This window comes from Conger conger, chromosome 9 (assembly GCF_963514075.1).
Source record: "Conger conger chromosome 9, fConCon1.1, whole genome shotgun sequence".
NCBI lineage: Eukaryota > Metazoa > Chordata > Actinopteri > Anguilliformes > Congridae > Conger > Conger conger.
The window spans coordinates 32,956,158-33,027,763 of record NC_083768.1 but is presented as its reverse complement, the minus strand read 5'-3'; the positions used below and the strand labels follow the sequence as shown (position 1 = coordinate 33,027,763).

At 44.7% G+C, this 71,606-nt stretch overlaps 3 protein-coding genes across 5 annotated transcripts; 1 reads left to right on the top strand and 2 right to left on the bottom strand.

Annotated features, from left to right (window-relative positions):
- Positions 1–19,103: 19,103 nt before the first annotated feature.
- On the bottom strand, positions 19,104–35,249 carry LOC133137089 (WD repeat-containing protein 86-like). Of its 3 annotated transcripts, XR_009709587.1 has the most exons (12): positions 34,960–35,249; positions 34,086–34,227; positions 32,335–32,755; positions 30,806–30,941; positions 29,248–29,351; positions 28,629–29,143; positions 27,963–27,993; positions 26,520–26,600; positions 25,456–25,541; positions 25,061–25,109; positions 23,818–24,147; positions 19,104–19,471 (listed from the first exon to the last, which is right to left on the bottom strand). XR_009709587.1 is itself a non-coding variant. In XM_061255118.1 (6 exons), exons 1-6 carry the CDS (start codon positions 35,129–35,131, stop codon positions 28,898–28,900), a joined length of 1,221 nt encoding a protein of 406 aa, XP_061111102.1. In that variant the 5' UTR covers positions 35,132–35,249; the 3' UTR covers positions 26,832–28,897. The 3 variants fall into 3 exon arrangements, 1 of the variants encoding a protein (XP_061111102.1); XR_009709588.1 differs by lacking the exon at positions 26,520–26,600 and having other exon boundaries at positions 19,105–19,471; XM_061255118.1 differs by lacking the exons at positions 19,104–19,471; positions 23,818–24,147; positions 25,061–25,109; positions 25,456–25,541; positions 26,520–26,600 and having other exon boundaries at positions 26,832–29,143.
- Positions 35,250–36,301: 1,052 nt separating this feature from the next.
- Positions 36,302–41,635, bottom strand: LOC133137432 (gamma-crystallin N-A-like). Its single transcript, XM_061255713.1, has 4 exons — positions 40,815–41,635; positions 39,759–40,007; positions 38,015–38,160; positions 36,302–36,452 (listed from the first exon to the last, which is right to left on the bottom strand). The coding sequence occupies exons 1-4, from the start codon at positions 40,935–40,937 to the stop codon at positions 36,302–36,304; spliced, it is 669 nt and encodes a 222-aa protein (XP_061111697.1). The 5' UTR covers positions 40,938–41,635.
- Positions 41,636–43,930: 2,295 nt separating this feature from the next.
- On the top strand, positions 43,931–47,363 carry LOC133137433 (phospholipase A2 inhibitor and Ly6/PLAUR domain-containing protein-like). The gene is made up of 4 exons (XM_061255714.1): positions 43,931–43,962; positions 44,701–44,764; positions 45,058–45,180; positions 46,891–47,363. The coding sequence occupies exons 2-4, from the start codon at positions 44,716–44,718 to the stop codon at positions 46,992–46,994; spliced, it is 276 nt and encodes a 91-aa protein (XP_061111698.1). The 5' UTR covers positions 43,931–43,962; positions 44,701–44,715; the 3' UTR covers positions 46,995–47,363.
- The last annotated feature ends 24,243 nt before the right edge of the window (positions 47,364–71,606 follow it).

Sequence of the window (71,606 nt, the reverse complement as noted above, 5' to 3'; positions counted from 1 at the left end):
GACATACTGTAACTTGACTTTTTGAGTTAAAAAATTGTTGTCAGACAACTGAGATTCTTATATAAAACAATCTGAACTGAGCATATACTGGTGAGCTACCCTCGCTTCCCTTCGTGCTCTAAAACATATTACTTTTAGTTCAAAGTTAAAATCATGGGCTGTATTAAACATACACTAGCAGCTGAATATGGATAGTGGTTAGACTGTATTCAGCCACTGCCCATATTTATGGTCCATAGGAAAGCTTCTGTAACACAGCCTGAAAAGCAGCAGGAATGGAATTCTCCATGGTACTAAATCAGATTGGTGCTCAGTTTATACCATTGTAAGATTGTTCCATCATTCCTCAACATCTGCTGCAACGTGTCAAGAAACACTTACTGTACTACCGTTATGTGTGACTGACTTACCCTTTGAGAGGCCCTAAGTAGGATTTCATTAGGAAGACTCCCAGTCCACCCATCCCCTCCCTAATCCAACTCAATTTGGCTGACCTACTGTCTTTATGAACACAACACACATACAAATGACAAATAAGCAAAACTGAAGACATAACTTTGCCTAATAACTACTAAGTTAACACGTACATTTCCCAAATTTGGCCTTGGCAAGTTAGCACTGACCCACAACGACCTCCAAGCTGTTCAGAAACATGCTTTTTTTTTTAGGTGTGGTTGCACGGTTACTCAATTTCCATTTTGCATCAGTAATTTAGTGAATCGGCCATTATAATGGCACAGACAGCATTCACAGCGGTGGCACAATAAGTACCATAAACAGATCTCTGTAATTTTTCATAGAGGATTTGCCCCTGAGTGTTTTAATTATTTGCTAATCTGAAGCCACAGTAAGACAGAGTGAAAGAAAGAATTCTAAACACACAGGTTCAATGCAGTGGCAGTTGGTGAGAAATACCTTATTTACAGTACCTTCACATTATGGCTCATGATACACATCATTACAGAATCAGCATGAAGGACGTCCTTCTGATACAGAAAGCAGAGGGAACCATAAAATATTTATTGTAAAAAACACAATAGAAAAACATACGCTACGCTTTTCAGTTCTGTTCTCGTCTTTTCTAATACTGCTCTGGACAAAGATGATTATTTTATATAAATTTGACCCATCATCTTAATAAAATAAATCAAATGCATATTTTTTAGAACCTTTTTTCAATGGCCTTGTGCAGCACATCATCCACACAGTCACCTAGCTCAAGAATCACCTGACTGTGTGCTTTCAGCTTTAAGGCACAGCATATATATATATACATAAGAGGTTTCTGTTAGCATGTATAACTTATGACCTCGTACAACAACAAGGCAATTATGTGCGCTACAGGTTCTGCGTCAACACTATTCTCAAGGTCAAGATGTTACAAGGCCATTTCAATGTCAACCCTATATTTTTCAGTGATAGTGCAATTATCAGTTTAATTCCGGTATACCTTCAAGGTGATTGATTGTCCATAGTAAATGTAACCAGCACAAAAAACAACCTGAAGGTGTTTGCTGATTTCAGCAGAAAGCAGTTCTCCTGTCATGGATACCTGGGAATATATTACAGTTTGTCACATAATTCTGTAAGGTAAAACATGTTATTTATGTGCCACGGACAGGTAGGCATTCCTTGGTCATGAACTGCACACAAACATTCTGCAGTGTATGTCAGATACTCTTCTCTGTGTTCAGAGAAACAGTCAGTTTAATCGAGACCCTAATCATTAGATTTCGGAGGTGGAATAAATGGTCAGTGTCGTATTTTTTTTATTTAATTAAGTTATTCTTTTGTTCAATACCTAAAACAAAAAAAAAAACATTTCTCCTGTTCACGGATCAAAGCTTTATCATCACAAAGAAGTCACTCAAATTAAGATTATGCCCGACAATGGGAGTATATTTCACTCCTCTGACAGTTTTAATATTGTTGTGCTTCAGAGTAGAAGCAGTCAAGATTCGGCCCGTGAGGGAGTCAACAGGACAGACGTTCCCTCGGGTTTTTATAAAGGGTGAATTCAGCGGAGGGACAGTTTCAGTGCAATTTCCACACAGCAATAAAAAAGAACAAAGAGACAGATCTTTTCTCATTGTAAACAAATCAATAGAGAGCACTGCTTTGATTGACTCTGGCCCTGGAGAGAGAAAAGCATGTGGGGTGTGGTGTTCGGAGGAGAGAGGTCTGCTGAGGTGAAAGCTTCGACAGAGACCAAAAAAGAGGAGAGCAGCTTTTTCGTCGTTTAGTTTTTTTTGTCCTGTAGGAGGCCGGTTAGGTTAGAAGGTAAGGTGAAATAAGATTCGCAAACAACCTTGGAGGGGGTTACACCACCTGGGTCTGCTCATGTCAGCAGTGGCGCTGAAACCAATTCCATCTGAAACAATGAAAGCCGATGGTTTTCCCCTACCCAAGGATAACAAGCTATTCCTTGGTTGCTCTACGGCACCACCGCAGTAACATACCAAAGCCAGGTCTCATTACGTCTGCCCTTGCCCTTTGAACTCAAATGTGCTTTCTTGCCACATGCTGCGTGCCCGATTGAATGTGCCATCCCAAAGCCGGCCCATTTTCTCCTGGAGATATCGAGCGATGCTTCAAATCTGAACCGTGCTTCCAAACACTGTTATGACCTGAAGGATTATAGAAACCCACAAAATGCTGGAACAAGGACCTGATGAGATTAAACTCGGACACCTTTGCCGTTTGCAATTTCTCTTGACAGTTTGAGTTTTATGCAGTTGAATTTTACACAGTGCTTCACTCTGTAAAATTCAGCACATTATATCTAGGAGAGAAATGTGAAGCATTTTATAGTTACAGCGTTGCATGGACAATGGCCATTTTTTAAAATAACCATTATTTTCCTTAGCCGGGCTGCTCTTCATGGTTGTGGATGAGCCCCACAATCTGGTATGAAATCTGGTGCCTGGCACCCCGCAGGGTCATGCACTATTGACTCTAGCATCACTGAGAGTTCAGTAAAATCCTGAACTGCACAAACACCTCAAAATGAACAGGGCCTAAGAGAAACTTCCAGATGTGGGCAAAACAGAATTTTTATTATGGGCATGCTAAATGATGCAAGGCCTGCGGAGTTAGTTCGGGCTGACAACTCCAGAAGCACCGCCCCCTCCCACGATGCTTACGTCTAATGGGAGGGGCTATATAAAGCACCAACCTTACCTGTTCAGACCCTTGCCTATTTCGCACGCAGTTGCTGCATCTGCCCTGCTTTGCTCTGGATCAGGTAAAAGCTGTCCTGCTGCCTGGCTCATTCCACATGCTAAAACCATAGCGCTGCCTGGTTCTTTCTGCTGCACTGCCTGTTTTGGTATGCTGCCATTGCCCATATTGCATGCTATTGCCACATTTTCTAGCTGCATTTGCTCAAATTATCCTGCTACTCCTAAATCATGCCTTCCACTTTTTTTACATTAAACGTCAATAAATTTTGCTTAATTTATTCACAGTTGTCTGACTGAAATCATTTCTTAACAAAGTCTACTGGAAGCCATTCATTGTCACAAAGCAGTTAAAGGAAGTAGTCGGACAATGTGAAGTGAATACACTCCTTTTATTTTTTACGCAATACTTTCTGCCATATCCCAGAGTGTACCACTAGTTGTTATGGTATGAGCCTTAACAATAATAAACAATTACTAGCCCATGCACGTCTAAAATTGTGTTTTCCAGTGACAGACGTGACAATGAGGAAAATACAACAGAAGCCTTGAAGCACACACCGGGTATGCAAATACTGCCTAACGTTCCACTGGAGCCCCATAAAAATAAATGCTTAAGGCAGAAGTCCGCAACAGGAAGCAGTTCTCCCTCATGTGCCACTGACAGCCCTAGGTGGCCCTCTGTCTCTGGATGAAAGACTGCAGAGACGGAGGAAAAATCCAAGGTCGGAATATAAGCACTGATCTGAAGTGTACCGCTAGTGGACCGGCCTCCCTCCCTCTGTTTCTCAGAAAATAGACCGGAACCCACATACCAGCCTACATAACATACAGAACAACCTATATAAATTACAGTACAGCCTACATAACATACAGAACAGTCTACACAACAAACAGGACAGCCTACATTACATACAATACAGCTTGCATAACATACAGAACAGCCTACATAACATATAGAACAGTCTACATAACATATAGAACAGTGTACATAACATACGAAACAGCCTACATAACATACAGAACAGCCTACATTACATACAGAACAGCCTACATACTGTAACATATAGGACTGCCAACATTACATACAGAACAGTCTACATAACATATGGCACAGCCTACGGAATCTAAAGAGCAGTCTACACAAGTCACAGAACAGCCTACAGAAGCCACAGAGGAGCCCGACCTGAAACTGTACCAAAGAGGGAGCTACAGTAAGGGCTCATCTGCAGCAGCATTGTGTAATGCACATGGACTCCCACAGTCTCCTGAGTCCCAAGCTTTTCAACCTTGCGGGCATGATGGCATGGTTGTATATAGAGTTGGCAGAAAAATGTAAAATCCATGGAAAGATTTAATGGGTAAATTTATTTAAAGTCAGGTACAAAGGCTGGGGTGGGAAGGACGGTTGGAGTTACTCAAAAGCTATTCCGTGAAGAAAAGCATCTGGCGACATAGCTCATTTTTCCACTTCCCACCTTTCAGGTCAGAGAGCTTTGTGTTATTTGCTTAGATTATTTTACTGCCAATATGGTATTTCTCATCCATTCTTGTTGTTTTGCAATTTCATTTCTTAAAATTTTCAGTGAATAAGTCACCTGACATTTCAGTTTGCCTGCGCGTGAAGTTTCCTCTCAAAGGCTTCACATTAAATTACTGCATTCGTCTGTCATTGAGCAGAGCTCACTTCAATTTAAATCTGCACTTCAGTATAAATCGGCCTCATGAATACTGCAGATGAATTTCACACGTTACAGATTCACTGGCCTGCATGCACGGGTGAGTCACCTTAGGATATTAAAAAATAACAATCAGTAAGTGCACACAGCTTGAATGAAAGACATTAGCACATGTAATGTGAGCTATATTTGTGCTCTTTGGAAGAAAGTCATAGCAGCAGAACTTCAACATGTACCATATCATTATGGATTTCACAACGGAAAAACTATTTTAATGATAAAGCATAAGATACTGACTGTGAATGAATACGGTAATGTTCCTACTGAAATTCAGGGATGTTACAGCACTTGAAAATAGTAGCCATCATGTGGGCACAGCTTCAATGTAGTCCAGATATTGATATTGAATTCAGTTAAATTTAGTTTGTAATGCACTTTCCACAGAGACACTGTCACTACAACATTTTACAGAAATTAGGCGAGACCAAGCCTCCAGAATGCCAGCAAGTGAACTAATCTCCACACATGTGCTTTGTTTGTATGAACCTAAATATGACTTATTTCAGCAAAAGAAATAAGGGATTTGGGTCCATATATGAATTGCAGCAGGCATTTCCCAAGTTGAGCTCTGTTAGCTCTATTCATTTTCACTGACATCATGTCTTGCTAGACTGTTATACTGTGGCATGTTTGGATCACCATTTTATTGTGTCTAACACCAACAAAGCATTTGTGATCACTTACTGTATGTAAGGTACATCACATTACATTAATGGCATTTGGCAGACGTACAGTGAGATATGGTTGATTAGACTAAGCAGGAGACAGTCCTCTCCCGGAGCATTGCAGGGTTAAGGGCCTTGCTGAACGTCCCAACGGCTGTGTGGATCTTATTGTCGGTACACCGGGGATTGAACCCCAACCACTACGCTACAGGCTGGAATTTTAATAACATCTCATGTAAATAATCTTAAACACAAACCCATTATAGAGTAATACAATGGTTAACTCCAGAGTTTAAGAGCAATCGACCATTAGAGTATCCCCAAGGGTTAACTCCAGAGTTTAAGAGCACTAAAGGGCTAATTCCAGAGTTTTAGAGCGTAAAGGGCTAATTTCTGAGTTTTAGAGCACCCAGATCCCATTACAGAGTAACACAAGGGTTAATTCCAGAGTTTAAGAGCGATTATCCATTACAGAGTAACCCCAGGGGTTAACGGCAAAGTTTGAGAGCGCTCATCTCTCATTACAGTAACACAAGGGTTAATTCCAAAGTTCAAGAGCGCTCATTTCTAATGGGTGGAACCCCCTGTTACATCCATATGCTCCACTGTCATCTTCCTGGGTGTCAGTGAACCTGCAGGTATGCACAGAACTGTAGTACCTCCACATAGTAGCATGGGCACAGCAGGAGAGGGAAAAAAGGACTATAATTTCATGTCAGGCTCTCATACCAATGTCAATACTGCACACCTCAGTGACACAAATTACCGCTCATGTGTTAGGTATTAGAACCCGTCACACTGGCCAGTCAAGCCCTGGAGTGTCAGTATAAATCAGAGGGATCCAAGATGTGTTTTCCATAATTGATTGGTTACTTTGTTTTGCTTTCTGCTCTCTCAATGTCCAGCACTGATATTACTGAGACAGAGGGGTCAAATATGGGGGAGGGAAATCAATTCAAATTACAGGGAGAGAATAGAGCACGATGAGACACACGGGCAATGTGAAGGATATCTGCCAGTCACTGGAAAAAATAACATTCATTTTTTCATCTGTGCGCATCAAACACTTATTTTGCTCCCTTACATGGGAAGGAGTGAACTTCCTCCTTTAGTAACATTTGTGATTTGATTCTGTTATTTTAATTGAGAGGAGATTTTTTGAATCTCCTTATGAAAAATAAGTAATGTAGCGTAAACTATGCATTCATCAGCCTGGCAGACATCACTGCCGTCAAAAGGCTGGCTTATAGCACCTTTTTATTTACTACGGAAATAACCTTTAGATTACTTTTAAAGTGGGGCATCTAGAGAACAAATGAGTGAAGTTTATATGTCAGTACGGTCTATGAAATGCATTAGGGAGAGATATGTCTAACATTACAAACTGGGGTAAAAATCAATGGCTCATAGCAGCTGGGATTCTTAAGGCATCACCATTGTAGAATATTCCATCTCAACTGCCTTTTGAAACATGTTGTATATAGTGAAATAGACCCAATATTTATTTTAGGTCCTTGGATGCTGGAAAAAAAACTGGATGACAATACATTGCAAATAAAATAAAAGTACTGTACAGTATATACAGTTAAATGTAGTGAAGTAGTTGGACAGTAACACACTGATTGGTGTTTTGGCTGTGTACACCAGCCCATTGGATATGAAATTAAATGATGAATATGATGTTCAACTCTAGACTGTCAGCTTGAATTTGAGGGTGGGTATTTACCTCTATATCAAGAGATCTGTTCTGGAACTACAGCCCTTTTTATACATAGCATCCTGCTTTTTGGGGGAACAAAGGTAATTGGACAATCGACTGCTCAGCTGTTTCTTGGCCATTAGTTAATGCACAAGAAAGCAAAAAAAAAAGAAAAAAAGTCTTGAGTTCATTCTAGGTGTGGAAGTTGGAATGCGTTGGTGAGCTCAGCAACAGGAAACAAACTGGTAGACCAAGGAAGACCACTGTAGTGGATGACAAGAACATTCTCCAGGATGTGGGCATTGACGTATAAAAGACTACCATACTAGCAAAACCTCAGAAGATTTATGGCAGGATGCAAACCACTGGTAAGCCTTCGAGGACAGAACAGCCAGGTTAGAGTTTGTTAAACAGTACATTAAAAATATAGAAGAAGGCGTCATAGCAGTGTTTCCTCAACTAACATGAAAAAACCCCACTGGAACAGTTCTAGAACAAAGTCTCAGGGACATTAGTGAGATCAGTGTTAACCTGTACCTAAGTGAAAGTGTGGAGAAAGAAATGGAGAAAAAAATGCACCTTTCAGTTGCTTAATTTGCAATTGTCACTTAACTTCTGTCTGTGGTGCAGATAACAGAGTAGTGAGCTGTAATTTACGTTGCTGCTTCTAGGTAACAATATCCTAGGCCAGTTACCTGCAACATCCAATAACAAACTGCAGGCCCACACACATTCTCATATTTATTTTATTATTATTTGTTTTATTTTATTTTTTTAAAGAAAAGATTACTTGATTCAAAGGGGGTTTGGGTTAAGTGCAGGGTCAATACAATAATGTTAAGGTCTTTATCTGAGCAAAATTGTATTTCAGTTTTTTTTTTCTTCTTCTTCTCAGGAACCACTGCCCTAAGGTGTGACATGAGACACAGTACGGGAGCAGTGCACTGCAACGGCCTGCCTGCTAATGTTTATGATCTCTCATACAAGCTCAACCCCTATGTCTCATTCCTCTCTCTGTCTCTCTCTCTCTTTCTCTCCTCCGCGCACCTGTACGCTACCACACTGCTCACAAAGCCTCGGAGTTTCCTGCGTTCTGTGTAAGCGCAACCTCCGGAACATTCTGTTTCCCGAGGATGTTGTTCGTCTCCACATCAATAACGGCAGAGCTGCAACGGGGCGCGTCGTAGAATAGGGCCGATTCAGAGGCACTTCATTTGCATTCATGAAATATTCATGATGCCTGTTACAGCGAACACACACAGGCATGTACACACAAAGCAACCAGCCTGGGATTTCATGTGAAAGAGTGTGATCCCTGACTGGGCATTCATGCATTCAAATACCCGTTATTTAAAAACATATTAGTTAATAGAACCGTAAATTAAAGTCACACGATAGCCACGACGTACTGTACTGTACGTTATTACAGACAAAACACTTTCACTTAGTTGCATTGGTATCTAATATGTATTTTTTTGTCCTTTACCTGTTTTTTTTTTTTTTTTCAAAACCATTGAAAGAAAAAAATTACTCTTTCATTTTTTCAGCAAAGAATACAATAAATATTCTGTCCATTTTCCAGAATTGAGGTTTCACATTTGAAATGAAACGAAAAGGTTATATAAGCAAACAATTCACGTAAGCAGTTATATCACCAGAGGTTTTAATTATATATACTACACATACTACATAATATCAGCTATACAGCATCAAGCTAAAGTCAGCAATGAAATAAGCACACAGAAACCAGAGTGAAAATATATCCTCACTGCATCCACCTTGCTGAAATCTTGTTTTAAGATGATTTTATTTGCTTTTTAGTGACCAGTGAGCACCCCCTTACCGATCTGACCTGCTTTTAATGTACATATACAGTATGTGCCCAAAAGGGCCCTCTGATCCTCTGACAGTAACCTATTGGTCACACCTGGATACAGTCTGGACTTTTGACAGGTCATCATTCAGGGCCTCAGCCTTCAGAATGGTCTGCCTGAGGGTCTGAGGTCTGTTCAGTCCTGGGATTGTTTTAAAAAGGAACTGAAGACCCTTTTACCACTGCTTTCGCATTAACTCTTACTGGTCCGGTTTTAAATATCTCATTTCTACTTTATTTTATTATTCTATTCTACAATTATATTATTTTATTCTGATCTTATATATTTTACTGCCCTCTTGCACTTTGTAATCTTTTAATGCTTCAATATCCTTTTATGTATCTGTTCTTTTCATTTGTTGTGAAGCACTTTGTGTTGCACTAACGTGTATGAAATGTGCTATATCAATAAAGGGTAAATTATTGATTGTCTAACATGATATTTCAGTGTATTTGTTTTTTGTTAATCTCCATAACATAACACCTAATGATGCATTTTATCCATGGTGCATTTTTCATTTTAGGATGCTTTAAGAAGAATCTTATATGCTGATCAAGGTCTTTCACAGTCCTGTGTGTGGACAGTATGTAGGATATGTTATGACTGCTGGAATGGCTTGCCTGCTCGTTCAGAGAGTAAATATGGTGTGTATATTTTTGCAGGACCGGCTCTCAGAAAGGTTCAGCACTTATAAAGCTATACAGCAGCATGGGGGGGGTCATACTCTGAAGAAAGTTTTAGTGCAGTTTCTAGTGTTACTGGCCGCTGTTACATGTAAAAGCTGATTTTCTCTGAAGTGGAGAGGAAATTCAGTTTGAAGAGATGTTCCAGTCGGAGTGCTACACAAAAGCAGTGCTCATGACCAATATATGACCATCTCATTGAACAGAATTTCCTCTGCACTCCAGAGAGAAACAACTTAAAGGACACTTGCATGTGACATTTGAGGCCATTAACACTTTCTGTATCTCCTCCAATCAGCAGCAGCTCTGTAATGCGGTGCTTTGCACACTGTAGGATGTGAAATAGGCCTGGACCTAGTACAATACCTGCTGTAGCCATAGTGCTCCTTGCATGCAGGCACAGGGAGTTACCACCCTCCCTACAGCAGTCAAAAGGCCACACAGGAAGTAGTTCCAGGAACAAGCAGACTGTGTAACGAGGGGTCACTCAGAGGTCATTATAGACGTCACTGAGAATGTGCCCTCATCAATGTTTTTTGTACTTTGTTTATTTCTTCCTAGCCATTAGCATCATAAAAAGGATACTATAAAAGATGGCATCCAAGGTAAAAAAGGGCATCAGAAGGGCCTAATGTCATATAGCCTGAAATGGTTTCACTGTGCTCATGTAAAAAAAGAGAGAAGGACTGAGTCGAGTGCAGTGCAGCCACATGTGTCAGCGTGATGGTACTGTTCTAGGTGGCATGTTCAGCAATCCTATGTCTCTTTCACCTTTCCCAGACTGCGTGTCACTCAATAAGAGGGGCAAATGGACACGTCAGTTCATATTTGTTGTAAAAAGTAGCAATGGATGAGGACAGCTTCAAAAATAAAAAATAATGTACACCCACAACCTTCTGCCAACTACACAGTACTCTGTGTGTGTCGGTGTGCATGAGGGCATGTATGTGAGCGTGTGTGTGTGTGTGTGTGTGTGTGTGTGCATGCATGTAAAAAGAAAACAGCCAAAACAAAGCTAGCCAGGAGACAGTCACAGAGATGAAAGATGAAAGGGCTGGACTTAGTTCCTGAGGTCTCAGGCCTGCAGGCTGTTAGCCGGTTCCAACTCTCCAGCAGGGAGAGCCTTGTCTTTGGTCTTTGGCTTTTTTATATTCAAGATAAAATTAAAACTCAACAGCAAGTGCAAAATGGGAAATCCACAGTGAAGGGGTGAAAACATGTGAAGTCGTGTCAAACTCAGCGACTCAATGATGAGAGGATGTATTTTCATCAGAGCTGCAAACAAACAAGGCATCACAAAAAAACCTCACCTGTATGACACCAAACGCAAATATTTACCAAAAACCTCGAAAAAAGTTTAAATAAAACCAAATTACGCAGTCTTAGTTAACCACATGTAAACAACAGTCCACATCAAAAGGCTCCTCCCGCCCCCAACTAGATAAAGAAAAAAGGTGTCCCTGGTGTCTGCCTGCCTAACACAAGATGAATCATTGATTGTGTAGGCAGTCAGAGGGTAAAACTCCCAACTCTATGGAGTGAAAGAACTGATGTATACTTAAACAAGCATCTCCTTCATATAATGAGGATAAATTCATTGCATTGTTTCATGTCAGAGGAACCCCAGTAAGTGTTACAGTTCGCCAGCAAGAATCAATGTGTTACAAATGGTGTCCTTTTCCATAGTTTGGCGATAGCTTAGCTTTGCATGTACTGCGTGAGTACAACTGCATGCAGACATGGTGGTGTGGCAACACTGTCAGGATGGTTGGGGAGGCAGGGGGTTGCCCCAGAATCGCTGCCTCTCCGAATGACAGCCGAGTACATCCTGAAAGGAAACGAGCAAAGTCATCGTGGGTGGGGTGTGTACCAGGGCTCCTGACATTGCTGCTGCTTCTGACAGGCTGTTGGTATTGTTCAGTGATTATATTTCACAGGGAGCTGTCAAAGGCGATTTGAAGGAGGAACGGTAATTACAGAGAGGCCTAAAGAGAACCCATTGTGGTGACATTGACTAGATTCTGCCACGTCTTGAGAAGTTGTGATATGAATTATTTAAAAAACAAAAAACAAAACATGAGGGGAAAGAAAAGGAACCGGTGCGACTGTCACGTGACTATGCCATCGAGGATGTCTCACGAGATAAGCGAGAATATCATCACTTCTTTTTTTAATCGACAACCAACCCCCCCGTCCCCTCCCTCCCCGCCACCTGACTCCCACTTGCAATGATCTTTGAGATCAGCACAGGAATAGGAAATAAGTCAGCCAGTCAACGGAACACCGGTACTGTCTGCGAGCTCCTACCCTTGAAAGAGCTATGCCTTGATATTCGAAGTTAAGAGTGAATTTCTCGACATGGTTAATGCCTAATGATAATGACAGCTGTCAAAGAGGCAGATAAAAATGATGTGCGGCCCATTCTTAGAGCCGATTACCATCCGCAGAATCATCGTATAACTCCCCCCCTGTCCGTCAGCACTTCAGACCCGACTCCATCACGCTGCATCCAAGGCTGTGCTGTGCTGTGCTCTATTTCCCCCACACATAGGATTAAGGCACATAGCCATCTTTGAAGCATTGAAGATCAGGTGCTACGCTGAGGGGACTGGTAGGTGGGGACATTTCTATAGACTTATTCTGTTCATATTCTGTAGCAGATGTATTTGTGAGATCTCAGTTATTGCAACAACAAAACAAAAAACAAAAAAATGCTAATTCAGTGTGCCAAAAAGACCATCACTGTTCCAAAACCTGAATACTGGCACACAAATACAGGCACACATATACACAAGCATTGCACACAGACAAACACTTGTATTTTCACATTACCATTAAACACCGACACACAGTCAGAAATAGCACATTAACATTACACACACAAGCACGCACACGCCCACACACACACACACACACACACACACACGCATAAGGCTAACATTTGTAGCTCTTCTCAGCTACATAAAGAACCTTAATTAATGACCTGAAATGCTGCCAGTGTTTCTAACGAGGTTTGTTTCCATCTGTTTCCCTCCCCCTCCCTCTCCAGCAGTCAGCCTTAATTTATAGGTCTCTGATGTCAGTGGTGTTTGTGGTAAGCTCTGCTACATTTGCGTGGTTACAAGTTAACCCCTCAACAGACACCCTTTCTCTCCACTTTATTCTCTTCAAGTGCTTCACAAACATCCGTCTATCAAAGGGATATCTATGCACTGTCCTTTGGACTCCATTTGTAATTCACAGTAAGAACAAACGGATCATCCTCAAGTGGGCGGCCTGCTTTTGTAAAGATTCTCGACAGCAGTTCCACGTGTTCCACATTCACAGTCAATGATAAAAGGCTGAGATTGAAGTCCGCAGCTTTTCTTTATTCCACTTTGAGGCATTGTCTCTGCTGTCACAGCCTTGTGCTTAGCTGATGCTCCTAACAAGGGCGGTTGGGATCATTAGCATGTACAGTTACCTGCATGAACCTGCTGCATTCTACAAGGGCTGTTCTGGTGCCCCAGTGCCATCTAACTCCACCCACTGAGCTTAGCCGTCTTAGCACGACTACGTGTTCGGAGTTCACGAGTGGGTGTGCCATCCTTCTGCAGGAGTCCCGCTGGCCCGCAGGCCTGTAGATTTCCTGGGGACATCTAAAAATATCTCTTAACTTTCTCCGAACAGTTTTATGTTTTATGTAAGCTTGCTGATTGCTTGAAGTGTCAGGGGCTTCAAATATCGAACTTGCTCCAAGGTGCTGTTAAAGATACAGTGCGCATGCACACAGCAGTCTACTGTAAATGTACCAAACTGTGAGCAATTATCGTCAGGGTACACACAGCAGCATTCCTGCTTCAAAACATTGATTCAACACCTTGATGGTATTGGAGGTGACACACCCGCTGGTACTGAACTCCTGACTTACATTTACATTACATGAGAGGCAGTGAAACCTACACAGCCTGCATGCTTTACATGTACTCTGTTCATATAGCTGGATATTTAAGGGCAAGTGCCTCGCTCAAGGGTGCAACGGCAGTGCCCTGCCTGGGAATTGAGCCCACAACATCGGAGTTAGAAGTGTAGCTCTCACATCATAATGCGACACTACTGCTGCTTACTCAGCTTGGCTCTCAGCTCAAAGCCATCACCTTTTCCTGGTTATCCCTGCAAAGGAGAATATAGTTCTCAGTTGACCTACATAGTAAAATAATGGTCTTACGAAATGAGCATGTGTGTTTGGAGCAACCTGGAAACGCGTGTTTCTCTGAGTGATGAGCAGGATTGCTTTTGTAACCTTCTTATCAGCAATTCTTGGATTTGTCAGCAGGCCTCTAGCTGTGGCTCTCCTGGGCCTCTGCGGTTTCAGAGACCAGAAGGAGCCCCCTTCAAGCTGTGTGCAAAGATCCAGCAAACCAGCCAGGAGGGATCCAAGAGCACGGTCAATTATTTACAGCTGACACTCCAGGTATTGGGGATAATCAATGTTGCTTTGCTGTGAAGGACTTTGGATTTCCAGCCTATACAAAACTCTAAGCCATTCAAATTCAGAAAGATAATGTACTGTGAGCAAAGCAATTCAATACATGCAAACATGATTTTAAATTCATTCCAATTACATGAGCAATTACAATTTAGGCTTTTAACAGACAAGTATCTCACAGAAAGTCTGTGAAACAAGACTTGAAATTCACCACAAAATCTAGAGATAAAACAAGCTAATTCAGTGTTATCACAATGGCACATGCCACAAAACATGCAAAATGACTTCTGACTGTAAAAGAAACATTTATAACGTAAACCCACAGACAACAAACATGTATCATTGTAAAAACATTGTACTTACAAAACTCATTGTTATAAATTATTACTATATTCTGTAGGATCTTTCCTAATGGAATTTGGGTAGTGTACTTCGCTCAAGGGTATCAGGGAAGGCCTTGTCTGGGATTTGGACATGCAACTTTCTGGTTACCATTCAAGTTACTTGAACTCTGCCACAACAATTAAATGTCCAAATATTAAGGCACTTTGAGTTGTAGATACTGTGCCAATAAATGTCTTATTACGAGAAATGGAAGCTTCACTGAAATGTAAAGGTCAGACAGAACACAAGCTGTTAGAGAATCAATAATAATAACAACAATAACACAACACACCGTTTTTCAGACGGAGAACATGTGTTGTCGTCATCTGTAAAGAGACGGCTCATGTTGAGGTTGGGGGACAGCTTGCCCTGATTAGCTAGCTTGAGGGACTTCCCCCAAAATCTCTCCGCATCAGGGGAGCAATGAATGACAAATGAAGGCGGGGAGAAGCAGGCAGCGGGCCGCAGCATGTCAACCGTTAGGAAACTATGGAAAGCAGCTGTTGGCCGCTGGTGTGAGTGAGCGTGGATTCACAATCGTGTGTAAGGAATTAAAGAAATGTGGCATGAGCCTCAAAGGACAACGCATTTAGTCGCTGCTAATTTACATTTTTTACATTTTTGTCATTTGGCAGACGCTTTTAATCCAAAGCGACTTACAAGTGCATAGGTTCTACCACAAGTCAAAGCATCACATCCAGAACTAGGAAAATACACCTGGACTGCTGTTCTAAACATATAGTCGTCATCATAAGTGCAATTTTTTTTTTCTTTTTTTTTTTTTTTTTTTGGGGGGGGGTTGGACAGGGATAGGGGTATCAGAAGGGGGGGGCGGGGTAAATCAGGAGGGAGGACTAAGGTAGAGTTTGAAGAGGTGTGTTTTGAGTCTGCGTCGAAATAGGGGGAGGGATTCTGCTGTCCTGACAGTGGTAGGCAAGTCATTCCACCACTGAGGAACCAGAACGGAAAACAGGCGTGAACGTGCAGCTCGACCGCCAGGTGCCCGTAGAGAGGGAACCGTAAGGCGACCAGAGCTGGCAGACCGGAGTGGTCTAGCTGGGGAGTAGGGAGTGATCAGGGATTGTATGTAATGTGGGGCAGTCCCCTTAGCAGCCTGAAATGCCAACACTAGGGCCTTGAATCGGATGCGTGCGGCAATAGGAAGCCAGTGGAGGCCAATGAGAAGCGGAACAGAGCTTTTGTAACGTAGCGGAATTGATACCTATGGTTGACGGTGCCTCAGCACTCTGTAGGGAATGCAGTGGGCATTCTGAGGTTCACCCCTCACAAACAACAAAAATTAATAAGCAGCAGAAAATAATAATAATTAACCGTTTTAACTGAGCACTTTTTGAACTTCACAGTAATTTTTCTGTAAAAAACTATTATCAAGGACATCTTTGTGATACCACAGAAAAGAAACCGAGAATCTTGTCTGCAGTAATACATACTGCATTCTCAGAAAATATAGGCCATGTATACAATGTGTATGCATATTGTACAACATGCAGTCTTTTGAACTATGACTATAAATGTCCCATATTTTAGAAATCGGAGTTTACATAGTTTTGCCATTGATTGTGCACTGTAGCATCATACACATGTGCTAGTAAAAATGACCTTACTTCTTTTGTTGTTATATAATAATAAAAAATAAATCCATTCAGATTTGAAACTAGTTTCTATGTCACAATTGAGCTGCAGTAAAAAAAAAAAATAATAACATTATTTTCATTATATCATTTTTTTTTGCCCTTGGTCAGCCTATTCTAAGAAGAAGGTTTAATTAACAATGAACAAACATTAGCAGACCAGCAAAGCTAAAATTAAATCTGCTGGGCCAGCGCATTTTTAGTCTTTCTAGCTACAAGTGTAATCAGCTACAATAGTAAGGGCTTGATCCTAAGTTGTCAATGCACTTTACAGCTCTCCAGCTAGGTATGCAATAGGTAGCCTTAAGAGTTTCTGATAAAAGCTTTCCATTTGGAGGGCTCCTGCAGTGCCTTTGACGCTTTAACTCGCTCCTGGTTTACCTCAGTGGTTTTAACTTGCAGATCAGACTCTGGCACCAACATAGACGGTGCACCAGGCGATCTACTGACGGCATGCTTGTTTTTCCACATTTCCTAAGCGGGAGTGTGGGCAAGGGATGGGAGGGGTACTTGTGCCATTCCTGGGCAGTTAACCAATTAACATAGAGCGTGTGTAAAACATCCACCCTTGCGGGATAATATACAATTGCCAAAATAGATTAATTGTGGAACTTTAAAGCAATTTTAGGAAGCAATACGGTGAGAAATGCCAATAGGCATTGCATCAGTGACTAAAACATATTCAGTTTAAAACATTTCTCCTTTTCATCAAGTCAATAATACAACAACGTGGTATTTTACATAATATACTTTAATTGTAGGGCTTTAATTCAATTAAATTCATCTTGGATGCTTCATTTATTTCAAAAAATAATATAAAATAAAATCTATGGATGCTTTGAGCAAGTGATCATATGTAAATCAGTCCCATTTCAAATCCGGTCTTGATCACCACACGCTGTGTTTCTGTGTATTCCAGGGAAGATGTACGTTGTTGTTCAGCTGTTTGCACAGACAACTGTAAAGAAACTAAAGTGCACACAAAGGACCCCAATGTTAATTGATGCTGAACTGAAATTGAATAATGCTAAGTTAGACTCTGAACAAGGACTCATTTGCAAATTCAATGGGAAAAGGCACCTGAGGAGATGTAGATAATTCCGTGAGGTAATTACTGTAATTGCCACCTCTCCAAACTTTCAGCGCAAGTTTTAACACAGGGTCTGTAAAGCACACTGAACACAGATGGCAGCGCCTCTCAAAGGTCTTTAATGTAGACGCCTGAAATAAGATCTCAAACAACCCAAATGAATTACAAAGGCTATGTAGCGGTTCTGGGCGGCATTCCTCATGGGCACCGCTACCGACTGCAGATCTTTGAGCAGATCTAACACCATAAATATTTAAACTCTGTGAAACATTCAGGTAATGAATCTGATGTTAAGTCTTTTGTCTGAAGTGTCGGTTTGTGTTGATGTCCCTCACGGCTGTTTCTCACCTGCTGCTCACAGATGAAGCTAGAGTCCTTTACCACAGCTGGGAATTATAAATCTGCATTTATTACCGCTTAGCTCGCTGGTTGTTGGACTTAATTCCTTGCATTTATATAATTCCTTGCTTTTATATAGTGCTTTTCACACCAGCCAGCGACTCAAAGCGCTTTACAGTGAAGAGGGAGAAAACCCCTCAACTACCACCAATGTGTAGCACCCACGTGGGTGATGCAACGGCAGCCATTTTGAGGCAGGATGCTCATCACACATCAGTTGAGATGGAGAGGGGGAGAACAATTTTTTAGGCAATTAAATCAGGGGATGATTAGGTAGCAGTTTGAGAGAGCCAGGTTTGGAATTTAGCCAGGACATCATTTGGTGGATTCATTTGGTGCTATAGGTTGATATTTATCACAACGGTTCCTATACAGTAGGTTAGGCTGAATTCCCCTATAGGGACATAGTGTATTTTCATACTTTTGTGGATTACATGTAAATACCATTAAATACCATGTAATACCATATAATACCAATACAAAATCTGAGAATCTGCATTGTAACCTTGTGAGAATATTGTTTGATTACAAATCTAATATAGTAGATAAAAATGCAATTACAGGAAAATGACCAAACAATTACTGAAAATGATTCAATGTTACCTGGACAATTCCCTCCTTTTGAAACACTAACTCTGACACATTCAAGAGAACAATTTGCTTGGGTTTTCTTTACTCACCGAGGAACCCCAGGGTGTCTATTAAACAGCCATGAGTTGGGAGGCTGCCCACAGTTGTGTTGGAAATCCAAGAACAACCCATTTGGCAATCCGTTTTACCAAAGGAAAATGTGGGTAATCAGTTTAGTGTTCTTTCATTCTAATGTCCTCCTCTCTCTGTCACAACACAGGGCAGCCCGCTGTCCTCCTGTCACAACACAGGGCAGCCTGCAGTCCTCCCATCCCAACACAGGGCAGCCTGTAGTCCTCCTGTCACAACACAGGGCAGCCCGCTTTCCTCCTGTTACAACACAGGGCTGCCCGCTTTCCTTCTGTTACAACACAGGGCTGCCCGCTGTCCTCCTGTCACAACACAGTGCAGCCCGCTGTCCTCCTGTGACAACACAGGGCAGCCCGCTGTCCTCCTGTCACAACACAGGGCAGCCCGCTGTCCTCCTGTTACAACACAGGGCAGCCCGCTTTCCTCCTGTCACAACACAGGGCAGCCCGCTGTCCTTCTGTCACAACACAGGGCAGCCCGCTGTTCTCCTTTTACAACACAGGGCTGCCCGCTTTCCTTCTGTTACAACACAGGGCAGCCCGCTTTCCTTCTGTTACAACACAGGGCAGCCCGCTGTCCTCCTGTCACAACACAGGGCAGCCCGCTTTCCTTCTGTTACAACACAGGGCAGCCCGCTTTCCTTCTGTTACCACACAGGGCAGCCCGCTGTCCTCCTGTTACAGCACAGGGCAGCCCGCTGTCCTCCTGTCACAACACAGGGCAGCCCGCTTTCCTTCTGTTACAACACAGGGCAGCCCGCTTTCCTTCTGTTACAACACAGGGCAGCCCGCTGTCCTCCTGTCACAACACAGGGCAGCCTGCAGTCCTCCTGTTACAACACAGGGCAGCCCGCTTTCCTCCCATCCCAACATAGACCAGCCAAGTCTTCTCTTTGTTTGCTCATCACTGTCTTGGTGCCCTGCGAGTGAAAACATGCAGTTTAATGCTTTCAGCTCAAAGGGGTCATTGAGATTGATTAATGTTATAATACAAGGTCTTCAGCTGACTGTTCATAGGGAATGCCAGTGTTTGCAATCTGAATATACTGTACGTTCAAAATCATAAAAACGTTTGTGATTTTTAAAATTTATTTCAAAAGCAATTTTTGTTGATTTATTTTTGTGACTGCTGATCCCTCTATGAAATAGTCTGTGATGCTGTAGTAAATTGTAAATTAGGAGGAGTTGGAACAGAAGTGTCCGTGTGAGGGAGATGACCAAAGTGCTACAGAAAGCAAAGAAAAGCAAGGCAAGAAATTGTGATTGTGGACCAGGAGTTGGGGTGGAGGGGTGTAGCAATTTTGCACTGGGGCGGGGAGGAGTGGGGGGTGCTGCCAACTACCATGAACGCGACACATGGATTCTTATTTATATTCATTTTATTTCCTTCCCTTTCGGGAGTTTCTGGATCCAAGCAAATAGTTCCTGGAACACAAGTAGTCCACACCTGAGAGGGATAGAATGCAGCACAAAAGAAGGGTGACCGCAGAAGCCGAAACCACTGAAGCAGTGCATATTTTCTTGCTCAAATTCTACTTTCTTTTTTAACTGGGGACTGGTATAACTGGGCTGTGTTATGCTATCTTTTCAAATTCAGATTTATTAAAATGATCTGTCACAAAAGAGATCCAAAACTATCCTCCTTAATATGTCAAAACAGCTTTTCAGTTTGGAAGCTGCCTGACAGGTTTTCTGGGATCAAAGTGTCCTACTATGAGGTTGAGTTTCTGCACTTTTTTGATTGACTGTTCCAGAGACAGCAATCAGTTTAATATCTGTCACTAGTGCTTCTGCAAGTCAATTCTTACAAAAAATATGTTAAAATATAATTCAACTTTATCTGGGAACTAATGTTTGAAGATCCTGTTTCCTGGAGGGTTGTGTATAATTGGCCATCAGCCATGGAGGGACAGTTTAAGCCTGCATGGTATCCCCTGCTTAATTACTCAATAATAACTCCCTTGAATGACTGGATTTTCACAATTTGCCTGCACCAGCTCTCTAGTAAAAGTTCTCAACATTACCCCAGTGACTCCACCAGCTCAGCTGATGGACTGGAGAGCAAAATGTAGAGGAAAGTGACTGAAACTACCATTGAGGAAAACAAACATATAATCATACAATTGTAATACATATTTTATATTTATTTGATGCCCAACCAAAACACGTTTCCACCCTGATTTCACATATCCAACTGTCTGCAACCGCAGCAGTCTTAATGCACAAACACTATTGCCAATCCGTGAGTTTAGGCGACCGTGGCTCAGCTCTGAAACAAGTGGTGTTGCCAGCTGCTTCAATTCCCACCACAAAATACAGCCACGCTTGCATATAGAGGAGTCAGAGGAGGACCTTCCATATGAGGCTTTATATCCGGTAAATAGCACTACTAAAACACGGATCCCTAAGCAAATGAACCCTCCATACCGTGGGTGATGTAACTGCCAATTGCACGTTATCCTATGGAGCTGCTGGCCGCAGTTGGTGGTAGCACAGTCCAGACTTGATCTCAGACCATGGGGCTCATCCCTGCACCAATACATTCTTTAATTAGGGGTGTGGCTGTTATAATAGTTGTGTATCATAACCAATTATTAGGCCACAAGAAATGTAATTTAACTAATGTATGTGAAGCTATTCTGATGCAAGTGGAATGAGTTGATTAGGCAATAAAATTGACCACTCACATACAATTCCCCGAACATAATATAATACTCATAATTTAATATTTTTCATGAAGAAAGATATTTGGGCACGTCCTGTGATAGCTGAGCATTCGCTCCAGTTATTTCATGGCCAGCCTCATTCACAGTCAGGACTATGGTGGCCCTTCAGATACCATTTATTTTCCTAGCCGGTAGTGCCTGTTGTATATGCAGGGAGTGAGGTGTCAGAGGCTGAATTTAAAGTGGCGTCTTGTGTGTGCAACTTCATTCTTCATCCTTGCCATTTTTTTAAAGCAAATGAAATCTAGCAGAACTTGAAGTGACAGCCATGATGAGCTCTCTCAGATCGGTCCCAAAGTCGCAGGCGCGGAGTCTACCGCTTTATTGATTCCAGAGGCGGACATCGCGTTGGCGTAACGTCCCTCTGAAGACCCCCTTCTCCGGGATGCACTGCTCATTGGTTTTCAGCCAAGGTATTTTAATTGGTTGAGGCTACTGATGAGTGTCTTCATTGGACCAGTTTAGTTCCTTCTTCTCAGTGCTGAGCTTGTTTGTTACAGAGATCACTCACTGCAGAGAAAGCAGTGGAGACTCCAGCATCAGTGTGTATACTAAGCGTTTATAAACAAGGTACTTATTACTACCAAAATAGAACACTGTTGTAGAACACAGTTGTAAAAATTGTTCCTAAAAGAACAAAAATATTGCTCCACTGTATCATTTCTGACAGTTAATTTCTCCATTTGTTGTCTAAAAAAAATAAAATAATAATCCATTCAATATTGCATTTGTTTGGGTATAAACTGCAGCCCAAAGAAGAAAAACGAAAATGTACGTTTCGTGTTGACCACTCTGTGTGGGGTTGGTAAGCCATTTCCCTTTTCATCACCTAAAAGCCCAATACTCATCCATCCCATCTAGGTGTCATGAAAAATAGATGGTGTGGCAGCAGAGAATGGTTGTGTTGAAGCGGGTGCATTATAGCAACGTCTTTGAAGAGCCTATCCTCAGGGGATAACTCCAGAGTGTTGCTGCGACAGGGTGACTGCACAGAAAAGCAGCAAAGTGATTGTGGATGCCAAAGCGTGACATTAAATGTGTATGCTAATGCAGATGCTAAAAGCGTATGCTAATGCATGATGCTAAATGTGCATGATGCTAAATGTGTATGCTAATGCATGGCACTAAGTGTGTATGCCAAAGCATGATGCTAAGTGCGTATGCCAATTCATGGCACTAAGTGTGTATGCTAATGCATGACACTAAGCATGTATTCCAATACATGATGCTAAGTGTGTATTCCAATGCATGACGCTAAGTGTGTATGCTAATGCATGACGCTAAGCATGTATTCCAATACATGATGCTAAGTGTGTATTCCAATGCATGATGCTAAATGTGTATTCCAATGCATGATGCTAAATGTGTATTCCAATGCATGACGCTAAGCATGTATTCTAATGCATGACTCTAAGCGTGTATTCCAAAGCATGATGCTAAGTGTGTATTCCAAATCATGACACTTTGCTGTTCATTCATGCCACCGTTCACATCCATCTTCTGCTTTCCCCTACCTGTGCTGGCTGCTCACAGTACATTTAGCTCAAGCCTTAGTTTTGTCTTAGCTTTGTATCACTTAGCATCAATCATGCTGTGGACTGATGCGAAGAGCTCAATGCAGAACACAGACTGATTGGAAATGTACGTCACCATGCCTATTGTGCCAACTAGAAATAGAAGCTCAAATACATGTTTTCTTGATTTACATCAGGCTTGGAGACAGACCAGATGGATGCTATTTCTTGATTATTGCCAATAGCAGGGTACACTGCATGTTCTTGTTCTTGTTCTTAACAAAATAGAATATTCTCAGATTACTGTGCTGTGCTTTAAGGATTAAGCACTTCTGTTGCAAAAACATTATATCTCCACATTAGTGTTTGGAAGTCTGTATTTATAAATGTGCACCACATTAATTACAAATGGCCATTACCATTTCAGAGAAATGTTTGTAATATTGGAAAATCTGTGGGAAGAAAATCAATGTCACACTGTATGTAGACTTAGCATTGGAGTACTGCATGTATAAATCTGGACTGTATTAACAGAGGATTGTAAACCCATATGTAAAAATCTAGACAGCATTAAAGGATTGGAGTACTGTGTGTATAAATCTACACTGCATTAATTCATAACGTATCGGAGGATTGTATGTATATATGCGTATGACATTAATTATAAATAATCATGAACATTTCAGAACAAGAATTTTCTGTAGTATTGGCAAATAGCCCATGACTGGACGATGGACGATGATGAATTTCTCCCAGAGTTGCTTTAGAAGTAAAAAATAACTACACAGTAGTACAGTATGTTCCAGTCATAAGAGGGGTCAATTACCCCTGTCAGTGAGGTTGGCCAACCCCCAATATTGAGGCGCTCCATACCTAATGATCTAATAATAGATCACTCATTCTCCCTAGCCATCAATTACTGACTACTAATGGGGGGTCGTTTGGAGCATTTCATTCTGTAATTATTGGCCCAATTAAGTAACACTAGCCGGAGGAAACTGGTTCTTCAGTCTCCAGGTCACTCACCCTGATCTTACTCATCCAAGGGCAATGCTGGAGCCAATGAGATCACTTCCTGCGCTGCATCTGAATGAGTGGATTCCGGGTGCCCGGGTCTGATGCAGGAGGTCCCAATCACTGCCATCTGCTCCAAATGGAAGCACACGTTTAAAATCAGCCACATGCTGTTATGAATCATGATAGCTGTCGCATTATTTTAATTTGTAAGGATGCATAACAACATGTAGACAGCTTAAACTTATCTTGTCAAAGTGTCCTCCGATGAACTAAGCGTATGGTCGATATGAGGCAACATACGTGCACCAAACAGCCTGTGGGTTTGATACACCGCCGATGCTGTAAATGAAACAAAAACGGCATGCTTTATCATAATCATCGGAACCTTATCTTTCATTCATCATTTTCACTGGCCAAACCCACAAGCAAAACTGTATAGTCTCAGTAACTGTCTAGACATGCTCTTGATGTAATAAACAAATGAAGGTGAAACATTGCAACACAAATAAGATGTGTTTTTCCTCCACACGTTGAAGTTTGTGGTCATCTATTTCTCCCATGAATGAAGAAACTTGATTGCAGTTTGCATTTGAAACAGGTATGCTTCAATATTGGCGAATATGGGCAGACAACGATTTCTTATTGATGTTGAATTTCCATTTGGTGCATCCCAATTTATTAAATGTCATTTTCTAAGTTGCAAATTTACAAAATATATGGAAATGCATACCATCCAGCCGACCAAAGCTCCAGTCAACTGTAAGGTTTCCCAATGACCCGAGATCAAACAAATACAAAGCTGTTTATTATTAGCTGCCACACAAACAAGCTGAACGTACAGGCGCTTAGTTGAGACTAAGACCCACATCCAAAGCAAAGTCCAGTATTGTCCTTTTAAGTACCAAAGGCATTTTATTTATTTTTTTCTGTTTGAAGTTGAAAATGAGTTCACGTTGTGCAGAAGTGAAAATTCCTCTCATACCTGTTCCCTTATCTTCCATTCGCAGCCATATGAATATGACATTCTGCCATTCCTCCATCAAGATACTGCTGCAGTTTCATTTCATTTTTTAGTTTAAATGCTGACCATTAAAACTGGGCCCTGATAGCAATGCTGCCATTAGCTGTACTGTACAGCTCGTCCTGGATGGGCTTTGAATATACACAGTGCATAATTAGATCAATTAAAATCTAATTAATAATATGACTCAGTTGACTTGGAAATTGCCTGGGATAAAGAGAGGACCGTTACCTTCTATGAACTGCGGTGAATTCCAATAGTCCAGACTTTGGCTTCTTTCCTATTGATCACAGGCGCATAAACAAAAGCATGCGTTTAGAGAGGGGGCAGAGACAGGTCAGAGTAATTAGTTTATATTCAAAGCCGTCTGTTTATTTTGGATTCCTGAGAAAACAGTTTGGCAGGAGACCAACTCGCACTCATGTGTTTCACAAAGCACCTCCTGGAAAGTTCATGTACACACTATTTCCTCAATGAAAGCTTTTTCAACTGCAGGAAGAATACATTTCAGCATGCTACTCTAGTGCCCCCTAGAGCTCAGAGAAAAAACAGTATGTTTTGGTTGCCAGGGGGACAGGCCCAGTGATGTTTAACACACAGAGACAACAGCCTGAGGGAGATTTTACCTGAATTATCCCCTGAGAAACCCACCACTTTGTACGGAAACATAAGTCTACCGGGGACCCACACCATCAGGATGACAACTCAGGACCTGACAGACAGGAAGAGCTAGCAGGTCAAAATATAGCCTGTAAATAACAACATAGAAATTTGTGTTCAAGGTCATTTCATATTTTTATGAATGCCATATTTTCTGTAAGGCTTCATTGAGTGCCTTCTAGCATCAGGGACATCTCAAAACATTTGAAAAGCCATTGAGTCATTATTTCTCTGAACAAATAAGACAACCTAGAAACCTTGATACAGACAAAGATGTACTTAATGGTCACCATAATATATGTACAAAATAGCACTTCAGACTTACAGTAACCACTGAGGTGGTAATATCTAATACAGTATGTACCCATAAATCAGCCATACTATAGGAGTCCTCAAAGTCATTCACCTAATTAGTAATCTGTTCCCCTTACTGAACATTAAAAATCCCTTACTGAACATTAAAAAGCACACACCCTCATCTGAGAATTTGAAAGGTGAATTTATAGATGCGAAGTACTCAAGCAAAATACTAATTGGAGACACATATCTCTAACAGTCCAAAGACATGCAGGTTAGGCTGATTGGAGAATCTAAATTGCCCATAGGTATGATTGTGTGAATGAATGGTGTGTGCCCTGCGATGGACTGGCGACCTGTCCAGGGTTTATTCCTGCCTTTCGCCCAATGTATGCTGGGATAGGTTCCAGCCCCCCTGCGACCCTGTTCAGGATAAGCGGGTTAAGATAATGGATGGATGGATGGATAATGTAACATAGTGTTCATAAGAAGAAGACACTCTGTCAAATACCACACACTTGGAAATACAAGCATTTGTTTGTTCATCAAGTCCAGTGTGTGAAGTTAGGACAGTCACTGAATGCATACTGCCCCGTACATGTAACCATAAGGAACACAGGATCCCTGTATCATGAGAATACTTTTGCAACCCAGATGTGAATAGAGCAGGACTGACACACAGGCAGTAAAGCAGAATAAATGTTCTATACCCCTGGGCTGACTGAGCTCTTACCTGACATGGCCTTAGTCAGCCAGTAGAGGGCACTACTGGCAGTACAGTGCTCCATACTTCAGACACAATTTGATGCTTTTGCTTTTAAGGAACATAAAGAATAAAGGTCTTACTTTGTATAGTTATTACAGAAATAATTTTTTTTGCATTTTCACACTATACACTATCTGAAAGGGAGCAATAGTACAGAAACTCTTCAGAAGCCTGACTCCAATGGCTCACAGATCAAAATAAATTGTTGATCAATGTAATAATGTGAGTTTTTACGTTGACTCCAATTCGCACAGCACCAAACAACACAAAACACCCAGGAAATACTAACCTATGAGTTATTTATTATCATAAAGTACCTAAATGGTACCTAAAGTGTACCATTCTCCTTCTATAGTGGTAAGTGTTTGAATAACAAATATTTTCCCACCATACACCAGAGACAATGGAACATGTTAATGTCTACATTGCTTAATTTAAGCCAAGTATCAATCCTTGTCTGACCTACAGTAGCTGAGCCAGCCCAAGGATAGGTAATGAGTCAATCCATCTTCTGAAACATTAACCATGCAGAATACAGGTCAAGCACAGGATGTTCTGTTTAACATACAGCGGTGGGTGCATAGAATGAAACACTTTACTTCATGGTGAAACCATACCAGAGCAAGGGAACGTCTACAGTACTGAACAGAGAGGCTGTACTGCCACTTTTCAGTCACATAGATTACCATTAGTATTATACTACCTTTACTTTAACTTCAGTGCAGAATTTATTTTAACAGCTCACAGATCCTACACCCAAACTCAAAAAGGATTACAATGGAAAGAAGCAGTAAACAGGATGGATATCCAGTGTTATAGGTTTATTCTTGCGTGTTCGCATTTTTCCGCCCACTTTGGTCTTTGTTGCACAGCGCAGTACGTTTTATTAGGTTAGCTGTGCAGTTAAATAAAGTGTAAGTGTGTCACTGTAAATGTGGCTGATTTCTGACCAGCTTGATATTACCAGCTACCAGCAGCTTCAAAACCTAGCTTGAGCCATTTTTTTCAGCAGGGTAGTATGTTTGCTGTGCTCCACGCCTCAGATACATGGGTTTGTACATGACAAGAGGTAACGCATGGGCACCTGCAGGACCACAGTCCAGTTGTGACCTTTGACCTCTGTGATGTCTTAAAGAGATGATTTCAACACTGAAAGCCAGAGGCACAATTCATGACTCAGTACAATACAACTGGAGTGTTAAATTCAATTATCGTTGGCCATCTGTAGGCGTTTGGCTGACCTATTTCTAACAGCTGTACAGAAAATATTTACCTTTTGCAGTACAGTTTTTCCAATGAATGTGTTGAGGGAGGAAGAAGGTATAAGTACAGTTCAAGGTACATGACAGCCCAGCTGCTCCTGACACTGTTCAACCGCACAGATATAACCACAGTTCAGACTCAACCCACCTTCAGTCAGTTGCACAGGAGGGCTACCCATCTGAAAACAACACGTTTAATCACACGTAAACACGCAACCTTCACGACAACCTTCAGCCGCACAGTGAGCGGTCACACTAGGACTGTTCTAGAACTGTGAATTTACAGCAGAAAGTTCCCATGGCGCTTAAAGGATATAATGGGCATGTTCTGCTGTGACATTCTAAATACTTTGTACTGTTGGGTCTCTATTGATCAGGCTAGTCTAAATGAGGTCAAGCAAAATCACTTTAGGGATTTTAATCGCTTGAACTCTGATCAATCAGAGACACATTAAGGTGGATTGTCAAACAGTTGTATGTAACACCACTATCGGCTTGCCCTTCTCTTGGCTGTATGGGAAGTTTTAATTAATATGATCAATAGACACTAGGGCAAATCTCATGGTGCGGAAGGCTAGCTATTGCACATACTTTTACATGAAAAGACGCTGCAAAACTCTACCGGTGTTAAAGAGCTTTGAGCTTTGGTTGTACCTTTGAAATAACTTTTTGGGCAAATTTTTCTTATGCCAACTGTGGAATGGCTAGACCTGACCAATGCCCATATCACAGCTTTACCGTCAGGTTTCCATTTGGGAGAGCACACATCAGCACGCTTAACCCCCTTTCAGTGCATCAGTCCAGGCATACCCACCCATCATGGAAGGACATGGAAGATCGCACAAGAACACGCCGATGCTGGCCATCCACAACAGCTCCATGAACATCGGCCTTCATTTTCACCAGTCCTTTTGAGCTGAGCCTAACTAAACGTTACAGTCCTCTCTCTCCATTCCCTCGTAAGTGGCAGAGCCAAGTGGATGCTCCGCATGGTGACTCAAAGATGGAGGCAGCTTACAGGAAGGCCTGCTGAACCTGGTGGCCATTTTGCAGGAAGGAAGGGAGGGGTAAAAAAAATAAAAATCAGATTAGCTCCAGCACCTCCCTCTCCCTGCTCTCACACGCTTCCTGGGAGCTTCGCCCCCTAGTGGGCCCGTCCAGGGACTGCGCACAGCCGACACGGTTGTTGCACATTTGTGCTAGGCTGCTCCTGGCAGAGTCCGTGCAATGGCTCCCCCTGCTGGCCCGGGGGTCACAGTACAACCCTCGAACGTCCCATATCCTCATCGTCCCATCATGGGACACTGTGTACAGCACCTGGTTGTGGACCTAGCAGAACAATTCAGATTCAGAAAGCAATTATCATTTGGATATGTGCATTGCAATGAGCTAAATAACATTAAGGACATAAATGGCAGAGATCTATAGATCACCTGTAAACAATTGATGATAAATGTGTGTCCCTTGAAGACTCTTCTCAAGACTCCAGATTCGGTGTCAAAGGCCATGGCACAAGAGTCTCCACTTCCAGTAAACACTGTGATGAAATATGAACATGAGAGTGATGTACAGTCAGTATTGGATGGTGTCTATGATGGTCACTTTAACTCCAGACAAAATCAAAGGAGAACTACTACACCACATTGGAGGCCAGTTGAGTTTTAGAGCCTGATGGCAGTGTGTATTCACTCCTTGTACTGTAAGTCTATCGTACTTTGGTGATGTAAAAATGCAAAATTACAAAACAAAAAAAACAAAAAAACAAAAAAAACACCATAAAACATGCTAGAAATTGGCAGAGCAGAAGACATACATGCTTACAGGAGACTCTCTACAGAGACAACTGCATTCAGTACTGTTTTTATTTGTGCTCTTGTTGTTTTATTGCCACATTTTCCCCAGGTTTGAAGCAGCTTCCTTAATTATTAGCCCACATTGGTAGATATAGCTTTAGGTAAAGCTACTGGGTATAGGAGTCCTTTTTTCATTATTTCATGAGAAGGTAATTAAAATTGATTACTGAAAATCCATTCGGAGCTGGAGTTGGGAACTACGCCTCCCTACAGCTTAAGTTATGAAGCAGTATTAGAGATCGCTGTGGGGGCATTCTGAGTATGAACCTCTGAGTTTGTGTTCAATAGGTTCAGATTTCCCATCGCTAAGCAACCGATTCTAAGTGAACTTGGTTAAAAGAACCCTATCCCTGACAAGAGGGGAGTGAGCAGAGAAGGGGCGAGGGGGGATTTCCTTTACAAATCCTGCAGCTTTCCCATGAGCTGAGCCTACTATGGCTAGAGCTGTTCAGAAGGGCAAGGCCTCTTTCCCCTACAAGGCCTGCCCTCTTTGAAATGCAAAGCAACCCCACTGCTCAAAACTTTGAAGAAAAACTATTTAGGAATGTATTTTTCCAGGAATATTCAAATGCGTGATTTTGTGAGCTGGTTTTAGGACTTTGTATGAATGATATAGTATCTATTTGACTTTTTTGATGGGATCGCTCCTGTGTGAATTGCCAGTTGGCTTGTCTACAGAAATGTCAGGTGACAACTTAAAATCTCTATGTTCTTACAATATTCCTAGCATTTCTTTTATGAAATTATGGTTAATATTTTACCCAACCACTGTTTCATTATCATCTAGTATTTCTAAAATAATATTTAGATGGCACAGAGGGAAGGTGTATTAATGTTGGAAAATGAACACTGCACAGAGCACATTAATTCATTTGTAAACAATGAAATACAAGTTTGGTAAATCCAAAGAAGCCCTTTTCATCTAAATCTTCTATTTGTTACACAATCTTTTGAGTCAGAAACATGTCCTATTGAAATCACATTTCATTATTTCCGAGAAAGGCAATTACGAGTTTTTATGTGAAATCATGCGAAACCTTGGTTGGCACGGATACTATATGATACCATCCTATTCTGTCTCTACCATCTCCATAGAGAACCCAATATGGGCGTAATGGGGACTCTTATGGATACTTACGGATTCCATCGTGGTCCTTGATGGTGCTGACGGTGTGTTTGTGTGCAGTCAGCGTACGGATGCACCTCCCGGAAGCGGTCAACCAGCACTTAACCGTACGGTCAGCACTCCCAGTGTACAAGTGTCTGTTCCCCAGCTGCAGATAAAAGCTTTCATTATCATTCAGGAGCATGCCGGTCAGAAGCTGGTGTCAACATGGCACTTTGGACAATGATTATGCAACTGCTAGCCAGGAAGTAATTGCACACAACAGATTAAATCTCCCATAAGTCAAAGCACTCATCCTGGGATTCCACAGCTTGCTACTCATAATATGACACAAACTACATCAAGTGTAATTTTGTCATTAACTGCAGGGATATTATTCCACAGCAGTGAACCCCAGGGTTGGGATTAATTGTGTTGGGGAGCTTGCGGAAACAATTACATGCACACCTGTTATATTCCCACAAAGAACTCCCTTCAGTATTCAATATTCTGCACCCAGCCAGCTAGCTGGCCACAGGATACTCCCAGACACGTTCAGGCTTTCAGCCAACCTTCACATGCAGTGAGTCAGCAAAATCATCCAAGCACACGTACTTTAAGTAGGAACACAGAGACAAACTTCTCATGAATAACATTTACCTTATTAAACGCTGATGACATATCATGACGTCATGTACTTGAATGGCGAAAAAAAAGCATCTGTTATATTATGTGGTGGCATGAATAATGAACTAATCGAGCTCAGAAGGCTGGCTTTTCAGCACACAGCGGCCATGGTGGTGTCATATTACTTTTTTATCCAATTTTAATGAAACTGGAGATTATCCACTCTTGGCAGAACATTGTGTTTGGGAGTTTAGTCAATAACAGCTTTTGTAGAACCTCTTACTTCGCTATAGAATTTGTTGTTTTTGAAAAGTCAAAGAAATGGTCTAATAACTCATTTTTAAAAGAGCCAAAGTTACAATAAATAGGACAAAATTATGAGTACTAAAAAAGTCTTAACCGACTTCACAGAGAGCACTGTTTGTAAAGTAAGTACTTTTTAGCAGTGTTTATCTGTAATAAAGCTTCATCCAAAATCCTCACAAATTTATTAGCAACCATGTCAAAGTGCCAGTCCAGTGCCAAAGAGAGGAGCAAAGTCTCTTCAAAGTGTAATCATACCTGCGTAAAATGTATTTTTTTAATGCATCGTCGCACATTCAGGAGTCTCACTGACTGCCAAAGCCAGGAAGTTGTGTAAGAAAGAAACACAACAGTTACTGACAATTAAATTAATGATCCAATGCGGTTTCGTTGGATCTGGGCAAAGTCAGCAGCACTCCAGCACTTGAAAAGGACATTTCACAGTCTATTAGACTGGGCAAAGTATGAACACTGCTTTCAAATGCTGCTGCTAAATTTCAAAGTCAAGCCTTTTTTTAACTTGTTGATGGAAAACAATTTCCAGCAAAACAGGTGTCACATAAAACACAGCATATCAAAGGTTCAATCTACTCAAGCTGTCAAGCCAGACGATAATTAACAGGTGAGTTTACCTCGAGACAGACGATGGACCCTTGGTGGTCCTGTAGAACTCGCGTCTGCCCTCCGGTGGTGAGATCCCAGCAGCGCACCGTGTGGTCCCTGCTGCCGGTGAAAAGGGTCTTTGAGGATGTGTCTAGCGCCATGCAGAGGACTGCGCCTTTGTGCCCGCGTAGTGTCTGGAAGCAGCGGCCCTCCGACACCAGCCACAGCTTCACGGTGTAATCGGAGCTGGCCGTGACCAGGCAGTCCCGGCCCTGTTCGCTGTCCAACTCGGACTCAGGCAGCAGGTCCTGGGACGAGAAGTGGACCAGCGCCAGCACGCTGTTTCTGTGGCCCCGAAACTCCTGCGCTGGCCTGCCACCGTCCAAACTCCAGCAGCGAGCCGTGCGGTCATAAGATCCACTGAACACCCACCCTCTGGTCACCAGAACCCTAAGAAGTAGACAACCGCCAAACGTCAACAGTGTCAGAGAATACAACTACCCATGTATTTTATCTGAAAAAGAGAAACTCAGTCCCTTAGTGTGCGGATTCATCAAAAGTTTAACCAGCACACTTATCATTATGCACACGCAAATTACATGTTTGTATATCCTTTTACAACAGTTCTGATATACAGTATGCATGGTAGAAGGGAACCAGGCTTGTGGGTTTGATTGCTGCTGTTGGATGCTTAAAAGAAGTTAAGTACCTTAATCTGGCTTAACTTCATTACTTCAGTAAACTCTCCAGATGTACACATGGATTTATATAGAAGGAATGTAAGTCAATTAAATAACAGCATCTGTTAAATATCTAAAATGTAAAATTCAATGTAAAGTATGATGACACATTCCATTACTGCAATTGAAGGCCCAGGTTCATGCCTGTAAGCACTCAACGGAAAGTGCCAGAACATGCTCCAAGTAAGCCTGTTTTTCTTAATACCATTGAAAAGTTTGATACTGCGTACTTACTTTCCTTCACCATAACAATGTTCTCTGCAAAGCTAGTATAGTTAGGGGAACTTTCAGACAATCAGCAAGGGATGGTGAGAAGCAAGAAAACAAATGAGAAATTAATCCCCTGCTTGTACTTTCAAACAGAGAGCCACACACAACATCCCCATTCAATTAGCCAAAGCACTTGCTCAAACAAACTCATTAATCACTTTCTATCAAGTCACCAGTACACGTATATCCACACAACACTATCTATCAGCAAGCACTGCAATATGATATATGCCGTAGCACAAAACAATATGTGTCATATGATATTCTTTAATTAAACTAGCTTATGATTCTCCATGTTTACATCAGCGACATTCATCAATGTTAATTCACTTCCAAGTTCCAACACACCTACGTGATTATATTTAAGTGGTGTTATGATTGATACATGTGTTTAGTTAATGAGTTATTCTGAAAAAAACAAAACATAAATGCCATTACAAAATTATATTATCGTAATTAATTTAAGCATTTTCGGAAAACTGATTGAATGGTCACTGAAGGAATGCACCCTAAATAAATCAACACACACAAAAAATATATATTAAGGAATTGGCTGAACAATACTACTAAACCCCCTTTACTTCTGTAATAGCTAAACACCCATTCAATATTTAATGGTGTTTATCACATTTGCCGATCAGAGTGTTCAAGAACTAAAACATTAGGTGGAGTGAAAGGGTGTTTTAATTCAACATGCATTCCTTGCCATGCAGAAGTAATATAAGCGCTGTTTATATTTTTATTTTGTTGGCCAGCAGAAATAAACTTACTTGTTAACAGTGGAGGTGTGTCCCCTGAATATTTGAGTACAGCAGCCAGTCACAATGTCCCACTTCCGCACAGTGTGATCGGCACTACATGTGTAGGCCACATCATTCTCCAGGTGACCATGGGTAATGTAGTTTTCATGTCCTGACAACGTTAAGATTAATGCACACAAAATAACTTGTTTACAAACTTCAAACCTTGGGAAGAGCAGGCCATACAGTATGCCTGGTCATAATGTATAAGTATCAGGCTGCCTCGTTGAAAACTACTATGTACTATTACTTTATAAGATGAGAAAAAGAATGAAAATGAGTGTGACAGACGACTTTCCAGATAGTAATTACTGCAATTCACCAAAATCCACAAATTACAATTAAGACCTATACATAGACTCAAGTCTTGGAGACGTAATTCGTGGTAATGCACATTAATTATAGTTCATATAGCAAATATTAATCGTCGTGTTCAGGCTTTAAGACATAATGCATTATTGCACGCATATTATATGATACATTTATGTTTCTTTGTGCTTAAATGCTATGAAGGCAGGGGTATCAGGCCTTGTTATTCTAACAATAATATGTTTTTTAAAAAAGACGTTTTTGACCATGCTACGCTTTCAATACGTTATTTCGCAATAAATCACTGCTCCCATGTACAGTATTGCAGTGTTCTGCTATGCCCACCACGTGTTTGCGTCACGCAGATAAAGGTCCTGATAAATTAAACAGTTTTTGTTTTCCTTTGAGGTCCTGGCTGTCCTGTCCGTATTACCCCCCTAAGTATGTTCTAAACTGCTCCTCTCACTGCGGAGCCCAAACAATGTCGTGTTTAATGAGAATGTCTCGGTCAATGCTTAGGTCCCGAAAAAGTTACCTTGAAACACACAGCACTGTTGTCCCGTAGTCCTCCACAGACGGGCGGTTCTGTCTTCGCTGCACGTAAGCAAGTATCTTCCGTCAGGGCTCAAACTTACCCAGTTAATGCCTCCACTGTGATCCGAACATACTTTCTTCAGCCACTTAGTTCTAGAAGTGCTGCATCCCATCACATCTGAGACGGGACCATTAATCACTGAAATACGGGCAAAATTCAGAGCGCACAGTTTCGGTATCACCCTCCATCCGGTCAACCTTGTGTGAACAGCGACGTCATGAGATTTAAAAACTGAGAAGAACAGTGGGCGGAAAATCGACTATTGTTAGGAATTATCAAGACTCCCCGCGCAGGGCAAGGGAATTACTGCATTTCAGTTTTCTAGCGAATCCAACGTTGTTTTTAAGGTTTTGTATGAACAATTAATTAAAGTTAAATCATTGTACTGTCTCCAATTTATGGAATGGTTATAAGTAGATGGTTAAAGACCATCCAATCCTGCATTATAGGCTACAATATCATTGATAGGCCGACTAGTTAATAATGAAATGTGTTATTACCTTAAAAAGATAAAAATAATGATATATGTAAAAGTCTACCTATGACAACAAAAATTAAGTGCTTTGACGATATATCTTTTGATATGTTTATTTATATGTTATATGGGAAAAGCTTTTGTGCTATAGTCATACTATACATATAGGATGTTCAGATGTTTTTATTTTGTGTCCAACTGATGTGAAAAGGTATGTTCTTGCATAGAGCACAATGAACAAAGCATTTATTCTGTAAAAAATAAGCTTTATAAATATTGAATGTTGTCAGCACTGACATAAGGATTACAAACAGCAGCAAATTAAACACATCTTTTTATCTTTAGAGAATGGCTTGCAATAACTGTGTGACAAATTAAACAAATTAACCAAAATATGTATTTATTTGTATGATTGTATGGTGACTTGATAAATTAAATGAATGAATCTGTATGCTTATAAATAAATGTATTTTTAATATCGAGCAAAATAAAAATAGGTCTTCGTTTTTTTAAACGTACATAATATGCTACCTCAAACTGCCACTCTGCCTGCTATTACTACAGCAATACTAATTTTCAATAATCCTAATATTTATCATGTACATTAATGTAAATTTGATTAAAAAATGAATGATGAATGTTATCGTTCGAATGTTTTCATGTTTGATTGGACCAGTTTCTTCAGGTATATTTCAAATGCAAATAAATGGACCAGTATTTGATAAAACATGGTTGTGTTATGCATTTTATTTTTTACAGTTCAACTCAGTTGAGGTAAAAGGCTCTGGCCCTCCCACGGATGGTGGTTTAGAAGTAGTTAACCACCCGACGGATGGACTGGATAGTAGCGTTCTGGATGTTGGCATTGTGTCCCTGCCATTCCGTGTGGCAGCTGTAGTTTCCTCTCTCCACAATGTACATGCGTCCGCGGAAGTTGGGCTCCTCGTACATAACCCAGCTACCAAGAGAGAAGACAGGCAGACCAGACATTGTTTATCACCTTGGAAACTAGGCACATGGTCCACACCTGCCAAAGGAGTTCCATATTTCTGATCACTGTTAAAAATAGTTTGAGGGAAATGAACAGCTCTGGGAGTAGACCAATAATCCAGGAACCAAATTATCTCTGTGCAGTCTAGTCCATCATTTTAGCCTGATAGCTGCAGTACCTTTGGCCAGGAACTCGGATTGTGGATGAATCTGTGTCTGTCAGAATCTGCAATTAATGCTTGCCGAGCACAGTAAGCTAAGCACTGCCACAGCATGGATTCCCAAATGCCGTTTACACATTGTGACCAGAAAGGCGTGACTATAGATATTTATTAACCAGCCATGACTTTCCCTTTCTTTGATCGCTTTAGAATAGTAAACCTGCACCTCCAATGGATTTTGTACTCTCAAAACAATTAAGAGCTTGACGGAGCAATGTTCCTTACATAATAGGCAACTGGGACATATAGTGTAATTGGTGGGCATTTCAAACGCTTGTTTTCCCCATTTTTTTCCTCAGATTTTTTTTGTTTAAATCTGAGCTGAGTCTGTTCTGGGTTTTTTTTTAGAATTATTGCAAAAATTGTAATAAATACCAATAATAATTTTCTCCCTATTACAAGCATGATAAATATGATCCTTTGTGGCATTTATAGATGCTATCCCTCAAAATCTGATTTTTTTCCAATTGCTACAAATCAAATACTGTATATAGCTGCATGTGCTCTTATTTATGCTTTCATATTTATATTGATTTTGAAGCTTGATGATGGAGCAAGATAAACCCTTAGCAGTGCAGAGTTTCAAGGTTCCCTCTGCTACTCCATATTTATTCCACCTTATTTATCAGACACTTTACAAACTGACAGAGTCAGAGTCATGTGGGCCTGAGCCTGTAACGAATGCATATCTCTCATTAAAGAACAGCATCGACTATATAATTCCATAGCTTTGAAATCATTTGACTCGTGTGTGTGTGTGTGTGTGTGTGTGTGTGAGTGTGTGTCTGTGTGTGTGTGTGTGCATGTGCATGTGTATGCAGTAGCTAGTTTGGGCCAGCAGTGGTAGCTGCTTTTAGGGTACTTTCAATCCCAAGAACCAACAATCTGGCACCAACAAACCTTCCATGGCCAATGTCACTTAGATCACATTTCTTCCTCATTCTGAATAACAGCTGAAGCTCTTCACCACGTCTGCATGCTTTTATGCATTTAGTTGCTGCCGTGTGATTGGCTGATTAAATATTGGCATTAACAAGCTGGTGTACTGGTCTACCTAATAAAGCGATCACTGAGGGTATGCAAGTGTGGATTTATCTCACATCAGAATGTTGAGCTGGCCAGGCTCATAGTGCTAAGGCAAGGTCATGAGGCTGAGAAATGAGGCCACTTTGGGGATTCATTCCTGTGTAAGAGAACAAGACTATGCAGAAAAAAGAACACACATCTCTTGACTGAAATAATAAGGTGAGGGAATGGGGGGTTGCTGCGCTGCATATGGAGCAGAAGCACGCCTGGGGGCCAGACTTACGCTCCGTCACCGTAGACTTTGAGAGAGTTGATGCAGTTCTTGCTGAAGCCACGGCTCTGTAGGAAGGGGCAGTCATCGCACAGCTCCATGCACTGTCCGCTGAAGTTAGCGCCTTCAAACATCTCCATTCTGTAGTGCTCACCGTGCTTAGGGGGGAAATGCAGAGTATCACAGTAAGCACTTCCACACATTCATTACCAAGGTCATCTTTGGTCTTCCAGATCATTTCAGAGGTACATACTTTAATTATATATGTAAATGTGGCGGAAATTCAAGCATTTTTGTAACAGTCTAATCTGAACCAAGTAAGATGTCGTTATAATAATGAGATTTGTGATGCTGTACCCACAGCTAAAACTAGAGAACATAATTGGCCCAAAACACTCTCCTGGATATGGAGTACAGGCTTCATGGTGATAGGATGACTATGCACTGAGAACAATTGTCCTGTAATATCGTCCATTTTTTGAGAAAATCGACTCCAAAGATAGAAATGGTGAATAATAATAGTAATTTCACCATAAACATGGTGTAATATTTCCAAAGCTGAATAATTGAGGGATGATTTGCAACAGTAAATATAAAAAGGTTAATTTGACTGAACATATAATTTTTTCAGTGGAACAGAACCTTAAGCACCTGGACTTCTAGTAATCACTTTAAAGTTATTAATAATAATAAGACTAATAATCACTTCAATAATATTATTAATAATATCAATGAAATTAATGAAATCAATGAAATTAATATTATTAATAGTATACAATTAATAATAATAATATTGTATTGAATATTAATAATTACATTTGCACTATATATTTTATGAACTCCTCCATTGACCATCCAAACATGTTACTAGCTTTCCGTTACAGTTATGCTAAGACTGCTTCAATGGAATGTTGATTGAAATCTAAATGGTTTTCTGGCAGCAGTTAGCTTCTGAGTCACTGAACATCGAACAGAGGAACTCTGCAGTCTGCAGCAGTTAGTGCATACCAAGCAATATAATGCGCTACAAATTGAATACCAAGGCTTTTCTGATGGCTTATCCAAATTTTAAATCCTCTAGGCCATACTCTTGTGTTCGTTTCATGTTTCAGCCATTACTTTTATCAGTTCAGAATATTTTCCAGCCTTAAAGCCTCATGAATTTTGGATGCAGTTTCAGTGTCCCCCTGATAAATCAATGCTGCCACATCAAACCTGTCCCACAAGGTTTTCTGAGTTTTTGAGAAAGATTAACCAAGCCCTTTTATGGCTGCCAGTAAAAACAATGTTCTTAAAGGGGTGACATAGAATCCATTAAATGTGCTTCCTAATTCAAACGAGTGTCTATATAATGGTGATAAAATGGCACCTAGGGGATTGTATAAGAAAGCAGAACCCAGGGGAAGACTTTAGCTGGATGTATCAAACATATATCAATCAGCCATGTGTAATAGATGTGCTTGGTAAATCCAACAGAACCCATTTTCTGGTGATCACATTCAAAATCCAATGCTCCCTTTTCAAAAAGAAGATTGGGAGCTATAGTTTGATGTACATGTTTAGTGATGATTGTGTGGCAAAGGATGGATGATATCTGTTAGGGTGCAGCCCTAGCTGGGCTTTGAGCATGCTCATATCCCTGGCGCCTGAAACTACAATCTAGAGTCCCAGAGAGCCAGAAGCAAACCCGCTGTGATGAAAATCACAGTCACGCTCACATACAGTGCCTCCCCTGTTTGCGGGAGTAGGCTCTCACCATCCTGATGGGTCTGCAGGAGCCCATGTGGTCGTTGTGTCCGTTCCAGCGCTGGAACTCGGGGTACTCCCCCCGCTCCAGGATGTACTGCTGGCCCCTGAAGTCGGGGTGATCGTAGCAGATCCAGGCCCCGCTCTCCACGCGGATGGAATTGACGCGGTTCATGAAGCCCCGGTCCTGGAAGTTATCGCAGTCGCCAAAGACCTCCAGCTTCCTCCCTGTGAAGCACCTCCCCTCATAAAAAACTATCTGGGAAAGGAAAGGGGAAGCCACAGGACTGCCAGTTAAAATACACCGAACATCCGTAAATGTGCATGGACGGGCGCATTACTGTAGATAAAGATCAAACTTTTTAAAGATTTATTGGGTTATTTAACTATCATTAAAAACAAGGAGAAATTATTTTTCCATTTCATCATGATGTTTCATGCTATCTTATTCGATCCCATGAATAAATACACTGTACCAGGTTATACTCCTAAAATAATATCTGCCTTTCATAAAGAGGTTTCATCATATCAAGCAATGAACAATAAATATGGCTCATTAAACCAAAATATAACCTTAAACAGCTGGCAAGCACTGTCAATAAAATTATATTGTACAAATGTATTGTTTGCGCAAGGCATGTCATTTTCCATCTAAAAGTCAATTATATGCTGGTTTGTGCAGAAAATGTAATTTCCAATCTAAAAGTCAATTTAATAATATGCTGTTTTATTTAAATGCAAACATACATTTAGTTTTAAAGGTAAATAGACCCAAAAAAAGCCCACCAGTAAACCCAATTCTACTATGACTGGAAATCCTTTCATCTTTGCCAATGAGATAGTCCTCTCTGTTGCTTCTGAAGGCAACGAAAAACGGTGCTAAAACCAGGTACGAACACTCCTCTTTCCCAGGAATCATCCTTCTGCCAAGCATTTCAACCATAATTGAATGCCGCAAGCTGGATGGTATTTCCAGAGGGAGGGAGGCATATTATTTGTAGAAGGATGATGTGGCCCAAAGGGGGAGGGGGTGGGTAGACTGCACCAAAAACACCCATGTACTTACCTTTCCTGAGTACTGCGACATTTTCCACCGTACAGAGTCCAAACTAGCCCAGAACTGACACAGTGTAAGCGCGAAAAATGTGGATAGCCTAATATATACAGCCCATAGACTGTGCGGTAGCATCGCGAGGCTAACATAACAAAAGCCCCACAATGGAGGGGTTATTGATTGTGCTTCATGGGCAGTTTCCCTTATATTTGCCTCTGCTGATTCTGAGGTTTGGCTTTTGGAGACAGGCCATGGGAGGGACAAAAGATTTTGCTTGGATGGTGTTTTGCTTGCCGGGATTTGCAAATGCCGGGGTTATCTACTGCTGCCCTAGTCTGCAAACGGACGGTCCTGGAGTAACTCAGGACCCTGTTTCCTGCTGTAGGCCCTAAAGGTCAGACCACTGTTACTTCTCCTCAATGTTGCTGTGACTCAGCCCTTAAGTCTAGCATAGCCAGGGGAAATACGATTCATTAAAAATACCAATACCAAGAACTACTGACATATTCAGGAGAAACTTCAAAAGGTAAAATGAAATTTAAACAGTGGAACCTTAACTTCAATAGGAATAACACATGCAATTATAATTCCCTGATCCTACTTGATGAAACACAGTATTTATATTCAGACTGTACAGAGGCCTACCTTGCTCACCCAATGTGAGAACACCAGCGGGCTCTGTTTGTGAGGTGTCACTACGGGCAGTTGTGTGTTTACGCTCTAGTTCGCCCTGTGACTCCTCCGTGGTGACTGCTGAACCATGGTACAGAGCAGCTGCTGGGGTCAATGACCTCGTGGCTGAAAGGTCAGGAGATATAAACTAAGGTGTGAGACTGTCTACAGAGAAGACACATTACCTATTACCTTGTAGTTGATATTTTGTATATGTATATTATATACAGTAAGCATGGTATTTCATTAACTAAAATAAATACATGTGTATCTGAAGCTGGTACTGTGCCATTTAGTTGCTGGTCCATAACTGAATTATTCAGTATGATATTAGTTTTATTTTTAGATTTTGTAAGACATATGAACCAGTTCAGACTAAAGGGTATTTAAAGTTATAAAACAGAAACAGTGCTTTACCAGATAATTCCAATCATCAGTAGCAATTACATTATCAGTATTACTGTATATTACTGAAATTCAATTGCAGATTTCAAGAAAAATATGTTTTACAGTATTTTCCCAGGAAAATTATTTTTTAAAGGTGTTCCAAAAAACTCACTAGGTCTGTATAATAAGTAACAACTACTGAGTAACAATATTACTGGAAATTGTTCTCTCATAAGATCACAAAAGATATTTCAATAACATATTTCTTAAACATCATTTCTTAACCAGGCTATAGAGAGATAGATTAAATGGCCAAAAGGGTGATTGTTATCCACACCTTGTCATCTTTATCTGATGATATAAAACGTTTATCCGATTAAAGAGAAAGATTAATTCGGTTTTAATAAAATCAAGAACACTGTGTACAAAATGAAGTTAAAATCCCAGGAATGTTGCAGGCAAAACCTGCGGTGTACCAAGCAGTCAAAAATAATTACATTAGAATCACAGCTTTTCCAAGTCAGCAAGTCCCCGAGAGGCAACATTAATAAGAGGACAGATTCACCATGCCAAAGTTAAGAGGTCGAAGCGTTTAAACTGTTTGACTCTATTACTTTCTGATGGAAACTTCTCAAAATCCCCTCTCACCTATGATTATCATGCACCACAACAGCTCCTCTGATGAAAATGTGCAGAATATTCTCCCTTTATTCATATATAATGTGCTGATTGAACATATCACCAGTATGAAACATGTTCAAATCTTTTCATTTATATGCTTTCACTTTAGCATTTACAATGCCCTTACTATGGATTTACTCAGGCAGACTGGATTTATTCACCACAAAGCTGTACATTGCCTTTAGTCAGCCATTGTAAAGAGTGACAAGCCCATCACATCAGTTGAGACAGATTCCAAAGCTTCTTCTTCGTCATTTTCTGTGTTGTGTGACCCTGAAATAGAATCAGCTCAGATCGCTGTGTACACCACAGAAGAGCAGAGACGGTGAATGAGACTGACTCTTTGCACGAACGGGTGGATGGGCACAGTTCAGCCCTGGCTGCTCTGATAAAGACTTCCATCTCAGAACACATTAACATTTCATCTGACACTATTCACATTTTGAGTTGAATGGCAGCCCATCACCCCGGATATACCGCACAGTAGCCAGGTGGTCAGGATAATAGTTTATCTTCAACAAACACAGTGCTTTTTATTCCTGTTTCAGGCCTGTTTCAGGTAGGTTAACTGCCTGCCCTTTGTTATTGTGTGTGCAGACCCAATGCTGGGGCAATGACCCCACGGTGCTGAACACCGCCAGACTTACATAACCTCACAAAAAGATGTTGCCAAAGGCATTTACCAAGATTACATCTGGAGATGTTGAATAAGGTATAAACTTTGACAGATATTCAGCTCTGTGTCTTCATGTAGTTGACTTGCAGAATGAAACAGAACCTTATTATTCTCAATGATTAAACAGAACCTCAAATAAACGCACTTAAATACTCCCGTCAGTGCGGTTCTTTTTGCATGAAGCAAATATTGTTAGAGATTTTAAGCATGTACGGAAGGATATATTTAAGAGATAGGTCAGTGTTTCCTCATTTTGGGGCAGATAAAAACAGCAGCAAGCAGAATACAGGGGGCAAGAGAAGGAGAGGGAGTAAACACAGAACATTCCAGACCTCTCATTTATTGTGAACCCTTATCACAGATTACACCATTAATCCCCCTGGTACTTGGTGTTACGCATGAGTTAGCGTACGAGCCACGTGGATTTCAGGGCATTTTAATAGATAAGTTTAAGATAGTGTTGTGTTTACTTAAGACAGCACTGCAGGGAGAAATAATACAGTTGGGAAACACCTGTTTGCTCTTGTGAGCAAATTCTGCACACATGCTGGGAAAGGATGAGCTAGTAACAAATGAGTGGGAGAGAACAAAATATCTCTGTCAATCCGAGACTTTCCCCTAATCCAGAGCCAAGAGGTAAGAAGACAGAAAGAGGAGGGGTATAGGTAATATAGGCTATAAAAGAAGAAGAGAATGACAAGAGAAGAAAGGTGTGGAAACTAACAAGAGTGTGATACCAGGCAGGTAAGTTTTATTTCTACTTTACATTCCACATTTATTTAAAAAAATAAAATAATAACAATAATACCATTAATAATAAGGCTCATTTTATAAATATTTTCCGTATACTGGCTTACATTTGAGCAAATTTAATCTATTGAAGCCTTATACTTTTATCTATTTAAATGATATGTGTATCTGTTTATCTCTAATTCTCCATCTTATTTGGTTCCCATTACACTGTCATCCTTGCTCTGATGTTAGCATATTGTGAGTAATTGCAGAATGCCATGTGGACAAATATGATTAGCATTATTGATCTATCATGCTCTTCAGATACACATGCTTTTTGAAAACATGCTGGAATCATTTCCCCAAGCACCATTTTAAAAGGGGCAGAAACCATCTGAAGTCGTACTGTATGTGAGCTGCAATCTATACTACAGTGAACACCTGCAAAGGATAAGACCTGGTACATGCAGTATATTCCAATTGCTTATGAAAATGCTAATATTTTCACTCATTTTTTTAATAAAAACTATCAAACGGATTTTTATGAGATTTCTGTAATAGCGCGTTTGCCTTGCCAAAAGATGTTTCATGTATATTGGTCCCAGAACGGCAAAACGACGCGGCTGGCAATTTTTGTGTTTTGCATGCAAGCGTGGTTTGGACATTATATATTGTTGCTTTTGATATGGATGATAGATGAGTCACATCATTTGAAATAAAACTAAATATCTTGCATTGTTTTCTATTCAGTTCAGATACAGAGCAATGAAGGTTTTGGTTTTCTCCCTCGCTCTCCTGCTGATTTTAACATGCGGTAAGTGTGCACATTTTAATATGGGGCCATTTTGAAAGCATTACGTGTAAAAAAAAAAAAAAAAACATTCCAGTGACAAAGGTCATATATTATAGTCATAGTGCCCTCTCTTGAAGCATTTGTCTTTGTAAGCTCTTTAAAACCTTGAAAAAAGAGTTGAAAAAAATACACACACAGATATTTTAAAAGAGAGATGAATACAATCTTGTGACAACCTGCGCAGAGAGCAATTAGCCAACAGTGTCAGTGTCCTGGTGAAGGATGCTAACGTGTGCTACCTGTCTGTGCTGAAGGGGAAGCCCTGGAGTGTTCCCACTGTGTTCCCCGAAAGCCTGGTGGCACCTGCACCACCACAGTGGAGAAATGTGAATTTGGCAAGGACGCATGCGCCCGGGCTAAATTTCTCATCAGCCCCTGTGAGTCTTCCCCACAGTTATGTGGCACCGCCATTGGTTTCATATTCATGTTACTTCGCAAATGTTCAATTCATGAGCTCACCTGCGGGCCATAGAACAGCAAAGATCTATTTTAGGAGAGGGCTCGAATTAGATTTTGATAGTATGACCACCACACCAAAAATATCACAGTATTTTGCACCTTTGAAACGTACAGTATTATTGTAAAATATTATGTGGGGAAAAAATACACAGAAAAAGATAGTGTTCAATAGCACATTTGGCGCCCCATAAGTGCTGAGCAGAAATAATTTGAATGTGATGTGCAAGACCTTAATGCAAACACGTCGTGTAGGTGTGTGCTTGTAATGGGTGATCCTGATTATCCTGGTTTCCCAGTTTATATGGACAATGATGTAGGCAGCCGCAAAATGACATAGTATATGTACACGCACAAAAAAAACTTTCATTTCAACAATGTCTGTCAGTTGGGAGAGTCTTCCTCATAAAGAACTGTACATAGACACTTGGCCAAAAACCTAAATTGTACATGCAGTAAACCTTGGACACAGAAAAAGCATTAGCTCCATTTAATATTAAAATGAAAAATTCCCCCTTTTCAGTAGATGGCAGCAAAACATATTGTTGCACAGAATTTAATAAACATAAAAAGGGATGGTTAAGCTGATTTTGGTTGGTTTTATGGAAAGTTAGCAAGCCGGCCATTTAGCTAATGCAGGGGTACCATAGTGAATCTTCTCTTCTGAATAATTCAGAAGAAAAGGTGTTAAGTAATCATTTAGCCTACCTAACGCATGGGAGCTACAGTACAGTATTTGCAATCAAAACAATGGCTACCCTCTGAACTTGCACCTATTGTGCAACACACTAGGGAGAGCGGATATTCAAGGATTTGCTAGAAGAGTCACAAGAGTGAAATACCCTATACATACCCTTTTCCTAAATTATGTGGTTGAGCTCAGATACAGTAAACTGTGAAAGGAAACAGTGCGGCAGAGAATAAAAGAGACTCATTCTCAAAGATTTATGGATCTGAATCCCCGGCCAATGCATTAGGCTACTTAACCTGTCCTGCTTCTCTCAGTATACAACTCTAGTCTGTACAAATTTGACTGAATGCAAAATGTCAGCTATGCAAGAGCTTTTCAATTGGCACCTGCAATGCTAATGGAAATTAAGTAAGTGAGCTTTAATTGGAGAGCAGACATTGCTGACTGTTAGAACATATTAATTGAATTAATTCTAATTATGAATGACTCGAAAGTCACACACCTTTTCATATCCCAGTCAGCATAGCAGCAATGCACCTGAGCAACAAAGATGGACAGAAAGAATCACTTTAATTCACATACCCAGTGAACTATACAAACTATACTAATATGCCTATTTTTTCCATTCTACAAAATGTAGTGGCAGTGTAGTGTTTGGGACTGGGCGTGAAAGGCAACAGGTTTGATTCTCTGGTAGGACCCTGGCCCTATACCCTTGAGGCAGGTTCTTCACCTGTCTTGCTTCAGTAAATATCCAGCTCTATAAATCGGATACAATTTAAGAACACAAAAGCTACGCAAGTAAGTCACTATTTATAAGAGCAGGTGCTAAATATCAGTAGTTTATTATGAAGGGTGCATTTCCCACAGAGGCAAGTGGTAGATAACTGCAATGCACCAGTGGTATCATAAGGTTAACTGTCTCTGTCTTTGCAACCAGATTCCCACTTCCAACGGTGCATCAGCATGCATGACTGTCACCTGCTACAGACCAATGCCTTCATCAACCTCCACTGCTGCGACACAGACCGTTGCAATGCGTGACCTGGAAGTGGATCACAGCCAAGACAGAGCATTTTAGCACAGACGGCACTCTACAAAAGGACTCTCGAAAGTCGATTGTGATGTGCAGTTGCAAATTAGTTTTCAGTGATGAAATGAAGTCTCTCGGGGTCACTGTTACATTTCATGGTGATTCATGGAAAAAGATTCACATAGGTGATTTTTGTATAATTTTACTCCATGCAGGGATTCAGCACTGTGACTCAAACACAGGAATCGTGCAGTTATAATGAATATAACAGTATATAAGCCATAAAGATCATGATCATGATCCTGACTAACCAGAAAAATACTGTGGCAATACACTGTTTTGAATGACGACAATCCCAAAATAAAGCATTTCACTTGAAAAAAAAATTACTGCTGACACCTTTTTTGGCCATAAATATCTTTCATATTGGGGGTGGGGCTTAACAGGGTGATGCAATAGGAATATGTGCCAGAAAGTAGGTCTATGAGTAACAGATCTCTAGTTGTGGATATTTATCTGTGCGCTAATGAAAAACACACACATTCACATATACAAAAAAAAAAACAAAGAGTTGTAAAAAAACGTATTTAAAATAAATGTTTACATGGAGGAAAAAAGAATAGGCAGTCAGCCTTCAAGTAGAGGGATATCCCAGCATCCAGTGCGGTGATTGGGCAGAACTACATGAGTGAGCATGATGTTCTGCCCTGTGGCATATCCCCGTTCATCTTCTCAGCCTCCAGGATTATCCTCTTAAACACCTCTACAGCAGTCTGGAACGGCACCAGAAACAACAGGCTGTTACAGGGCAGAGCAGGGCTATTACACAACAGAGTCTCACAGTGTGCGAAACCACAGGAATCACAGTGTGAGAGACATAACATGGAGGGAGGCAGGTAAAAGAAACAGTAGTGGGCAGGTAACAGGAACAGGACCAGGCAGGTAACAGGAACAGGACCGGGCAGGTAACAGGAACAAGAGTGGGCAGGTAAGGGGAATTGAAGTGGGCAGGTAACAGGAGCAGGACCAGGCAGGTAACAGGAACAAGAGTGGGAAGGTAACAGGAATAGAAGTGGGCAGGTAACAGGAACAGGACCGGGCAGGTAACAGGAACAAGAGTGGGCAGGTAACAGGAATAGAAGTGGGCAGGTAACAGGAACAGGACCGGACAGGTAACAGGAACAAGAGTGGGCAGGTAATAGGAATAGAAGTGGGCAGGTAACAGGAACAGGACCAGGCAGGTAACAGGAACAAGAGCGGGCAGGTAACAGGAACAAGAGTGGGCAGGTAACAGGAATAGAAGTGGGCAGGTAACAGGAACAGGACCAGGCAGGTAACAGGAACAAGAGTGGGCAGGTAACAGGAATAGAAGTGGGAAGGTAACAGGAACAGGAACGGGCAGGTAACAGGAACAAGAGTGGGCAGGTAACAGGAATAGAAGTGGGCAGGTAACAGGAACAGGACCGGGCAGGTAACAGGAACAAGAGCGGGCAGGTAACAGGAACAGGACTGGGCAGGTAACAGGAACAAGAGTGGGCAGGTAACAGGAATAGAAGTGGGCAGGTAACAGGAACAGGAACAGGCAGGTAACAGGAACAAGAGTGGGCAGGTAACAGGAATAGAAGTGGGCAGGTAACAGGAACAGGATCGGGCAGGTAACAGGAACAAGAGTGGGCAGGTAACAGGAACAATAGTGGACAGGTAACAGAATAGAAGTACGACAGGTAATAGGAACAGGACCGGGCAGGTAACAGGAACAAGAGTGGGCAGGTAACAGGAATAGAAGTGGGCAGGTAACAGGAACAGGACCGGGCAGGTAACAGGAACAAGAGCGGGCAGGTAACAGAAAAAGAGCGGGCAGGGAACAGGAACAAGAGTGGACAGGTAACAGGAAAAGGAAGGGGCAGGTAACAGGAACAAGTGTGGGCAGGTAACTGGAACAATAGTGGACAGGTAACAGAATAGAAGTGGGCAGGTAAAAGGAATAGAAGTGGGCAGGTAACAGGAACAGGACCGGGCAGGTAAAAGGAACAAGAGTGGGCAGGTAACAGGAATAGAAGAGGGCAGGTAACAGGAAAAGGACCGGGCAGGTAACAGGAACAAGAGCGGGCAGGTAACAGGAACAAGAGTGGGCAGGTAACAGGAATAGAAGTGGGCAGGTAACAGGAACAGGACCGGACAGGTAAGAGGAACAAGAGTGGGCAGGTAATAGGAATAGAAGTGGGCAGGTAACAGGAACAGGACCAGGCAGGTAACAGGAACAAGAGCTGGAAGGTAACAGGAACAAGAGTGGGCAGGTAACAGGAATAGAAGTGGGAAGGTAACAGGAACAGGACCAGGCAGGTAACAGGAACAAGAGTGGGCAGGTAACAGGAATAGAAGTGGGCAGGTAACAGGAACAGGAACGGGCAGGTAACAGGAACAAGAGTGGGCAGGTAACAGGAATAGAAGTGGGCAGGTAACAGGAACAGGACCGGGCAGGTAACAGGAACAGGACCAGGCAGGTAACAGGAACAAGAGTGGGCAGGTAACAGAATAGAAGTGGGCAGGTAACAGGAAACAGACCGAACAGGTAACAGGAACAAGAGTGGGCAGGTAACAGAATAGAAGTGGGCAGGTAACAGGAACAGGACCGAGCAGGTAACAGGAACAAGAGCGGGCATGTAACAGGAACAAGAGCGGGCAGGTAACAGAATAGAAGTGGACAGGTAACAGGAACAGGACCGGGCAGGTAACAGGGACAAGAGTGGGCAGGTAACAGGAACAGGACCAGGAAGGTAACATGAACAAGAGTGGGCAGGTAAAGATCATAACATGAACCGGACCAGGCAGGTAACAGGAAGAGGACTGGGCAGGTAACAGGAACAAGAGTGGGCAGGTAACAGGAATAGAAGTGGGCAGGTAACAGGAACAGGAACAGGCAGGTAACAGGAACAAGAGTGGGCAGGTAACAGGAATAGAAGTGGGCAGGTAACAGGAACAGGATCGGGCAGGTAACAGGAACAAGAGTGGGCAGGTAACAGGAACAATAGTGGACAGGTAACAGAATAGAAGTACGACAGGTAACAGGAACAGGACCGGGCAGGTAACAGGAACAAGAGTGGGCAGGAAACAGGAATAGAAGTGGGCAGGTAACAGGAACAGGACCGGGCAGGTAACAGGAACAAGAGCGGGCAGGTAACAGAAAAAGAGCGGGCAGGGAACATGAACAAGAGTGGGCAGGTAACAGAATAGAAGTGGGCAGGTAAAAGGAATAATAGTGGACAGGTAACAGGAAAAGGAAGGGGCAGGTAACAGGAACAAGTGTGGGCAGGTAACTGGAACAATAGTGGACAGGTAACAGAATAGAAGTGGGCAGGTAAAAGGAATAGAAGTGGGCAGGTAAAAGGAATAGAAGTGGGCAGGTAACAGGAACAGGACCGGGCAGGTAAAAGGAACAAGAGTGGGCAGGTAAAAGGAATAGAAGTGGGCAGGTAACAGGAAAAGGACCGGGCAGGTAACAGGAACAAGAGCGGGCAGGTAACAGGAACAAGAGCGGGCAGGTAACAGAACAAGAGCGGGTAGGTAACAGGAACAAGAGTGGGCAGGTAACAGGAACAAGAGTGGGCAGGTAACAGGAACAGGACCAGGCAGGTAACAGGAACAGGACTGGGCAGGTAACAGGAACAAGAGTGGGCAGGTAACAGGAATAGAAGTGGGCAGGTAACAGGAACAGGCAGGTAACAGGAACAAGAGTGGGCAGGTAACAGGAATAGAAGTGGGCAGGTAACAGGAACAGGACCGGGCAGGTAACAGGAACAAGAGTGGGCAGGTAACAGGAACAATAGTGGACAGGTAAAAGAATAGAAGTGCGACAGGTAACAGGAACAGGACCGGGCAGGTAACAGGAAAAAGAGTGGGCAGGTAACAGGAATAGAAGTGGGCAGGTAACAGGAACAGGACCAGGCAGGTAACAGGAACAAGAGCGGGCAGGTAACAGGAATAGAAGTGGGCAGGTAACAGGAACAGGACCGGGCAGGTAACAGGAACAAGAGTGGGCAGGTAACAGGAATAGAAGTGGGCAGGTAACAGGAACAGGACCAGGCAGGTAACAGGAACAAGAGCGGGCAGGTAACAGGAACAATAGTGGGCAGGTAACAGAAAAAGAGCGGGCAGGGAACAGGAACAAGAGTGGGCAGGTAACAGAATAGAAGTGGGCAGGTAACAGGAACAATAGTTGACAGGTAACAGGAAAAGGACCGGGCAGGTAACAGGAACAAGTGTGGGCAGGTAACAGGAAAAATAGTGGACAGGTAACAGAATAGAAGTGGGCAGGTAAAAGGAACAAGTGTGGGCAGGTAACTGGAACAATAGTGGACAGGTAACAGAATAGAAGTGGGCAGGTAAAAGGAATAGAAGTGGGCAGGTAACAGGAACAGGACCGGGCAGGTAACAGGAACAAGAGTGGGCAGGTAAAAGGAATAGAAGTGGGCATGTAACAGGAACAGGACCGGGCAGGTAACAGGAACAAGAGCGGGCAGGTAACAGGAACAAAAGCGGGCAGGTAACAGAATAGAAGTGGGCAGGTAACAGGAAACGGACCGAACAGGTAACAGGAACAAGAGCGGGCAGGTAACAGAATAGAAGTGGGCAGGTAACAGGAACAGGACCGGGCAGGTAACAGGGACAAGAGTGGGCAGGTAACAGGAACAGGACCAGGAAGGTAACATGAACAAGAGTGGGCAGGTATAGATCATAACATGAACCGGACCAGGCAGGTAACAGGAACAGGACTGGGCAGGTAACAGGAACAAGAGTGGGCAGGTAACAGGAATAGAAGTGGGCAGGTAACAGGAACAGGAACAGGCAGGTAACAGGAACAAGAGTGGGCAGGTAACAGGAATAGAAGTGGGCAGGTAACAGGAACAGGATGGGGCAGGTAACAGGAACAAGAGTGGGCAGGTAACAGGAACAATAGTGGACAGGTAAAAGAATAGAAGTGCGACAGGTAACAGGAACAGGACCGGGCAGGTAACAGGAAAAAGAGTGGGCAGGAAACAGGAATAGAAGTGGGCAGGTAACAGGAAAAGGACCGGGCAGGTAACAGGAACAAGAGCGGGCAGGTAACAGAAAAAGAACGGGCAGGGAACATGAACAAGAGTGGGCAGGTAACAGAATAGAAGAGGGCAGGTAACAGGAATAATAGTGGACAGGTAACAGGAAAAGGAAGGGGCAGGTAACAGGAACAAGTGTGGGCAGGTAACTGGAACAGGACCGGGCAGGTAAAAGGAACAAGAGTGGGCAGGTAAAAGGAATAGAAGTGGGCAGGAAAAAGGAATAGAAGTGGGCAGGTAACAGGAACAGGACCGGGCAGGTAAAAGGAACAAGAGTGGGCAGGTAAAAGGAATAGAAGTGGGCAGGTAACAGGAAAAGGACCGGGCAGGTAACAGGAACAAGAGCGGGCAGGTAACAGGAACAAGAGCGGGCAGGTAACAGAAAAAGAGCGGGTAGGTAACAGGAACAAGAGTGGGCAGGTAACAGGAACAAGAGTGGGCAGGTAACAGGAACAGGACCAGGCAGGTAACAGGAACAGGACTGGGCAGGTAACAGGAACAAGAGTGGGCAGGTAACAGGAACAGGCAGGTAACAGGAACAAGAGTGGGCAGGTAACAGGAATAGAAGTGGGCAGGTAACAGGAACAGGACCGGGCAGGTAACAGGAACAAGAGTGGGCAGGTAACAGGAACAATAGTGGACAGGTAAAAGAATAGAAGTGCGACAGGTAACAGGAACAGGACCGGGCAGGTAACAGGAAAAAGAGTGGGCAGGTAACAGGAATAGAAGTGGGCAGGTAACAGGAACAGGACCAGGAAGGTAACAGGAACAGGACCAGGCAGGTAACAGGAACAAGAGCGGGCAGGTAACAGGAATAGAAGTGGGCAGGTAACAGGAACAGGACCGGGCAGGTAACAGGAACAAGAATGGGCAGGTAACAGGAATAGAAGTGGGCAGGTAACAGGAACAGGACCAGGCAGGGAACAGGAACAAGAGCGGGCAGGTAACAGGAACAAGAGCGGGCAGGTAACAGAAAAAGAGCGGGCAGGGAACATGAACAAGAGTGGGCAGGTAACAGAATAGAAGTGGGCAGGTAACAGGAATAATAGTGGACAGGTAACAGGAAAAGGAAGGGGCAGGTAACAGGAACAAGTGTGGGCAGGTAACTGGAACAATAGTGGACAGGTAACAGAATAGAAGTGGGCAGGTAAAAGGAATAGAAGTGGGCAGGTAACAGGAACAGGACCGGGCAGGTAACAGGAACAAGAGTGGGCAGGTAAAAGGAATAGAAGTGGGCAGGTAACAGGAAAAGGACCGGGCAGGTAACAGGAACAAGAGCGGGCAGGTAACAGGAACAAGAGCGGGCAGGTAACAGAACAAGAGCGGGTAGGTAACAGGAACAAGAGTGGGCAGGTAACAAGAATAGAAGTGGGCAGGTAACAGGAACAGGACCCGGCAGGTAACAGGAACAAGAGCGGGCAGGTAACAGGAACAAGAGAGGGCAGGTAACAGGAATAGAAGTGGGCAGGTAACTGGAACAGGACCGGGAAAGTAACAGGAACAAGTGCGGGCAGGTAACAGAAATAGAAGGGGGCAGGTAACAGGAACAGGACCGGGCAGGTAAAAAGAACAAGAGTGGGCAGGAAACAGGAATAGAAGTGGGCAGATAACAGGAACAGGACCAGGCAGGTAACAGGAACAAGAGTGGACAGGTAACAGGAATAGAAGTAGGCAGGTAACAGGGACAGAACCAGGCAGGTAACAGGAACAGAAGTGGGCAGGTAACCGGAACAGGACCGGGCAGGAAACAGGAACAGAAGTGGGCAGGTAACCGGAACAAGACCGAGCAGGTAACAGGAACAAGAGTGGGCAGGTAAGAGGAATAGAAGTGGGCAGGTAACAGGAACAAGACCAGGAAAGTAACAGGAACAAGAGTGGACAGGTAACAGGAATAGAAGTGGGCAGGTAACAGGGACAGGACCAGGCAGGTAACAGGAAAAGAAGTGGGCAGGTAACAGGAATAAAAGTGAGCAGGTAACAGGAACAGAAGTGGGCAGGTAAGCGGAACAGGACCAGGAAGGAAACAGGAACAAGAGTGGACAGGTAACAGTAATAGAAGTGGGCAGGTAACAGGGACAGGACCAGGCAGGTAACAGGAAAAGAAGTGGGCAGGTAACCGGAACAGGACCGGGCAGGTAACAGGAACAGAAGTGGGCAGGTAACCGGAACAAGACCGGGCAGGTAACAGGAAAAAGAGTGGGCAGGTAAGAGGAATAGAAGTGGGCAGGTAATAGGAACAAGACCAGGAAAGTAAAAGGAACAAGAGTGGACAGGTAACAGGAATAGAAGTGGGCAGGTAACAGGGACAGGACCAGGCAGGTAACAGGAACAAGAGCGGGCAGGTAACAGGAACAAGAGCGGGCAGGTTACAGGAACAAGACCGGGCAGGAAACAGGAACAAGACCGGGCAGGTAACAGGAACACGACCGGGCAGGTACCAGAATAGAAGTGGGCAGGTAACAGGAACAGGACCGGGCAGGTAACAGGAATAGAAGTGGGCAGGTAACAGGAACAAGACCGGGCAGGTAACAGGAACAAGAGCGGGCAGGTAACAGGAACAAGAGTGGGCAGGTAACAGGAATAGGAGTGGGCAGGTAACAGGAATAGGACCGGGCAGGTAACAGGAACAAGGGTGGGCAGGTAACAGGAATAGAAGTGGGCAGGTAACAGGAACTGGACCGGGCAGGTAACAGGAATAAGAGCGGGCAGGTAACAGGAACAAGAGTGGGCAGGTAACAGGAACAAGAGTGGCCAGGTAACAGAATAGAAGTGGGCAGGTAACAGGAACAGGACCGGGCAGGTAACAGGAATAGAAGTGGGCAGGTAACAGGAACAAGAGTGGGCAGGAAACAGGAATAGAAGTGGGCAGGTAACAGGAACAAGAGCGGGCAGGTAACAGGAACAAGAGCGGGCAGGTTACAGGAACAAGACCGGGCAGGAAACAGGAACAAGACCGGGCAGGTAACAGGAACACGACCGGGCAGGTACCAGAATAGAAGTGGGCAGGTAACAGGAACAGGACCGGGCAGGTAACAGGAATAGAAGTGGGCAGGTAACAGGAACAAGACCGGGCAGGTAACAGGAACAAGAGCGGGCAGGTAACAGGAACAAGAGTGGGCAGGTAACAGGAATAGGAGTGGGCAGGTAACAGGAATAGGACCGGGCAGGTAACAGGAACAAGGGTGGGCAGGTAACAGGTATAGAAGTGGGCAGGTAACAGGAACTGGACCGGGCAGGTAACAGGAATAAGAGCGGGCAGGTAACAGGAACAAGAGTGGGCAGGTAACAGGAACAAGAGTGGCCAGGTAACAGAATAGAAGTGGGCAGGTAACAGGAACAGGACCAGGCAGGTAACAGGAAAAAGAACGGGCAGGTAACAGGAACAAGAGTGGGCAGGTAACAGGAATAGGAGTGGGCAGGTACCAGAATAGAAGTGGGCAGGTAACAGGAACAGGACCGGGCAGGTAACAGGAATAGAAGTGGGCAGGTAACAGGAACAAGACCGGGCAGGTAACAGGAACAAGAGCGGGCAGGAAACAGGAACAAGAGTGGGCAGGTAACAGGAATAGGAGTGGGCAGGTAACAGGAATAGGACCGGGCAGGTAACAGGAACAAGGGTGGGCAGGTAACAGGTATAGAAGTGGGCAGGTAACAGGAACTGGAACGGGCAGGTAACAGGAACAAGAGAGGGCAGGTAACAGGAACAAGAGCGGGCAGGTAACCAGTACAAGACCGGGCAGGTAACAGGAACAAGACCGGGCAGGTAACAGGAACAAGAGTGGGCAGGTAACAGGAATAGAAGTGGGCAGGTAACAGGAACAGGACCAGGCAGGTAACTGGAAAAGGACCAGGCAGGTAACAGGAAAAGAAGTGGGCAGGTAACAGGAACAGAAGTGGGCAGGTAACAGGAACAGAAGTGGGCAGGTAACTGGAACAAGACCGGGCAGGTAACAGCAACAAGAGTGGACAGGTAACAGGAATAGAAGTGGGCAGGTAACAGGAACAGAACCAGGCAGGTAACAGGAACAAGAGTGGACAGGTAACAGGAAAAGAAGTGGGCAGGTAACCGGAACAGGACCAGGCAAGTAACAGGAACAAGAGTGGGCAGGAAACAGGAATAGAAGTGGGCAGGTAACAGGAACAGGACCAGGCAGGTAACAGGAACAAGAGCGGGCAGGTAACCGGAACAAGACCGGGCAGGTAACAGGAACAAGACCGGGCAGGGAACAAGAGTCGGCAGGTAACAGGAATAGAAGTGGGCAGGTAACAGGAACAGGACCAGGCAAGTAACTGGAACAGGACCAGGCAGGTAACAGAAATAGAAGTGGACAGGTAACAGGAACAGAAGTGGGCAGGTAACAGGAACAGAAGTGGGCAGGTAACCGGAACAAGACCTGGCAGGTAACAGGAACAAGAGTGGACAGGTAACACGAATAAGAGTGGGCAGGTAACAGGAATAGGACCGGGCAGGTAATAGGAACAGGACCCGGCAGGTAACAGGAAATAGTGTGGGCAGGTAACAGGAACAAGAGTGGCCAGGTAACAGAATAGAAGTGGGCAGGTAACAGGAACAGGACCAGGCAGGTAACAGGAAAAAGAACGGGCAGGTAACAGGAACAAGACCGGGCAGGTAACAGGAACACGACCGGGCAGGTACCAGAATAGAAGTGGGCAGGTAACAGGAACAGGACCGGGCAGGTAACAGGAATAGAAGTGGGCAGGTAACAGGAACAAGACCGGGCAGGTAACAGGAACAAGAGCGGGCAGGTAACAGGAACAAGAGTGGGCAGGTAACAGGAATAGGAGTGGACAGGTAACAGGAATAGGACCGGGCAGGTAACAGGAACAAGGGTGGGCAGGTAACAGGTATAGAAGTGGGCAGGTAACAGGGACAGAACCAGGCAGGTAACAGGAACAGAAGTGGGCAGGTAACAGGAACAGAAGTGGGCAGGTAACCGGAACAGGACCGGGCAGGTAACAGGAACAAGAGTGGGCAGGTAACAAGAAAAGAAGTGGGCAGGTAACAGGAACAGGACCGGGCAGGTAACAGGAACAAGAGCGGGCAGGTAACAGGAACAAGAGCGGGCAGGTAAAAGGAATAGAAGTGGGCAGGTAACTGGAACAGGACCGGGCAGGTAACAGGAACAAGTGCGGGCAGGTAACAGGAACAAGAGTGGGCAGGTAACAGAAATAGAAGTGGGCAGGTAACAGGAACAGGACCGGGCAGGTAAAAAGAACAAGAGTGGGCAGGTAACAGGAATAGAAGTGGGCAGGTAACAGGAACAGGACCAGGCAGGTAACAGGAACAAGAGTGGACAAGTAACAGGAATAGAAGTGGGCAGGTAACAGGGACAGAACCAGGCAGGTAACAGGAACAGAAGTGGGCAGGAAACCGGAACAGGACCGGGCAGGAAACAGGAACAGAAGTGGGCAGGTAAGCGGAACAAGACCGAGCAGGTAACAGGAACAAGAGTGGGCAGGTAAGAGGAATAGAAGTGAGCAGGTAACAGGAACAGGACCAGGCAGGTAACTGGAACAGGACCAGGCAGGTAACAGGAAAAGAAGTGGGCAGGTAACAGGAATAGAAGTGGGCAGGTAACAGGAACAGAAGTGGGCAGGTAACCGGAACAAGACCGGGCAGGTAACAGGAACAAGAGTGGACAGGTAACAGGAATAGAAGTGGGCAGGTAACAGGAACAGAACCAGGCAGGTAACAGGAACAAGAGTGGACAGGTAACAGGAAAAGAAGTGGGCAGGTAACCGGAACAGGACCGGGCAAGTAACAGGAACAAGAGTGGGCAGGAAACAGGAATAGAAGTGGGCAGGTAACAGGAACAGGACCAGGCAGGTAACAGGAACAAGAGCGGGCAGGTAACCGGAACAAGAACGGGCAGGTAACAGGAACAAGACCGGGCAGGTAACAGGAACAAGATTGGGCAGGTAACAGGAATAGAAGTGGGCAGGTAACAGGAACAGGACCAGGCAAGTAACTGGAACAGGACCAGGCAGGTAACAGAAATAGAAGTGGACAGGTAACAGGAACAGAAGTGGGCAGGTAACAGGAACAGAAGTGGGCAGGTAACCGGAACAAGACCGGGCAGGTAACAGGAACAAGAGTGGACAGGTAACAGGAATAGAAGTGGGCAGGTAACAGGAACAGAACCAGGCAGGTAACAGGAACAAGAGTGGACAGGTAACAGGAAAAGAAGTGGGCAGGTAAACGGAACAGGACCGGGCAAGTAACAGGAACACGAGCGGGCAGGTAACAGGAACAAGAGCGGAGAGGTAACAGGAATAGAAGTGAGCAGGTAAAAGGAACAGGACCGGGGAGGTAACAGGAACAAGAGCGGGCAGGTAACAGGAACAAGACCGGGCAGGTAACAGGAACAGGACCGGGCAGGTAACAGGAACAAGAGCGGGCAGGTAACAGGAACAAGAGCGGGCAGGTATCAGGAACAAGACCGGGCAGGTAACAGGAACAAGACCGGGCAGGTAACAGGAACAAGAGTGGGCAGGTAACAGGAATAGAAGTGGGCAGGTAACAGGAACAGGACCAGGCAGGTAACTGGAACAGGACCAGGCAGGTAACAGGAATAGAAGTGGGCAGGTAACCGGAACAGGACCGGGCAGGTAACAGGAACAAGAGCGGGCAGGTAACAGGAACAAGAGCGGGCAGGTAACAGGAATAGAAGTGGGCAGGTAACTGGAACAGGACCGGGCAGGTTACAGGAACAAGTGCGGGCAGGTAACAGGAACAAGAGTGGGAAGGTAACAGAAATAGAAGTGGGCAGGTAACAGGAACAGGACCGGGCAGGTAAAAAGAACAAGAGTGGGCAGGTAACAGGAATAGAAGTGGGCAGGTAACAGGAACAGGACCAGGCAGGTAACTGGAACAGGACCAGGCAGGTAACAGGAATAGAAGTGGGCAGGTAACAGGAACAGAAGTGGGCAGGTAACCGGAACAGGACCCGGCAGGTAACAGGAACAAGAGCGGGCAGGTAACAGGAACAAGAGCGGGCAGGTAACAGGAATAGAAGTGGGCAGGTAACTGGAACAGGACCGGGCAGGTAAAAAGAACAAGAGTGGGCAGGTAACAGGAATAGAAGTGGGCAGGTAACAGGAACAGGACCAGGCAGGTAACAGGAACAAGAGTGGACAGGTAACAGAAATAGAAGTGGGCAGGTAACAGGAACAGGACCGGGCAGGTAAAAAGAACAAGAGTGGGCAGGTAACAGGAATAGAAGTGGGCAGGTAACAGGAACAGGACCAGGCAGGTAACAGGAACAAGAGTGGACAGGTAACAGGAATAGAAGTGGGCAGGTAACAGGGACAGAACCAGGGAGGTAACAGGAACAGAAGTGGGCAGGTAACCGGAACAGGACCGAGCAGGTAACAGGAACAAGAGTGGGCAGGTAAGAGGAATAGAAGTGGGCAGGTAACAGGAACAAGACCAGGAAAGTAACAGGAACAAGAGTGGACAGGAAACAGGAATAGAAGTGGGCAGGTAACAGGGACAGGACCAGGCAGGTAACAGGAAAAGAAGTGGGCAGGTAACAGGAATAAAAGTGAGCAGGTAACAGGAACAGAAGTGGGCAGGTAAGCGGAACAGGACCAGGAAGGTAACAGGAACAAGAGTGGACAGGTAACAGTAATAGAAGTGGGCAGGTAACAGGGACAGGACCAGGCAGGTAACAGGAAAAGAAGTGGGCAGGTAACCGGAACAGGACCGGGCAGGTTACAGGAACAGAAGTGGGCAGGTAACCGGAACAAGGCCGGGCAGGTAACAGGAACAAGAGTGGGCAGGTAAGAGGAATAGAAGTGGGCAGGTAACAGGAACAAGACCAGGAAAGTAACAGGAACAAGAGTGGACAGGTAGCAGGAACAAGAGTGGGCAGGTAACAAGAATAGAAGTGGGCAGGTAACAGGAACAGGACCGGGCAGGTAACAGGAACAAGAGCGGGCAGGTAACAGGAACAAGAGCGGGCAGGTAACAGGAATAGAAGTGGGCAGTTAACAGGAACAGGACCGGGCAGGTAACAGGAACAAGACCGGGCAGGTAACAGGAACAAGAGTGGGCAGGTAACAGGAATAGAAGTGGGCAGGTAACAGGAACAGGACCAGGCAGGTAACTGGAACAGGACCAGGCAGGTAACAGGAATAGAAGTGGGCAGGTAACAGGAAGAGAAGTGGGCAGGTAACCGGAACAGAAGTGGGCAGGTAACAGGAACAAGAGTGGGCAGGTAACAAGAATAGAAGTGGGCAGGTAACAGGAACATGAGCGGGCAGGTAACAGGAACAAGTGCGGGCAGGTAACAGGAACAAGAGTGGGCAGGTAACAGGAATAGAAGTGGGCAGGTAACAGGAACAGGACCGGGCAGGTAAAAGGAACAAGAGTGGGCAGGTAAGAGGAATAGAAGTGGGCAGGTAACTGGAACAGGACCAGGCAGGTAACAGGAACAAGAGTGGGCAGGTAACACGAATAGAAGTGGGCAGGTAACTGGAACAGGACCGGGCAGGTAACAGGAACAAGTGCGGGCAGGTAACAGGAACAAGAGTGGGCAGGTAACAGGAATAGAAGTGGGCAGGTAACAGGGACAGGACCAGGAAAGTAACAGGAACAAGAGTGGACAGGTAACAGGAATAGAAGTGGGCAGGTAACAGGGACAGGACCAGGCAGGTAACAGGAAAAGAAGTGGGCAGGTAACCGGAACAGGACCGGGCAGGTTACAGGAACAGAAGTGGGCAGGTAACCGGAACAAGACCGGGCAGGTAACAGGAACAGGACCGGGCAGGTAAGAGGAATAGAAGTGGGCAGGTAACAGGAACAAGAGTGGGCAGGTAAGAGGAATAGAAGTGGGCAGGTAACAGGAAAAAGACCGGGCAGGTAACAGGAACAAGAGTGGGCAGGTAACAGGAATAGAAGTGGGCAGGTAACAGGAAAAAGACCGGGCAGGTAACAGGAACAAGAGTGGGCAGGTAACAGGAATAGAAGTGGGCAGGTAACAGGAACAGGACCAGGCAGGTAACTGGAACAGGACCAGGCAGGTAACAGGAATAGAAGTGGGCAGGTAACAGGAACAGAAGTGGGCAGGTAACCGGAACAGAAGTGGGCAGGTAACAGGAACAAGAGTGGGCAGGTAACAAGAATAGAAGTGGGCAGGTAACAGGAACATGAGCGGGCAGGTAACAGGAACAAGAGCGGGCAGGTAACAGGAATAGAAGTGGGCAGGTAACTGGAACAGGACCGGGCAGGTAACAGGAACAAGTGCGGGCAGGTAACAGGAACAAGAGTGGGCAGGTAACAGGAATAGAAGTGGGCAGGTAACAGGAACAGGACCGGGCAGGTAAAAGGAACAAGAGTGGGCAGGTAACAGGAATAGAAGTGGGCAGGTAACAGGAACAGGACCAGGCAGGTAACAGGAACAAGAGTGGACAGGTAACAGGAATAGAAGTGGGCAGGTAACAGGGACAGAACCAGGCAGGTAACAGGAATAGAAGTGGGCAGGTAACAGGAACAAGAGTGGGCAGGTAACAGGAATAGAAGTGGGCAGGTAACTGGAACAGGACCGGGCAGGTAAAAGGAACAAGAGTGGGCAGGTAACAGGAATAGAAGTGGGCAGGTAACAGGAACAGGACCAGGCAGGTAACAGGAACAAGAGTGGACAGGTAACAGGAATAGAAGTGGGCAGGTAACAGGGACAGAACCAGGTAGGTAACAGGAACAGAAGTGGGCAGGTAACCGGAACAGGACCGGGCAGGTAACAGGAACAGAAGTGGGCAGGTAACCGGAACAAGACCGGGCAGGTAACAGGAACAAGAGTGGGCAGGTAAGAGGAATAGAAGTGGGCAGGTAACAGGGACAGGACCAGGAAAGTAACAGGAACAAGAGTGGACAGGTAACAGGAATAGAAGTGGGCAGGTAACAGGGACAGGACCAGGCAGGTAACAGGAAACGAAGTGGGCAGGTAACAGGAATAAAAGTGGGCAGGAAACAGGAACAGAAGTGGGCAGGTAACCGGAACAGGACCAGGAAGGTAACAGGAACAAGAGTGGACAGGTAACAGTAATAGAAGTGGGCAGGTAACAGGGACAGGACCAGGCAGGTAACAGGAAAAGAAGTGGGCAGGTAACCGGAACAGGACCGGGCAGGTTACAGGAACAGAAGTGGGCAGGTAACCAGAACAAGACCGGGCAGGTAACAGGAACAAGAGTGGGCAGGTAAGAGGAATAGAAGTGGGCAGGTAACAGGAACAAGACCAGGAAAGTAACAGGAACAAGAGTGGACAGGTAACAGGAACAAGAGTGGGCAGGTAACAAGAATAATAGTGGGCAGGTAACAGGAACAGGACCGGGCAGGTAACAGGAACAAGAGCGGGCAGGTAACAGGAACAAGAGCGGGCAGGTAACAGGAACAAGAGTGGGCAGGTAACAGGAATAGAAGTGGGCAGGTAACAGGAACAGGACCAGGCAGGTAACAGGAACAAGAGTGGACAGGTAACAGGAATAGAAGTGGGCAGGTAACAGGGACAGAACCAGGCAGGTAACAGGAATAGAAGTGGGCAGGTAACAGGAACAAGAGTGGGCAGGTAACAGGAATAGAAGTGGGCAGGTAACAGGAACAGGACCGGGCAGGTAAAGGGAACAAGAGTGGGCAGGTAACAGGAACAAGAGTGGGCAGGTAACAGGAATAGAAGTGGGCAGGTAACAGGAACAGGACCAGGCAGGTAACAGGAACAAGAGTGGACAGGTAACAGGAATAGAAGTGGGCAGGTAACAGGGACAGAACCAGGTAGGTAACAGGAACAGAAGTGGGCAGGTAACCGGAACAGGACCGGGCAGGTAACAGGAACAGAAGTGGGCAGGTAACCGGAACAAGACCGGGCAGGTATCAGGAACAAGAGTGGGCAGGTAAGAGGAATAGAAGTGGGCAGGTAACAGGGACAGGACCAGGAAAGTAACAGGAACAAGAGTGGACAGGTAACAGGAATAGAAGTGGGCAGGTAACAGGGACAGGACCAGGCAGGTAACAGGAAACGAAGTGGGCAGGTAACAGGAATAAAAGTGGGCAGGAAACAGGAACAGGAGCAGGCAGGTAACAGGAAAAGAAGTGGGCAGGTAACCGGAACAGGACCGGGCAGGTTACAGGAACAGAAGTGGGCAGGTAACAGTGACAGGACCAGGCAGGTAACAGGAAAAGAAGTGGGCAGGTAACCGGAACAGGACCGGGCAGGTTACAGGAACAGAAGTGGGCAGGTAACCGGAACAAGACCGGGCAGGTAACAGGAACAAGAGTGGGCAGGTAAGAGGAATAGAAGTGGGCAGGTAACAGGAACAAGACCAGGAAAGTAACAGGAACAAGAGTGGACAGGTAACAGGAACAAGAGTGGGCAGGTAACAAGAATAATAGTGGGCAGGTAACAGGAACAGGACCGGGCAGGTAACAGGAACAAGAGCGGGCAGGTAACAGGAACAAGAGCGGGCAGGTAACAGGAATAGAAGTGGGCAGTTAACAGGAACAGGACCGGGCAGGTAACAGGAACACGACCGGGCAGGTAACAGGAACAAGAGTGGGCAGGTAACAGGAATAGAAGTGGGCAGGTAACAGGAACAGGACCAGGCAGGTAACTAAAACAGGACCAGGCAGGTAACAGGAATAGAAGTGGGCAGGTAACAGGAACAGAAGTGGGCAGGTAATCGGAACAGAAGTGGGCAGGTAACAGGAACAAGAGTGGGCAGGTAACAAGAATAGAAGTGGGCAGGTAACAGGAACATGAGCGGGCAGGTAACAGGAACAAGAGCGGGCAGGTAACAGGAATAGAAGTGGGCAGGTAACTGGAACAGGACCGGGCAGGTAACAGGAACAAGTGCGGGCAGGTAACAGGAACAAGAGTGGGCAGGTAACAGGAATAGAAGTGGGCAGGTAACAGGAACAGGACCGGGCAGGTAAAAGGAACAAGAGTGGGCAGGTAACAGGAATAGAAGTGGGCAGGTAACAGGAACAGGACCAGGCAGGTAACAGGAACAAGAGTAGACAGGTAACAGGAATAGAAGTGGACAGGTAACAGGGACAGAACCAGGCAGGTAACAGGAACAGGAGTGGGCAGGTAACCGGAACAGGACCGGGCAGGTAACAGGAACAGAAGTGGGCAGGTAACCGGAACAAGACTGGGCAGGTAACAGGAACAAGAGTGGGCAGGTAAGAGGAATAGAAGTGGGCAGGTAACAGGAACAGGACCAGGAAAGTAACAGGAACAAGAGTGGACAGGTAACAGGAATAGAAGTGGGCAGGTAACAGGGACAGGACCAGGCAGGTAACAGGAAAAGAAGTGGGCAGGTAACAGGAATAAAAGTGGGCAGGTAACAGGAACAGAAGTGGGCAGGTAACCGGAACAGGACCAGGAAGTTAACCGGAACAAGAGTGGACAGGTAACCGTAATAGAAGTGGGCAGGTAACAGGGACAGGACCAGGCAGGTAACAGGAAAAGAAGTGGGCAGGTAACCGGAACAGGACCGGGCAGGTTACAGGAACAGCAGTGGGCAGGTAACCGGAACAAGACCGGGCAGGTAACAGGAACAAGAGTGGGCAGGTAAGAGGAATAGAAGTGGGCAGGTAACAGGAACAAGACCAGGAAAGTAACAGGAACAAGAGTGGACAGGTAACAGGAATAGAAGTGGGCAGGTAACAGGGACAGGACCAGGCAGGTAACTGGAACAGGACCAGGCAGGTTACAGGAATTGAAGTGGGCAGGTAACAGGAACAGAAGTGGGCAGGTAAAAGGAACAGAAGTGGGCAGGTAACCGGAACAGGACCGGGCAGGTAACAGGAACAAGAGTGGGCAGGTAACAAGAATAGAAGTGGGCAGGTAATAGGAACAGGACCGGGCAGGTAACAGGAACAAGAGCGGGCAGGTAACAGGAACAAGAGTGGGCAGTTAGCAGGAACAAGAGTGGGCAGGTAACAGGAATAGAAGTGGGCAGGTAACAGGAACAGGACCGGGCAGGTAACAGGAACAAGAGTGGGCAGGTAACAGGAATAGAAGTGGGCAGGTAACAGGAACAGAACCAGGCAGGTAACAGGAACAAGAGTGGACAGGTAACAGGAAAAGAAGTGGGCAGGTAACCGGAACAGGACCGGGCAAGTAACAGGAACAAGAGCGGGCAGGTAACAGGAACAAGAGCGGAGAGGTAACAGGAATAGAAGTGAGCAGGTAAAAGGAACAGGACCGGGGAGGTAACAGGAACAAGAGCGGGCAGGTAACAGGAACAAGACCGGGCAGGTAACAGGAACAGGACCGGGCAGGTAACAGGAACAAGAGCGGGCAGGTAACAGGAACAAGAGCGGGCAGGTATCAGGAACAAGACCGGGCAGGTAACAGGAACAAGACCGGGCAGGTAACAGGAACAAGAGTGGGCAGGTAACAGGAATAGAAGTGGGCAGGTAACAGGAACAGGACCAGGCAGGTAACTGGAACAGGACCAGGCAGGTAACAGGAATAGAAGTGGGCAGGTAACAGGAACAGAAGTGGGCAGGTAACCGGAACAGGACCCGGCAGGTAACAGGAACAAGAGCGGGCAGGTAACAGGAACAAGAGCGGGCAGGTAACAGGAATAGAAGTGGGCAGGTAACTGGAACAGGACCGGGCAGGTAAAAAGAACAAGAGTGGGCAGGTAACAGGAATAGAAGTGGGCAGGTAACAGGAACAGGACCAGGCAGGTAACAGGAACAAGAGTGGACAGGTAACAGGAATAGAAGTGGGCAGGTAACAGGGACAGAACCAGGCAGGTAACAGGAACAGAAGTGGGCAGGTAACCGGAACAGGACCGGGCAGGAAACAGGAACAGAAGTGGGCAGGTAACCGGAAAAAGACCGAGCAGGTAACAGGAACAAGAGTGGGCAGGTAAGAGGAATAGAAGTGGGCAGGTAACAGGAACAAGACCAGGAAAGTAACAGGAACAAGAGTGGACAGGTAACAGGAATAGAAGTGGGCAGGTAACAGGGACAGGACCAGGCAGGTAACAGGAAAAGAAGTGGGCAGGTAAAAGGAATAAAAGTGAGCAGGTAACAGGAACAGAAGTGGGCAGGTAAGCGGAACAGGACCAGGAAGGTAACAGGAACAATAGTGGACAGGTAACAGTAATAGAAGTGGGCAGGTAACAGGGACAGGACCAGGCAGGTAACAGGAAAAGAAGTGGGCAGGTAACCGGAACAGGACCGGGCAGGTTACAGGAACAGAAGTGGGCAGGTAACCGGAACAAGACCGGGCAGGTAACAGGAACAAGAGTGGGCAGGTAAGAGGAATAGAAGTGGGCAGGTAACAGGAACAAGACCAGGAAAGTAACAGGAACAAGAGTGGACAGGTAACAGGAACAAGAGTGGGCAGGTAACAAGAATAGAAGTGGGCAGGTAACAGGAACAGGACCGGGCAGGTAACAGGAACAAGAGCGGGCAGGTAACAGGAACAAGAGCGGGCAGGTAACAGGAATAGAAGTGGGCAGTTAACAGGAACAGGACCGGGCAGGTAACAGGAACAAGACCGGGCAGGTAACAGGAACAAGAGTGGGCAGGTAACAGGAATAGAAGTGGGCAGGTAACAGGAACAGGACCAGGCAGGTAACTGGAACAGGACCAGGCAGGTAACAGGAATAGAAGTGGGCAGGTAACAGGAACAGAAGTGGGCAGGTAACCGGAACAGAAGTTGGCAGGTAACAGGAACAAGAGTGGGCAGGTAACAAGAATAGAAGTGGGCAGGTAACAGGAACATGAGCGGGCAGGTAACAGGAACAAGAGCGGGCAGGTAACAGGAATAGAAGTGGGCAGGTAACTGGAACAGGACCGGGCAGGTAACAGGAACAAGTGCGGGCAGGTAACAGGAACAAGAGTGGGCAGGTAACAGGAATAGAAGTGGGCAGGTAACAGGAACAGGACCGGGCAGGTAAAAGGAACAAGAGTGGGCAGGTAACAGGAATAGAAGTGGGCAGGTAACAGGAACAGGACCAGGCAGGTAACAGGAACAAGAGTGGACAGGTAACAGGAATAGAAGTGGGCAGGTAACAGGGACAGAACCAGGCAGGTAACAGGAACAGAAGTGGGCAGGTAACCGGAACAGGACCGGGCAGGTAACAGGAACAGAAGTGGGCAGGTAACCGGAACAAGACCGGGCAGGTAACAGGAACAAGAGTGGGCAGGTAAGAGGAATAGAAGTGGGCAGGTAACAGGGACAGGACCAGGCAGGTTACAGGAACAGAAGTGGGCAGGTAACCGGAACAAGACCGGGCAGGTTACAGGAACAGAAGTGGGCAGGTAACCGGAACAAGACCGGGCAGGTAACAGGAACAAGAGTGGGCAGGTAAGAGGAATAGAAGTGGGCAGGTAACAGGAACAAGAGTGGGCAGGTAAGAGGAATAGAAGTGGGCAGGTAACAGGAAAAAGACCGGGCAGGTAACAGGAACAAGAGTGGGCAGGTAACAGGAATAGAAGTGGGCAGGTAACAGGAACAGGACCAGGCAGGTAACTGGAACAGGACCAGGCAGGTAACAGGAATAGAAGTGGGCAGGTAACAGGAACAGAAGTGGGCAGGTAACCGGAACAGAAGTGGGCAGGTAACAGGAACAAGAGTGGGCAGGTAACAAGAATAGATGTGGGCAGGTAACAGGAACATGAGCGGGCAGGTAACAGGAACAAGAGCGGGCAGGTAACAGGAATAGAAGTGGGCAGGTAACTGGAACAGGACCGGGCAGGTAACAGGAACAAGTGCGGGCAGGTAACAGGAACAAGAGTGGGCAGGTAACAGGAATAGAAGTGGGCAGGTAACAGGAACAGGACCGGGCAGGTAAAAGGAACAAGAGTGGGCAGGTAACAGGAATAGAAGTGGGCAGGTAACAGGAACAGGACCAGGCAGGTAACAGGAACAAGAGTGGACAGGTAACAGGAATAGAAGTGGGCAGGTAACAGGGACAGAACCAGGCAGGTAACAGGAATAGAAGTGGGCAGGTAACAGGAACAAGAGTGGGCAGGTAACAGGAATAGAAGTGGGCAGGTAACAGGAACAGGACCGGGCAGGTAAAAGGAACAAGAGTGGGCAGGTAACAGGAATAGAAGTGGGCAGGTAACAGGAACAGGACCAGGCAGGTAACAGGAACAAGAGTGGACAGGTAACAGGAATAGAAGTGGGCAGGTAACAGGGACAGAACCAGGTAGGTAACAGGAACAGAAGTGGGCCGGTAACCGGAACAGGACCGGGCAGGTAACAGGAACAGAAGTGGGCAGATAACCGGAACAAGACCGGGCAGGTAACAGGAACAAGAGTGGGCAGGTAAGAGGAATAGAAGTGGGCAGGTAACAGGGACAGGACCAGGAAAGTAACAGGAACAAGAGTGGACAGGTAACAGGAATAGAAGTGGGCAGGTAACAGGGACAGGACCAGGCAGGTAACAGGAAACGAAGTGGGCAGGTAACAGGAATAAAAGTGGGCAGGTAACAGGAACAGAAGTGGGCAGGTAACCGGAACAGGACCGGGAAGGTAACAGGAAAAAGAGTGGACAGGTAACAGTAATAGAAGTGGGCAGGTAACAGGGACAGGACCAGGCAGGTAACAGGAAAAGAAGTGGGCAGGTAACCGGAACAGGACCGGGCAGGTTACAGGAACAGAAGTGGGCAGGTAACCGGAACAAGACCGGGCAGGTAACAGGAACAAGAGTGGGCAGGTAAGAGGAATAGAAGTGGGCAGGTAACAGGAACAAGACCAGGAAAGTAACAGGAACAAGAGTGGACAGGTAACAGGAACAAGAGTGGGCAGGTAACAAGAATAGAAGTGGGCAGGTAACAGGAACAGGACCGGGCAGGTAACAGGAACAAGAGCGGGCAGGTAACAGGAACAAGAGTGGGCAGGTAACAGGAATAGAAGTGGGCAGGTAACAGGAACAGGACCAGGCAGGTAACTGGAACAGGACCAGGCAGGTAACAGGAATAGAAGTGGGCAGGTAACAGGAACAGAAGTGGGCAGGTAATCGGAACAGAAGTGGGCAGGTAACAGGAACAAGAGTGGGCAGGTAACAAGAATAGAATTGGGCAGGTAACAGGAACATGAGCGGGCAGGTAACAGGAACAAGAGCGGGCAGGTAACAGGAATAGAAGTGGGCAGGTAACTGGAACAGGACCGGGCAGGTAACAGGAACAAGTGCGGGCAGGTAACAGGAACAAGAGTGGGCAGGTAACAGGAATAGAAGTGGGCAGGTAACAGGAACAGGACCGGGCAGGTAAAAGGAACAAGAGTGGGCAGGTAACAGGAATAGAAGTGGGCAGGTAACAGGAACAGGACCAGGCAGGTAACAGGAACAAGAGTAGACAGGTAACAGGAATAGAAGTGGACAGGTAACAGGGACAGAACCAGGCAGGTAACAGGAACAGGAGTGGGCAGGTAACCGGAACAGGACCGGGCAGGTAACAGGAACAGAAGTGGGCAGGTAACCGGAACAAGACTGGGCAGGTAACAGGAACAAGAGTGGGCAGGTAAGAGGAATAGAAGTGGGCAGGTAACAGGAACAGGACCAGGAAAGTAACAGGAACAAGAGTGGACAGGTAACAGGAATAGAAGTGGGCAGGTAACAGGGACAGGACCAGGCAGGTAACAGGAAAAGAAGTGGGCAGGTAACAGGAATAAAAGTGGGCAGGTAACAGGAACAGAAGTGGGCAGGTAACCGGAATAGGACCAGGAAGTTAACCGGAACAAGAGTGGACAGGTAACCGTAATAGAAGTGGGCAGGTAACAGGGACAGGACCAGGCAGGTAACAGGAAAAGAAGTGGGCAGGTAACCGGAACAGGACCGGGCAGGTTACAGGAACAGCAGTGGGCAGGTAACCGGAACAAGACCGGGCAGGTAACAGGAACAAGAGTGGGCAGGTAAGAGGAATAGAAGTGGGCAGGTAACAGGAACAAGACCAGGAAAGTAACAGGAACAAGAGTGGACAGGTAACAGGAATAGAAGTGGGCAGGTAACAGGGACAGGACCAGGCAGGTAACTGGAACAGGACCAGGCAGGTTACAGGAATTGAAGTGGGCAGGTAACAGGAACAGAAGTGGGCAGGTAAAAGGAACAGAAGTGGGCAGGTAACCGGAACAGGACCGGGCAGGTAACAGGAACAAGAGTGGGCTGGTAACAAGAATAGAAGTGGGCAGGTAACAGGAACAGGACCGGGCAGGTAACAGGAACAAGAGCGGGCAGGTAAATGGAACAAGAGTGGGCAGGTAGCAGGAACAAGAGTGGGCAGGTAACAGGAATAGAAGTGGGCAGGTAACAGGAACAGGACCGGGCAGGTAACAGGAACAAGAGTGGGCAGGTAACAGGAATAGAAGTGGGCAGGTAACAGGAACAGGACCAGGCAGGTAACAGGAACAAGAGTGGACAGGTAACAGGAATAGAAGTGGGCAGGTAACAGGGACAGAACCAGGCAGGTAACAGGAACAGAAGTGGGCAGGTAACCGGAACAGGACCAGGCAGGTAACAGGAACAGAAGTGGGCAGGTAACCGGAACAAGACCGGGCAGGTAACAGGAACAAGAGTGGACAGGTAACAGTAATAGAAGTGGGCAGGTAACAGGGACAGGACCAGGCAGGTAACAGGAAAAGAAGTGGGCAGGTAACCGGAACAGGACCGGGCAGGTAACAGGAACAAGAGTGGACAGGTAACAGGAATAGAAGTGGGCAGGTAACAGGGACAGGACCAGGCAGGTAAGAGGAATAGAAGTGGGCAGGAAACAGAAACAGGACCAGGAAAGTAACAGGAACAAGAGTGGACAGGTAACAGGAATAGAAGTGGGCAGGTAACAAGGACAGGACCAGGCAGGTAACAGCAAAAGAAGTTGGCAGGTAACAGGAATAAAAGTGGGCAGGTAACAGGAACAGAAGTGGGCAGGTAACCGGAACAAGACCGGGCAGGTAACAGGAACAAGAGTGGGCAGGTAAGAGGAATAGAAGTGGGCAGGTAACAGGAACAGGACCAGGCAGGTTACAGGAACAAGAGTGGACAGGTAACAGGAATAGAAGTGGGCAGGAAACAGGAACAGGACCAGGCAGGTAACAGGAACATGAGTGGACAGGTAATAGGAAAAAGAAGTGGGCAGGTAACCGGAACAGGACCGGGCAGGTAACAGGAACAAGAGTGGGCAGGTAAGAGGAATAGAAGTGGGCAGGTATCAGGAACAGGGCCAGGCAGGTAACAGGACCAAGAGTGGACAGGTAACAGGAATAGAAGTGGGCGGGTAACAGGGACAGGACCAGGCAGGTAACAGGAAAAGAAGTGGGCAGGTAACAGGAACAGAAGTGGGCAGGTAACAGGAACAAGAGTGGGCAGGTAACAGGAATAGAAGTGGGCAGGGAACAGGAAAAGGACCAGGCAGGTAACAGGAGCAAGAGTGGGCAGGTAACAGGAACAGGACCAGGCAGGTAACAAGAATAGAAGTGGGCAGGTAACAGGGACAGGACCAGGCAGGTAACAGCAACAGAAGTGGGCAGGTAACCGGAACAGGACCGG

Bases quoted from the DNA above. Each gene is read 5' to 3' on its own strand.
- LOC133137432 (XM_061255713.1), bottom strand. From the start codon at position 40,937: ATGCTACCGCACAGTCTATGGGCTGTATATATTAGGCTATCCACATTT. The intron at 40,008-40,814 runs GTAAGTACATGG...TTCCTTTCCCAG, and splicing joins TGTCGCAGTACTCAGGAAAG to ATAGTTTTTTATGAGGGGAG. The intron at 36,453-38,014 runs GTAAGTCTGGCC...CTCTCTTGGTAG, and splicing joins AAAGTCTACGGTGACGGAGC to CTGGGTTATGTACGAGGAGC.
- LOC133137089 (XM_061255118.1), bottom strand. From the start codon at position 35,131: ATGGGATGCAGCACTTCTAGAACTAAGTGGCTGAAGAAAGTATGTTCG. The intron at 32,756-34,085 runs GTAAGTTTATTT...TCTACTTCTTAG, and splicing joins CACACCTCCACTGTTAACAA to GGTTCTGGTGACCAGAGGGT. The intron at 30,942-32,334 runs GTAAACTCACCT...TTTTATCTGCAG, and splicing joins GGTCCATCGTCTGTCTCGAG to CTGGGGAACAGACACTTGTA.
- LOC133137433 (XM_061255714.1), top strand. From the start codon at position 44,716: ATGAAGGTTTTGGTTTTCTCCCTCGCTCTCCTGCTGATTTTAACATGC. The intron at 44,765-45,057 runs GTAAGTGTGCAC...TCTGTGCTGAAG, and splicing joins CCTGCTGATTTTAACATGCG to GGGAAGCCCTGGAGTGTTCC. The intron at 45,181-46,890 runs GTGAGTCTTCCC...CTTTGCAACCAG, and splicing joins TAAATTTCTCATCAGCCCCT to ATTCCCACTTCCAACGGTGC.